Source organism: Octopus bimaculoides, chromosome 24 (genome assembly GCF_046866305.1).
Source record: "Octopus bimaculoides isolate indiv1 chromosome 24, ASM4686630v1, whole genome shotgun sequence".
Lineage (NCBI taxonomy): Eukaryota > Metazoa > Mollusca > Cephalopoda > Octopoda > Octopodidae > Octopus > Octopus bimaculoides.
The window spans coordinates 5,560,928-5,613,427 of record NC_142951.1 but is presented as its reverse complement, the minus strand read 5'-3'; the positions used below and the strand labels follow the sequence as shown (position 1 = coordinate 5,613,427).

At 39.3% G+C, this 52,500-nt stretch overlaps 2 protein-coding genes across 5 annotated transcripts in view; one reads left to right on the top strand and one right to left on the bottom strand.

Annotated features, from left to right (window-relative positions):
- The first annotated feature begins 3,697 nt into the window (after positions 1-3,697).
- On the top strand, positions 3,698-32,921 carry LOC106880031 (protein lin-9 homolog). Of its 3 annotated transcripts, none has more exons than XM_089341439.1 (16): positions 3,699-3,811; positions 11,675-11,710; positions 12,270-12,307; positions 13,535-13,651; positions 18,676-18,806; positions 20,544-20,669; positions 21,473-21,630; positions 22,892-23,025; positions 23,630-23,749; positions 24,601-24,702; positions 25,729-25,809; positions 27,528-27,653; positions 27,989-28,087; positions 28,804-28,890; positions 30,012-30,106; positions 31,387-32,921. In XM_089341439.1, the coding sequence occupies exons 1-16, from the start codon at positions 3,790-3,792 to the stop codon at positions 31,523-31,525; spliced, it is 1,611 nt and encodes a 536-aa protein (XP_089197565.1). In that variant the 5' UTR covers positions 3,699-3,789; the 3' UTR covers positions 31,526-32,921. The 3 variants fall into 3 exon arrangements, with proteins under 3 accessions (XP_089197567.1, XP_089197565.1, XP_089197566.1); XM_089341440.1 differs by lacking the exon at positions 3,699-3,811 and adding an exon at positions 8,237-8,255; XM_089341441.1 differs by lacking the exon at positions 13,535-13,651 and having other exon boundaries at positions 3,698-3,811.
- A 3,927-nt stretch (positions 32,922-36,848) lies between these two features.
- Positions 36,849-52,500, bottom strand: part of LOC106880034 (uncharacterized) — a 38,831-nt gene continuing 23,179 nt past the window's right edge. The window contains exons 2-10 of one of the 2 annotated variants that reach the window (XM_089341437.1): positions 50,569-50,744; positions 48,855-48,947; positions 46,340-46,443; positions 44,309-44,359; positions 43,359-43,475; positions 41,823-41,985; positions 40,594-40,667; positions 40,139-40,250; positions 36,849-39,910 (exon numbers count right to left, since the gene is read on the bottom strand). In XM_089341437.1, coding sequence (XP_089197563.1) covers positions 38,872-39,910; positions 40,139-40,250; positions 40,594-40,667; positions 41,823-41,985; positions 43,359-43,475; positions 44,309-44,359; positions 46,340-46,443; positions 48,855-48,947; positions 50,569-50,696 — 1,881 coding nt within the window. In that variant the 5' untranslated portion in view covers positions 50,697-50,744 and the 3' untranslated portion in view covers positions 36,849-38,871. The remainder of the gene's footprint in view (positions 39,911-40,138; positions 40,251-40,593; positions 40,668-41,822; positions 41,986-43,358; positions 43,476-44,308; positions 44,360-46,339; positions 46,444-48,854; positions 48,948-50,568; positions 50,745-52,500) is intronic. The other variant, XM_089341438.1, reaches the window with a different exon arrangement.

Below are 52,500 nucleotides of genomic sequence, written 5' to 3'. Positions count from 1 at the left end.
GATCAACTGGGACCCTCGACGTCGTAAGCGACGGAGTGCCAACAGCATTCTCCTTTGATACGGTAATTTCTCACTGACAGCTTTGAAGCTCCTACTTGAACGTGATCAGTTTGTAACTGAATGTCCTGTTTTTGTTATCTCCTTATTCCACTTTGGTGAGACGTATAATGATTTGCTTGTTTGCAAGCAATAAGCATCGTCACATTGGCTGTTGGTCTTCAGTAAATCAGTTAACTTTTTGTCTTGTCTTCAAAACTCATGACGTCACTGTTTTCGTTGTTTCACTTTTGTTTTCTTTTATAGAGTGTCGTTCATGTATTGTTTTGCAGAAGTAAACCGGACATACAGACAGACGTTATTGTACCAGAATGAGGGTTCATTATATACACTCTTTTACTTGTTTCAGTCATTTGACTGCGGCCATGCGGGAGCACCGCCTTTAGTCGAGCAAATCGGCCCCAGGACTTATTCTTTGGAAGCCTAGTACTTATTCTATCGGTCTCCTTTGCCGAACCGCTAAATTACGGGGGACGTAAACACACCAGCATCGGTTGTCAAGCGATGTTGGTGGGAGGGGTGGACAAACACAGACGCACAAACATATACACAAACACACATATATATATTTACATATATACGACGGGCTTCTTTTAGTTTCCGTCTACCAAATCCACTCACAAGGCTTTAATCAGCCCAAGGCTATAGTAGTAGACACTTGCCCAAGCTGCCACGCAGTGGGAATGAACCCGGAACCATGTGGTTGTTAAGCAAGCTACTTACCACACAGCTACTCCTGCGCCTATTGTAAACACTTCTCTCCAATTTCAATAACAGCTTTTAAAATCGTGTCTGGTGGGTCTTTTACGTACTTTGATAGAGAATACTCTCTCTTCGAAAGTGTGCTTCAAAGCCAGTTATTTTTACTTGGAAAATGTTATTTTTACCGATATATAACCCTGACAATTGCTACAACGATCCTTGCTGTTGTGCCTGCTACTTACCATAGTCGTAACAAATGGACAATGGTCAGTTGCTTTTGCACGCAATGTAGTTTGGCTGGCAGACAGTATAGTATCCGTTGGAATGTCACTAATTATGAAAGCATGTGGTGTTCTAACGTAGGTCAGATTTTAAAAAATTTATACTGTTTAGAAGGAAGTTAATTTCAGATCTCTTTTTTTTAAAATAAAGTTACATTCACTAACTTTCTTCCAATGTTCCACAAATGTTGCTTGTTAGCATAATTGTTTCGCAGTAAAATAATTTAGAGCTGGGTGCTGGATCGTCTCGATATGCTTTCAATCTGTTCATGTATCCAACAGCAGGGTTTCGTTTCTCTCTTTTATGACAGTTAAATCATTATTCAGTTCATAGCTCCAGAGAAAAAAATGTGCTTTGTAGTTACTGTGTTGCTGATGCTGTCGTGTCTAGCCATATATCGTTTGTAGTAACTTTATAAATGGCAAAGTCAAGTTCCAGTCGAAAATCACAACGGTCTTGAATAGAAGAATCCCGCAGTTCATTCATCTGAAGATTAACCAGTTGGGTTAACGGGGGCTGATAATTCTAGCTTCAAAGTTGGAGATAGTATGTAACGAACGTATGTATGTATGTATGTATGTCTTCTTCTTCTTCTTCCTTCCCCTACCTGGGGGGCTAAGCAACAACAGCAAAACTTTACGTGGGTCATCGATCTACTAGAAATAGCAGCCAAATCTTCCCCCCCCCCTTAACCCCTAAATATGAGACACTCTCCTAAATGACGGAACATTTACGAGTAGAATGCTCTGACTGAGCTGCTCAGTCAAGGACTGACCCAAGGCTAAACAACAACAACAAGAAAATCGAGTGAAAGAAGGAACTTCTAAGTTGTTAGAAATAACAACCACACCTTCTTCAGAACACAGCAAGCCGTCGAGAAAAGAAGGACAGTTTAGATAATGTGGAATTGAATATACTGACTGAGCGTGCCTAGGATAAAAGAATCGATAGTCACGGTTGGAATGCTTTTGATCAGAGGTCAGCGCTCGATCGGGGTTGAACAGGGGTTAAACAATAACAAAAATAACAAAATGAACAATAGGCTTAGGAGTGGCTGTGTGGTAAGTAGCTTGCTTACCAACCACATTGTTCCGGGTTCAGTCCCACTGCGTGGCACCTTGGGCAAGTGTCTTCTACTATAGCCTCGGGCCGACCAAAGCCTTGTGAGTGGATTTGGTAGATGGAAACTAAAAGAAGCCCGTCTTATATATGTATATATATATATATATATATATATATATATATATATATTCATGTATGTGTGTCTGTGTTTGTCCCCCCCCCCCCAACATCGCTTGACAACCGATGCTAGTGTGTTCACGTCCCCGTAACTTAGCGGTTCAGCAAAAGAGACCGAAAGAATAAGTACTAGGCTTCCAAAGAATAAGTCCTGGGGTCGAGTTGCTCGACTAAAGGCGGTGTTCCAGCATGGCCACAGTCAAAAGACTGAAACAAGTAAAAGAGTAAAAAGAGAATAAAAGAGTAATAAGCTAACGATAAAAAAAAATAATGAGAAACATAACCACAGTAGTAAACAACAACAAACACCTAGTTACAGCGCTAATGAGGGAGAAATAGCAGGCAGATGTCCCTCAAACCACGCCCTAGTCTAGCCAGCCAGCCATTTTCTCCGCCCACTATTCTTGGGAGGGTCATGGGAGGAGTGTCTTCGGGCGCCTCCTCCTTAGGGTCCTAACAGAAGCAACTGTCATTAGACTTTCCAGCTGGGTTCCCGAGCGTGACCAACTGGAACCATGGACGTTATCCAACCATCTCGTTCTTGGTTCTGCCCCAGGGTCTCCAGCGCTGGTTGGGTCGGCTTGAAGAATTCGTCTTTCGATTTTTTTCCTGCAAAATTCTAATCTCATGTCCATAGTACGGCGGGGTGGGTGGGGTGCGGAGGTGTGGAAGTTGTGACCTCGTAATGCGGAGAATTAGGGGTCCACGAATCCGGAGAGACTCCTCGATATCTCCCATCTCGTCGTCTTGAAACTGACAACAGTTGTCAAGGTTGATATGTACAACAACAACAACAACAACAGCAGCATCAACAAAGAGAAAGCTACAGTGAAGATGTAAATGATTCGATATGAGTTCGAATCGCAGTGAGTTCATTCATAATATCTGTATTTCATCCGGGGTTGGTGTGTGTGTGTGTGTGTTGCTAAACAACAACGTCTAACTCGCCTTCCCCACCTCCGGTGACATGTAATCCCCCCCGCCTTGCTGTGGTCATCATCATTGATCAATCATGAGCAAAATTTTGATTAATCATCATAGTCATCAGGAGCATCGTCATCATCATCATCATCACCTCTTTCCTGCCCCCCCCCCCATCGACACCACCCGTCAATATCGTGACTAAAATAAAAAAAACTTACGCCGACACTTCGTCGCTACCGTCGTCTTCCCCGCCCTAACGTAACAAATGCAGCAGCAGCAGCAACGTTGCTGCTGCTGCTGCTACTTAAGTTGTCTTGCTGGTGGTGGTGGTGGTGGTGGTGGAGACGAAGGTGACGACAAGTAAAAAATTCTAAACCCCCTTCCTCCCTCTCACCCTTGTTCATCTCTTTTTTCCTCCCTCGCTTTCCTTCTTCTCCTTCTCTTTGTTTTCTCCCCCTCGCTTTCCTTCTTCTCCCTCTCTTTCTCCTCCTCCGCTTCCCACTCCTCCGTCCGCAGATCCGACCAATCAGCGATCAGCCTACAGAAGTAACGTAGTGAAAGTTTTTAAAAAGAGGCGCGATCAAGATGGCGGAAGAGTCATTGGAAAGTGAGTTTGTTTGTTTGTTTAGCTCGGTCGTTCCATCGTTTCCCCCGCTCTTCGTCTCCCAAACCACCATTCATCATCACACCCTACATCCACCCAACACCGATGACCACTCATAATCGACATCACACGCCCCACAGCCCCGCTACACACTCCTTTACTTCCACCTATCCACTAATATCCACCCCTGTTTTGCCACTTATGGAGGAGACACCACTTTCTGTTATTATAAATATTACATGTCAAATCCGTCCATGCCCCGTCTTCCGATGCCCCTAAACTCCTCTTCTAACCCTACCCCGTCCACAAGGCCTTCATGGCTCTCCAACAAAGGCCTTATGTTTATATATTATACATATATTGATGTGGTGTTGTCTTGTGGGGCAGACATTACCTTAATTTGATGCCGTTTTTACTTGTTATTGTGTGTTTTTCTTGTTTAAATTCTCTTTCCTTTCTAATTAACCGCCTTTTAATTATCTACCCGTCTTGGTATTTCTGTACCCGTGTGTATACGTGTGTCTGTATATATGCCTATATATATATATATATATATATCTGTAAAGTATGTACTAATATATTAGAATGTATATATTTATTATACATACATTCTAATACGAGCACACACACACGCATATATATATATACACACATACTAATTATATACATATGCATACACATATAATAATAGACATACACTGCACATACATTCTTCAGCTAATACTCACCCACATAGATTACACATATATTACACACACACACACATGTATGTATATTTATATATGTATATATAAATGCATACACACATATACGTGTGTAATACTATACATATTCTATAGCTACTTCTAATACACATATTATATGTATGCACACACACTCGTATAACACTTAAATTCTATATCTAACCACACATATATACACACACACTTAATGCTGTATCTAACCCCCTCCCCACTTGCTTAATTCGATATCTAACCACACACAAAAGTGTGAGTGTATATATATATATATATATATATATATATATATATATATACACATAGTGTGTGTGTATATAATTCGTGACTGCTTTGTAGAGTTCTCGATACCTTTTGGGGTGGTGCATAATATCTTTAATTATCGCAATATCTTCGTCTTCCTTGTTAGTTTCCAACGGTATACACATTTCTCATGATACCATTCCGTAATTGCCTCTTTTTTCTGGCCTGTGTATATATATATATACATACACATATACATATCTCGATGTAGTTATCTACGTATCTATATACATACATGCAAAGCTATCAATCGCACACATATACGCACGCAATTATATAGACCTCCACACCTTATAGGAGTGCTTTTTTTTTTATTTATTTATAGATTATATTTGTTGTACTATGTCAGACTTCACTAGATATTTTTTTGAAATTACATTCTCCTTCCAGAGAGAATGTTTGTATTTTATATCTAACATTTCATCATATACGTTTGTGTGTGTGTGTGAATGTATATATATATATATATATATATATATATATATATATATATATATAATGTGCATATATACACACGTCAGTCTCGTCACGGCTTTACAGGGCTCACCGATGTGACTTGTCTGTCTAATCTCGCATTAATTAGTAAATTCATTCCCGTAATGCCTTTCCGTCAGCTGTGTAATCAATTTTGTTTAATTAATTATTGTTTATATATAACCCTTGCCTAATGTTAATCTTACTAAACCCCTTCAAGTATCGCCCCTCCCACCGCATCTATGTGTGTGTGTGGGTATATATAATTATATATATATATACACACACACATGTATATGCATGTATGTATACACTTTGGACCCGGACCCAAGTCCAAAGCCTCTTCTTTCCACCCTTTCTCTTTGGTTGTGTTTACATCATTCCACATAAATTTTCTGGTTGATCTGAGGAAGGCATCAATGTCACTTCAGCGTTATTCTCTCCTCTCGGGCTGTGAAATCATGAAATCCCAAGTGTCCTTCTTTGAACCTGGGTCCCAAAATCAGTCACATTCCTCTTACCCCTTCTCTCCCCACCTCCTTTTTGATTCCTAAGCCAAACCGTTATCTCCTATTTAGGGTAAAAGTTATTTGATGCCCCACACAACAACAACAACAAGCACCGTGGCACAGTTGCCCCTGTTTGCGCAAACCCCTCCCCTTTAATTCTGATATAATTTCGGTCTATATTTAGAATCGGTATTGCATGTTGATTGATTTCCTTTCAAGAGCACCACCACCCCTCAGCCTTTTAAATCGTACAGGAGGCTCGCTTGCTCACGATCTTAATGTGAATACTTAAAATATATATATATATATATATATATATATATATATATAATGTGTGTGTGTGTTTATACACATGTATACTTGTGTGTTTATATATATATATATATATGTATATATATATATATATATGTGTGTGTGTGTGTGTTTATATCCATATATGTTTGTGTATTTAATCTATACATTATATGTGTGTATATGTTCAATCTACTTACATATCTACTGAACCATGAAACCGTTATCAAAAGCTACCCGGCCGTGACCATTTCAGTTCAGCCTTTTATTCTATTTCAGACACAGTGGTTCAAAGACTACACTTATCCAGTATCCTTCCTTTAATAAGGCAAAGTGTGTTTTGCAAGAGACTTGGCTGTTATTTCTAGCATGTACAATGATTACATAAAGGCTCTTTTGTTCAGCATATATATGTTTGTGTGTGTATTGGAGAATTAGACAGATCTTGATTTCTCTTTCACCGTACACAACTGGTTACATAATTTGTTTTTGTCGTTGTGGGCAAGCCTTGGTGGACCATTAATATACTTGTATGTGTATATATAATATATTCATGGTATATCACACACACACACACACACACACGCATATATCATCATCACTGTTTGACACCCATCTTCCAGGCATGCATGGGTAGGATGGTTCACAGGATCTGGCCAGGTAGAAAACTCTACCCTAGGCTACTCTGTTTTGGCAGGGCTTTTACAGCTGGATGTCCTTCCTAACACCAACCACTCTACAATATATTATGATGTATAGATGTAATATATGATACATATGTGTGTGTATATATGTATGTATGCTGACCACACTTTTACTTAGCTTGATTTCTTTTTTGTTCAAGCCCAGAAAACCACTAGGGGTCTCGGGCCCCCTACCATCCTCTCTGTGAGTCCCAGTGTTTGTAGATCCTTTCTCACCACATCGTCCCATGTCTTCCTGGGTTCACCCCTTCCACATGTCCCCTCTACCATTAGAGATCAGCACCTCTTGATGCATAAGTATGTGTACATATATATATATATATGACACCCTTTGGTCATGAATGACCATGGGATTGCACCTAGAAAGTTACCCTCTGAGGAACAAGTTTGGCCAAGGTTGTTTATGGAAGACCAGCAGTTACCCATGCATACCAACCTCCCTTCTTCATGCCACTGATGTTATCCAATTGAGAGGCAATGGCGGATACAGTTTGGCACCAGTGACATCACAACTCATTTCTATAGCTGAGTGAACTGGAGCAACGTGAAATAAAGTGTCTTGCTCAAGAACACAGCCCAAAACACCTTCACATTATATATATATCACCATCCGAGCGTGATCGTTGTCAGAGCTGCTGACTGGCCCCCGTGCCGGTGGCACGTAAAAAGCACCATTCAAGCATAATCGTTACCAGCGTTGTCTTACTGACACTTGTGCCGGTGGTACGTGGAAAACAACATTCGAGCGAGGGCATTGCCAGTGACGCTGGACTGGCTCCTGTGCAGGCGACGGGTAAAAACGCCATTTGAGCGTTGCTGTTGCCAGTACCGCCTGCTTGGCCCTCATGCCGGTGGCGCGTAAAAGCACCCGCTACACAAACCAGTTCAAAGCTGTCATCACATACAACAGCCATTGACAGCAAGGACTTGTGTGCTGGAGCATTGTGTTGATGAAACAAGACCCCTTTCACCAGTTTTCCCAGGCATTTGATCTTGATAGACTTTCATAACTGCTTCAGTAAGTTGACATGACCATACCATCATTGATGGTATGGTCCTTTTGAAGCTAGTCAATAAACAATGCCTTTTGTGTCCCCAAAATCTTAGGCCATCACTTTCCTTATACAGTAATCCCTTGCCATATCGCGGTCCACCTATCATGCCTTCAGTACATCACGGATTTTTCTGGCTAATCATCATCATCATCATCATCGTTTAACGTCCGCTTTCCATGCTAGCATGGGTTGGACGATTTGACTGAGGACTGGTGAAACCGGATGGCAACACCAGGCTCCAATCTAAATTTGGCAGAGTTTCTACAGCTGGATGCCCTTCCTAACGCCAACCACTCATAGTGTAGAGTGTAGCTAATATATGTAAATTTATATTGCAGACTCCTCGGTTTATCTCGGGTTACTGTGGCTGATGGGTATTTATATTTTTTTAGATTTTAATTATTTCTGTGGTAAATAAAATAATCATTTTTATGCCTAGAAATTAATAAATTAATAAATAAAAATACAATACAATAGTGCACTGTATAACACATTAATTGAAATATATTAAAAGAAAATACGTAGATGTGTAACCAAAGAATCGCCCATACTGTATGGAAAACGAAATTTGGGAGGCAAAAGAAGAGAAGACACAGGTACTCCTAAGAATGTGGATAGAGTTTATAAAAGCTCAAATATATAAAAATAATAAAATAGATATATACAGATTATAAAAATAATAATAAAAAAAAATATACAGTACAGTACTGTTTCTACCTCGTGGATTTACACCTATTGATGGGGTTTTGGAATGTGACATCCGTGAGAGGCGAGGGATTACTGTAGACGAAACAACCTTGGACTTGTTAGGAGCAGGTGAGGAGTGGGTTTTTTTCTGCCGCATGGATTGTCTCTTTGTTTCTGGCTCAGAATGATGAAGCCAACACTTACCCTTCTGGGGTTAGGAAACATTCAAGGAAACCAGCTGGATTTGCTTCAAACAATGTTAAATTTTCTTGTGATGTGACCAGTCTGGTGCACTTTCAGTTGTCAGAAAATGTGGTGCCCACCAAGCAGAAACCTTCATCATGTCAAGTTCACTGTGCAAAACATTCTCAACTCTCTCATGAGATATGCTGATAGCATTGGCTGTTTGATTTACAGTTAATTACCTGTCATCCATCAGCAGGTGGTGAACACAATCGATGTTTTCCTCATAGGTGGCAGTTGCAGTACATTCCAACCTTGAGTCATCTTCAAAACTCTCCCTTCTCTTCCTAAATTTATCTGCCCCCTTTTGCACTGTTGATAAAGTTGGAGTGTCATCTCTTAATGTAGCAACTATGTCCTTGGAGGTCAGCCCCTTTCTCTGCAGGTACTTGATAACAGCACAATGCCAAATTTTGTTGATTTTTCAAGAGAAGTCGCTACTAATTACGTTTGAAGTGCTCTTCGTACAATCACACGTCTGTTTACCTGTTTGCTTGTCAGTCATTTTTACAGTGTGTGGAATTGTAATGGTACCAACTATAACTACAGCTGCAGGCTGACCAATTTCTTATTAGTGAGTTTCATAGATGGAAACTGTAGGAAGCCCATTTTGCACATCACCACTCACTAAATTCTTCTTCCTCTGCCTCCATTTCCTCCTTTCATGCTCTTGCAAACTTACTCACCCTAACCAGTATTTTCCTTGGTCTTGCTTATGACTATTTGAGCGAAATGTTGGTATGATGTTTACATTGCTTGTTGATATTACAACTGGTTGATTTGCACTTTGGAAAACTTGTGAGCACAGGGGAAAAAATTGCCTTATTTGAAAAATAATTAAATGGTGGTGATAGGAAGAGCACCCAACCACAAAGATGCTGCTTCAAATGTGTGTGTATATATCATCATCATCTTTGGTTAGCGTTGGCTTTCCATGCTAGCATGGGTTGGACGGTTTGACTGAGGACTGGCGAGTCAGATGGCTGCACCAGGCTCCAATCTGATCTGGCAGAGTTTCTACAGCTGGATGCCCTTCCTAGTGCCAACGACTCCGAGAGTGTAGTGGGTGCTTTTACGTTCCGCCGGCACAAGGGCCAGTCAGGCGGTACTGGCGACGGCCATGCTTAAATGGTGTTTTTTATGTGCCACCTGCACAGGAGCCAGTTCAGTGGCACTGGTAACGACCTTGCTCGAATGTTGCTTTTCACGTGCCACCGGCTTTTTATGTGCCACCAGAGCAGGAGCCGGTCAGCAGCCCTGGAAACGATCACGTGTGTGTGTGTGCTTATTTACATTTACATTGTATGAAAATCCTTTCAGGTGAAGGTTGGGTTGTTGTCACACATCAACAAATTGTCTTTGCTTTGATCATCATCATCATCATTTAACGTCTACCTTCCATGTTGGCATGGGTTGGACAGTTTGACAGAGGCCAGTCAGGTAGAAGACTACACCAGGCTTCTGTGTCTGTTTTGGCATGAGTCTTATAGCTGGATGCCCTTCCTAACACCCTGCATCTAGCCAGCAGGGTAGTACCATTCAAAGTCTAAAATGATGCAAAGTGCATTGTGAGCAGTGATGTATAACGTGATAGTCTGGTCGGTCATGTGATCATGTGATATACATACATCTACATGCACACACACACACACACTTGCTTTTCTTGGTAACTTAAATATCTCATTCATGTACACACACACACACACACACCCATACGTGTATATATATATATATATATATATATATATATATATATATATATATATATGTATGTATGTATGTATGTATGTATCATATATGTTTATATGTATCATATTTATATGTATGTATATCATATTTATATGTATCTATGTATATATGTATCATTTATTATATGTTTAGTTTAACCTGATACAAAATCTGTATTTATTTGTTACCCTCCCCCACCCCCTTCACTGAATATTTCCTGTGGTCATGTACTGACCTACTTATTACACACTGTACAGTAATTGACTGACTGACTCCTATCTTACTGTACAGTTGCAATAGCTTAACAGCTGTTCCTTTCGCAGAATTAACTTTACAAACTCCCCCCCAGTTATTTTAGTATAAGCGCAATTATATAGCGGGCCTCCTGTCCCTATTATTTAGAGCACAGGTGATATTGATATGAAGGTGACTGATTGTTTGGGAGTGGGGATGGGAAGGGGGTGGAGCAGTTAATTCATTGATTGATGTCTTTATTTTCAACAACAGTATCTACTTTGAAAAAAGAAAAAAAAAGTGAAGGCGCATGGCTCAGTGGTAAGGGTGTCAGGCTCAAAATCATGAGGTAGTGAGTTCGATTTCCAGACCAGGCTGTGTTGTGTTCTTGAGCAAGACGCTTTATTTCATGTTGCTCCAGTTCATTCAGTTGTAGAAATGAGTTGCGACATCACTGGTGTGGAGGTGTATCGGCCCCTTTGCCTTCCTCATGGATAACTTCGGTGGCATGGAAGGTGGGTGCTGGTATGCATGGGTAACTGCTGGTCTTCTATAAACAACCTTGCCTGGGCTTGTACCTCAGAGGGTAACTTTCTAGGTGCAATCCCATGGTCATTCATAACCGAAGGAGGTCTCTATCTACTTTGACATCTGGCTGTTGTGAGTTCAATCCTCAACTAGATTTGAATTTTCTCAAGAAATGGTGGTTTGTATATTTACCGTTGTGTATGGTTTGTATATCTACCTTTTATTTCAATACTTTGAGGATAGGAGCCCTTCTTCAGGAAATTTTGCAGAAATGGTATTGTGAGCAAACTTCTCTAGTGTTTCTGTATTTTGTTGCTGTTCTTTCATTTCTAATTTTATTATTTATTTTCTCCCTCTTTTTCTCTTTTCCCAGGTTCCTCGGCGAAGGCTTTAGTTAGCCTAAAAGAGGGTAAATATTAAACACATTTCATTCATTTAAATTTTTCCCCACTTTAAAAATTTTTTTCTGGTCTTATCTCCATCTTCTCCCTTTCTATATGTAAACTGTCTCTGTAATGTCCTGCTCATTCTGATACCCTTGTGGCAAATAAAAGAAATTATTATTATCAGGGTGGCGAGCTGGCAGAATCGTTACGAAGCCAGGCAAAATGCTTAGTGGCATTTCCATCTGTCTTTATGTTCTGAGTTCAAATTCCGCCACGGTCAACTTTACCTTTTATCCTTTTGGGGTCAATAAATTAAGTACCAGTTACGCACTGGGGTCGATGTAATCGACTTAATCCCTTTGTCCCTCCTTGTTTGTCCCCTCAATGCTTAGCCCCTTGTGTTGATTTTTCCAGAATTCTGAAATCGGCCACTATTTTCAGAACAACCTAATAATAATAATAATAATAATAATAATAATGTCCTTAATCACAAGATCACTGCAGAATGTAAAACATTCCTTTTGCTTGTATTGTTTATGAAGTCATTACCTTTTTCTTCTCATTTTGTTTCCAATTTTCCAGGCAAAGGCTGCTACAGGACGCCTCCTCGACGAGGAAATGTAAGTGATTTTTAAAAGTTTATGTTATTTTAATTTGTATTGTTAATTACTTGTTAATGGTTTTGTTAAGTTGATACTTTGATTGTTGCTATTGTTGTTGAGCAGATCCTGGTCAGCTCTTTCTGTGTAAGGGATAAAAGACTAAGGGACAAAGATGGACACGATGATTAGGAAGGTAAACTAAGATTAAGAGAAATAAGACAGTTGTTTGGAGACAAAATGGTCCCAGTGTTTAGAGCAGGGGTTCACAACCTTTCTAATATCTGGGCCAGATCTAAAACCTGGATTATTTTAGGGGGATGCATGTGGTAAGAAGCTTGCTGCCCAACCACATGGTTCCGGGTTCTGTCTCACTGTGTGGCACCTTGGGCAAGTGTCTTCTAATATAGCCTCAGGCTGACCAAAGCCTTGTGAGTGGATTTGGTAGCCAGAAGCTGAAAGAAGACCATTGTGTGTGTGTGTATATATATATATATATATATATATATATATATATATATATATATACACACGCATATATACATGCATATATATGCACACACGCACATATGCATACATATATATGCACACACTTATACATATATATGCACACATGCACATATACATACACACATATACACTTGCATACATTGGATATATTTAAAGTAATTACCACATTTCCAGCTAAAATTAATTGAAAAGCAAAATGAAATACGACAAAAAATTTGTGTTAAGAAATCCTTAAAAAAAAGAAGTCGAAATGTTTCCAGTATTTTCTGTTTGTACTTTACCGTTTCTCTTTTGTTCTTAAATATTTGCTTTTCTTTTATTTCTGGTTTTAAATGCGGTACTTATTATACTGGCACCCTTTGTGTGTGCGTGTAGGGGCAGTATGAAGGAATTTGGGGCTTCAAAGTATTGAGTTCTGACTTCCTTTTAAGCCAGTGATGACTTGCCTTTCATTTCTTATCAGATAGATAAAATATATACCAGAGAAGGTACCAGGTTTGGTATAAGGGACTTAATGAATAGAGCAAAGAAATGCTCCCAAGAAAAAAAAAAAAACCTGTGGTGGCAGTGGTGCCCCATTCTGGTCACAGTCCAGTAACTGAAATAAATGAACAAAAGAGAATTTTTTTTTTTTTTAAGAAATATATTGTTGAAGAAATGGTTAAAGGGTAGAATTAAATTAAAAAATTAAAACAAACACACAAGCCATGAAAATGTTGTTTGTAAATTATTTTGTAGCCTCAGAGAATACGGAAGAAAAACTCTCGGTTTTACAATGAAGAAGAAGAATCTGGTTATTGTATCAAAACTCCGAAGAAACAAGCGAAAACACCCACATCCAATTTGTCGACATCGGTAAATGTAGTCCTTTTGTAATCACGTACCTGCCTGCATTGTTCGTTGTTGTCTCAGCCCCTGGTCAGCCTTGAGAGGAGTAAGTCAGGGACCTCCTACGATCACAGATATTCCATCCTTTTCCCTAGGATCACATTCTCTAATCTGTCTCTTTTTTTTTTTTTTTTTTACTTAAGACAGTTGAGTGTAATTTGAAGAGGATTTGACTTCTATTTCTTGCAGGGCAAGTTGACCATGTAAGGGGCTTACTCATTGTCTTGTGTGTAACTGTGTCATTTGTATTGTTTAGCAGATTTTTTTTTTCCCAATTTTTTTTTTAATATTTTTTTTTTATTGCAATATAGATGGCCATGAGTTCAAACCCTGTTACCCTCCTCCACCAAGGCACAGTTTTTCTCCCTCATCCTCCTCTTCTTCCTCGCTACTTTTCCCTCCACCCAGGCACATTACTTCCTTTTCACCCCACTTTGTTAGTCCTCTTCCTTCCCCTCCATTCAGACAATATTCCCCTTCCTCCTTGCTAACCTTTTCCTCCCTCTAGGCACAGTATTCCCTCCCTCCCTCCCTCCCTCCCTCCCTCCCTTCCTTCCTTCCTTCCTTCCTTCCTTCCTTCCTCCCTCATCATCATCATCACAGGATACCAATTACATGATGGATATGCTATGTTGATGTCCCTTGTAAGCAATCCATCCATGCCGTTGTAGCTCAGCAGCTTTGACACGTGAAAACCGGTGGAAAAAATATACCGTTGCCATCGGTGTCATCCTCCGTCATTTTAACATGCGACCTTTCTGCGCTCACAGGGGTCAAGATGGAATTTTGTCAGGGCTGATTTTCTTCAGCCGGACGCCCTTCCTGTCATCAACATTCACTCTTTCCGAGTGACGTTAATATTTCCCCCATGATCAGACGTGTATTCTCATGAAAGATCGGGAATGAAGGACCCTGTATGATGGTGACACTCGCTTACAGCTGTGACATGATGTCGAGGCAAGGAGCCAGTAACACATATATATATGTCATCAACCATCATCATTGTTTAATGTCTGCTTTCCATGCTGGCATGGGTTGAATGATTTGACTGAGGACTGGCAAGCCAGGAGGCTGCACCAGGCTCCAATCTGATCTGGCAGTGTTTCTACAGCTGGATGTCCTTCCTAACGTCAAACCACACTAAGAGTGTAGTGGGTGTTTATATATGTCACTGGCACAGGAGCCAGTCAGGCGGCACTGGCATTGACCATGCTTGGATGGTGCTTTTTATGTGCCACCGACAAGGGTGCCAGTCAGGTGGCACTGGCATTGGCCACACACACACATATATGTATACACACACACCTGATAGGTTTCTTACAGTTTCCATCTATCAGATTCACTCACAAGGCCTTGGTTAGCTTGCAGCTATAGTAGAAGACACTTGCCTAAAGTACCACGCAGTGCGATTGAACTCAGAGCCATGTGGTTGAGAATCAAACTTCTTACCACACCTGCACTTATCTTTGAGAAACAAGGATAGCAGGGTTGGTGACTGGTAGAGTATCCAGCTGTGGATTATTTTACCTCAATACATAACATCAAACCCATTCCTGCATGGAAAAAAAATGGATGTACAACAATGATGTTGAGGATGTTGTGATCAAGGGCATATAACTCTGTTTGACTCAGTCTATCTGACTGACAAAGCCAGTTCCACTCCTACAACATAGCTGAGTGCAGCACAAAGAAAGATTAGGAAAAAAAAAAAAGGCTCTGAAGCAACCCGAACATCTATAGAGGGATGATGAGAGACCTTCCATGTGGTTGCTTTACTTGCTAGGAATAGCAGCCAAATATCCCTCACATCACGTTTTAGCATCTTTGTCATATGAGCTGAAATTATGATTATGGGGCCTGGAGCCCCACACCATAACATCTTTCATAACAATTTACCATCACCACCACCACCACCTCCTCCTCCCTCCCCCGTTTTTGTTGTGATCATTATTGTTGTCAGCACTGGTCATCATAAGCATCACCGTCATCATTATTGTCATCATCATCATCATCTCATTCAGGCAAAAGGTCAGTATTATGAGGAAAGAGCAAAGGGGGAGGAGGGAATTTGATTACACCCCCCATCCCATACACACACACATGCACACACTCTCTCAGTACTTGACTGGTATTTTATTTTATCAACACCCCTGAAAGAACGAAAGGCTAAGTCAACCTTGGCAGGTCAGAACATAAAATAGCAGGAACGTGACGCAAGACATTTTTTCCAGTACTCTAACAATTCTACCAGCTGACCTCCTCAATAATAATAATAATAATAATAATAATAATAATAATCATCCTTTCTGCTAATAGGCACAAGGCTTGAAATTTGGGGGAATGGGACTAGTTGATTACATTGACCCCAGTGTTTCACTGGTATTATTTTATCAGCCCTGAATGGATGAAAAGCAAAGTTGACCTCGGCAGAATTTGACCTCAATGTAAAGATGAACAAAATGCTGCTCAGTGTTTTGCCTGATGAACTAATGTTTCTGCTAGTTTGCTGCTTTAATAATAATAATAATAATAATAATGATTTCAAATTTTTGCCACAAGGGCAGTTTGGGGGAGGGGATTAAATCGATTACATCGACCCCAGTGTTTTGCTGGTACTTAGTTTATCAACCTCGAAAGGATGAAAGGCAAAGTCGACCTCGGTGGAACTTTGAACTCAGAACATAGTGGCAGACAAAATACTGCTAAGCATTTTGCCTGGCATGCTAATGGTTCAGCCAGTTCACCACCTTAATAATAATAATAATAATAATAATAATGGTTTCAAATTTTGGTGGAGAGCTGACAGAATCATTAACACAGCAGACAAAATGCTTAGGAGCATTTTACCCGTCACTACGTTCTGAGTTCAAATTCTGCCGAGGGGTTTGGATAATTCACCTTTGGAAACATGGATGTTTTGTTCAACATCCTTACACAACCCTTATTCAGGGAATTTTTGAACAGGCTGGGCTACTTGACTTGAAGAAAATTCTAACTGGTCCCCACCTGCAAGGTCATGCACTGTTTATCTTGATATGAGATCACCATGTCACGCGCACATATGGTCATGATGCATGTGCCTGGTGTACCCTTATCAGACGGGTAGTCCTGATGGGTATACTGGGCTTTGTATATTTTACCTCAGTGTCACTTTGATGGCATGCACTGCTCTCTCACTCAATAATAATAATAATAATAATGATGATGATGATTTACTGGAAAAGAAACTGGTTCGGAAGGGAAGAGGAACAGTCAGTTGTATTGGCTGTAGTAGTTTTCTGATATATTTTATTGACCCCAAAAGGATGAAAGACAAATGTTGACTTTTGAACTTGGAAGTGAAAAAAGCCAGAGGAATGCTGCAGGCCTCTTTGTGCGATGCTGCCAATCCAGTGCCTGCTTGTTGATGATGATGATGATGAGAGTGATAACGATGATGAAAATGGTAATGATGATGATGATGATGAGGAGGATTCATTTCCTTGTAGCTATTAACTGTATACTTGCAGTCTTTTCCTTCTGCTTAACCCTCTAGCGTTTAAACCGGCCATATCCGGCCCAAATATTCCACCCGTTTTATGTTCAAACCAGCCAGATCTGGCCTCTCACATGTACCCTAAAATGTCATTCTAAAAACAATCAATCACATTAAAATCTCGAAGCTATGAGATAATCCATGATTAAATCAAAACAATGTGAATAATATAAGCATTGCTTTTGACAGAACAATCTGATTGCCAAAGGGTTAACTCAATCTGACAGAGTGAAGCCTGTTTGCTGGTTAGCATACTGAAGCGAGTGGAGTTAAGTTACTTTCCCAGTGGCACAGTTGAGTGAAGTTGGGGAAAGTTTTTTTTTTTTAACATCCATTTTCCAATGCTAGCATAATGGATCGATGCATCTTTCTATTGTTGTTGCATTGCTTTTGACAAATGTACATCTTTCCTTAAATTGCTTTCCAAGCTGGAGTGAGTGCCATTATGTGCTCATAGACAATTTCGTAATATTTTTGCTTCTTTGTAAAGCGGTGAGCTGGTGGAAAAATGCTCACTGGCATTTCATCCATCTCGATGTTCTCGGTTCAAATTCCTCCGAGGTCGGTTTTGCATTTCATCCTTCCAGGGTTGACAAAATAAGTACCAACTGAACATTAAGGAGTCGATGTAATCAACTCCTTCCCTCCCCCAGAATTGCTGGCCTTGTGCCAAAAATTTGAAATCAATATTTCTGTTTATTTTCTGGTATATATATATATATGTATATATATATATACACACAGTAGAACCTCGCAGTACGAGTGCTCCATTGTACAAGTAATTTGCAGTACGAGTGGAGACTTGTGCGAATTTTTGTCTTGAAGTATGAGCAGAAATCCGCAGTACAAGCACCCAAATTATCCCATCGTTAAGGCAATTCAGTTAATGAAACCCATTTACATATTTCTTTTGCATTCTCTTTCTTTATAATTGTCATTTTACTTGTAACGACACCTTTTCTGTTTTAAAACCCCTAAAAAATTATTTTTGAGTGGTTTTGTTGGGGCTGGAACGGATTAATTATATTTTAGTTAATTTCAATGGGGAAAATTAATTTGTAAAGCGAGTACATCATAAGACGAGCTTGGTCAAGGAATGAATTAAACTCGTACTGCGAAGTATCACTGTATATTACATGTCTATCTTTCTATCTATCTATTCTGTCTCTCTCTCTCTCTATATATATATATACACACACATACATTGTATTTTCTTGTACATCAGTTGCACAATTTTGTACTAGAAGAAACTCGAGTGCTACTTATACTTTTTGTACTTGAGTGCAACTTATACTCAGGGCAAAGCTAAAGTTACAAAGAGAAGAACTTTATCCCAAGAATTAACACTAAATTACAGGTGTGACTTGTGCACAGGTAAATACAGTATGTGATGTGTGTATTGTCGTCATCATTGGTATTTAGCTAATGTACAGTTTGTCTCTTTCACCCATCACAGTACAATAGACTTTCCAGCTCGCCTGACAAAAAGAAAGCATATGCAATTGGTATCCCTCTCCGCAACCTGCTCAAGTTACCTAAAGCTCACCGATGGGTCTGTTACGAATGGTTCTACTCAAATTTAGATATGTAAGTTAAAAGTTTAAGCTTAGAATTAAAATAATTTTCGAGTAAATTGAATTGTTTTTCATCCTCATCATTTAACATTTGCTTTCCATGCTGTCATGGTTGGACGGTTTTACAGGGCACCAGCTAGCTGTAGGGCTGCATCGAGCTCCTATGTCATCTTTGGCTGTATGCTAGAAAATACGGTACAACTTGATTCTGCCTGGCAACATTTCTTGAACAAGTACCGAAATATCTTCCTGAATTCAGCTGTAAAAAGCATGCCAAAACAGACCTTGCAGATGGTGGTGCCATGTAAAAAGCTCTCAGTCCACTCTGTTAGGTGGTTGGTGTTAGGAAGGGCATCCAGTTGTAAACGCCCTGCCAAAACAAACCACGAAGTCTGGTGCACTCTTCTGCCGAGCCAGCTCCTGTCAAACCGTCCAACCCATGCCAGCATGGAAAACAGATGTTAAATGAAGCTACAAGATAATGTATGATTAATTAAAAACAAGGTGAATAAATAAGCATTACTTTTGAGAGAATAATGTGAATGCTAAAGGGTTAATTAGCTTTGAGATAATTTTAATTTGTATCTGAAAATGTGTTGTGTAGCAATGATATATTTGTGTGTGGAGGTGCGTTGCAGTCTAGTATGTTCATCATCCTTCGACAAGGTTGAACAACCAGTCCCAACCGGTCGGGATTCATGGTACAGGTTGTGCTATTCATCCTTTCGATGACTGAATACAGAACATGGATTGCAAGACCTCCGTTTGACTGATTTTCCTGAGTCACCATCGCACCCTTGTACACCAACCCACCACAAGGTTACCCATTTACAGCTGAGTAAACTGGAGTAATGTAAAGTAAAGTGTTTTGCTCTAGAACACAACACACAGCCAGTCTGGAAATTGAAACCATGACCTTGCAATCATGAGTGCAACACCCCTAACCATTAGGCCACGTGCCTTCACACATTATTGGATGGCCGTTGGCTCTCTTGAGTTCCTCTGCCTTTTGATAGGTTTTGTTGTTTGTCCTGCTGGGGGGTTACCAGTCTAGTCACTGACGACCCAGCCATGTGGCAGTTTGTACTGGTTTATTTGTTAGCAATAGCAGTCGGTCAAGAGTGACTTGACCAAATGTGTATTGATGAAGATGTGTTGTTGTTGTTGTTGTGATGGTGCTTTGTGAGGAGATTGTGTGAAGATATAGTATAGTAGTGACAGGGTGTGTAGGATTTAGGCCTTGCACCCTCACACATCCTTAGATGGCCGTTGACTCTCTTGAGGTTTTCTGCCCCATTGACAGGTTTTGTTGTTTGTCCTGCTGGATGTCCAACAAAACTCCCTCCTCACCAAGCAAGCCTTGGTGGAGGTTCCTGGTGTAGTGTATGATTATCCAAGCATGTGGCAGTTTGTACTGGTCCACTTGTAAGCTGTAGCGGTCAGTCAAGAGTGACTTGACCGAATGTATGTTGATGAGGACGTGTGTGGTGGTGGTGGTGGCGATGTAGGATGTCTTGTGAGGACATTTTGTGTAGTAATGACAGTGTATAGGAGGTGTAGGATGTCGATGAGGGCATGGATTGGAGTTGCAGTGTAATAATGAGGCTGTTTGTGAGAGAAGACATGGTGTGGCAATGAAGACAGGTTGTTTGGTTGGAATGGAAAGATACCTGGTGTGTTTGGGCCAGTGTGGCCCTTCTGCCTACCATTATACATGATTTGTTGCTTATGTTATTTTTCGATTTTGCAGGCCTTTATTTCAAGGAGAAAACGAGTTTTGCAGTTGTTTGAGGGAGTCTTTCCCTCAGCTTAAAACCAAGCTTTTACGGAGGGTAGAATGGTGCAAGATTCGACGTCTCATGGGTAAACCTCGCAGGTGAGTGGGTGGAGGGGGAAAAGTTGCGTTTGCTAATTGCCTTTAATTTTGATGTTCACTTTTTGCTACCATTATTCATTAGCAGTACTTGTAGAATTCCAGCCAAGTGCTGTGTCTGCCATTAACTGAAGAGTCTCAGAAACAGCTCCCCAGTTTCTGTATTTGCGTAGATGTTTGGTAAGAAGCTTGCTTCTCAACCACGTGGTTCCAGGTTCAGTCCTGCTGCATGGCGCCTTGGGCAAATATCTTCCACTGTGGCCTCGTACCAATCAAAGCCTTGTGAGTGGATTTGGAAGATGGAAACTGAAAGAAGCCCATCATGTGTGTGTGTGTCTCTTCATGTCTGCTTGTTCGCCCCTCACCACCACTTGACAACAGGTGTTGGTGTGTTTATGTTCCCATAACTTACCAGCTTTCAGTCAAATCGTCCATCTCATACATCATCATCATCATCATCATCGTTTAACGTCTGCTTTCCATGCTAGCATGGGTTGGATGATTTGACTGAGGACTGGTGAAACCGGATGGCAACACCAGGCTCCAATCTGATTTGGCAGAGTTTCTACAGCTGGATGCCCTTCCTAACGCCAACCACTCAGAGAGTGTAGTGGGTGCTTTTACGTGTCACCTGCACGAAGGCCAGTCAGGCGGGTACTGGCATGGAAAACGGACGTTAAATGACGATGAAAGATGGTCAGTTTTCACACCTGTGGAAATGAACCTGTCAGCTTCCCCAGGTGTGGTGCACAACTGAGCTATCAATAAAAGTAATCTGTGTGGTAATGTTTGTCATCTTTTCTCAGGTGCTCAGCTGCTTTCTTCAAAGAGGAACGTGATGCTCTCGACCAGCGGCGTTGTAAAATCCGGTTACTACAGCAGAGGAAACTGCGGGAGTTGACAAACTTCAAGGACTTGCCAGAAGAGATACCCATGCATTTGGTCATCGGAACCAAAGTAACAGGTAAGTTTATTGGATTGTTTTATCTGTCTGATGATGATGATGGTGGTGGTGGTGGTAGTGGCCATGTGAACTCTTTGTGTGTGTATCATTATCATCATCATCATCATCATTCAACATCTGCTTTCCATGCTGGCATGGGTTGGACGATTTGACTGGAACTGGTAAGATGGAAAGCTGCACTAGGTTCCAGTCTGGTTTGGCATGGTTTCTACAGTTGGATGCCTTTTCTAATGCCAACCACTTCAAGACTGTATTGGGTGCCTTTTGCGTGCCACCAGCATGGGTGCTTTCTATTTGTCACCTGCACAGGTGCCTTTTAATACGCATATTTATATGCATTTATACCTGTCATTATCATCATCATCATTGTTTAACGTCCGCTTTCCATGTTATCATGGGTTGGACCCTATGTATATATGTGTTCATGTAGTTTGCTCACATATATATATATATATATATATATATATATATATATTTACACACACACACACACATATGTATATGTATGATCATCATTTGATATCCATCCATGTTCCATGTTGGCATGGGTTGGATGGTTTGGCAGGATCTGAGGTGTTGAAGGACTGCATTGATCTCCTATGTCTACCTTGGCATGGTTTCTATGGCTGGATGTCTTTCCAAGTGCCATCCACTTTACAACATGGACTGGGTGCTGTTATCATGCTACCTACACTATTGAGGTCCCCATATGCACACACACACATCTATCTATCTATCTATATACGTATATATATATATATATATATATATATATATATATATATATATATATATAAAGAAAGAAAAAAACACTCTTTAACCCTTTAGCATTCAGATTATTGTCAAATGTAATGCTTTTTCAGACACTGTTTTTTTAAAATTAATTCTATGCAATATCTCATAGCTTCGAAATTTGGCTGATGTAATTATATACTTTTAGAATGACATTGAAGGGTAGGTGTGAGAGGCTGGATCTGGTGGGTTTCAACATAAAACAGGTTAAACATTTGGGCCTGATGTGACTCCTTTAAATGCTTTAAGGGTTAATGTGGTTGGTGTTAGTAAGGGCATCCAGCCATAGAAGCCATGCCAAAACAGGCATGAGAGCCTGGTGCAGTCTTCTGGCTAATCAGCTCCTGTTGAACCATCCGACCCATGCTAGCATGGAAAAACAGACGTTAAATGATGATTATGATGATGATGTCCTTTAATTTTTGACAAACTTGTTTTCTCTTTCTACATGCAATTGAACTTCTTTCAGCACGGTTCAGGAAGGTGCAAGACGGTTTGTTCACGGGATCTGTGGAAGCCCTAGACACTGTTAACAACACGTACAGAGTGATCTTCGACCGAGCTGGCTTGGGTACGCATTCCATCTCCGACTACGAGGTTTTGGTAAGTCCTGCTGTTCTTTTCCTCCTCCTCCTCCTTCCTCCCTTTCCTCTTCTCTCTCAGAACAATCTTCAGCTATTCTGGGATTTCCTCCAAATGCTTGAGCTTGGAAATGCATCCTCACGCACACAGGTATAACACCAAGTTTATATATATTTGAATTATAGAATGGAAGTATCTCTATAGTAAAAACTATTGATATAACACTACATATGTATATATAACCACTCTCTGAGTGGTTGGCCTTAGGAAGGGCATCCAGCTGTAGAAACTCTGCCAAATCAGATTGGAGCCTGGTGTAGTCATCTGGTTTCACCAGTCCTCAGTCAAATCGTCCAACCCATGCTAGCATGGAAAGTGGACGTTAAACGATGATGATGATGTCTACAAAAGGATTTTTGCTGGATGAAAATCACAGCTTCTGGCCAGATTTGGCCAGTTTGAACATAAGACAAGTCGAATATTTGGGCCTGATAATGGCCGGTTTAACTGCTAAAGGATTAACTCTCTGTTACTGCAGTACAAAATACCCGACCCCCTTTTCTATGAGCACTGGGCCCCAAGTTGATAAAATTCAAAAATGTTTTTCTTTTTTTTTATTCCAAAGAGCACAAGTCCACAAGAAACGACACCATTATCAGCCTTTCAGCAGCGGCACCGATCGAAGTTGACGACATCCCATCCTCCGAGGTTTGCTCCTCGGATAGGGTCACCCAGTCACCAACTGGTAAGCTTCTATAATTGTCTCATCATTATTATTATTATTATTATTATTATTATTATTATTATTATTGTTCAGTAGTTTTATTTTTATAACGTGCTTTCACTTCACTACCGAGCGCAGCTCTCTGTGCCTTGGGTATGTGCTGTGGTTTGCTGTGATGCTCTTATGGTTACTGTATTGAAAGTGTTTTGCGTAGGATGTGTGCTGTGCCCAGTAGTGCAATTTTCTGTATGTTATATATATTTGTAAGTCCTGGTGTTTTTGTTATGCATTTGTCTGAATATTTTTTTATTATACCTAAGGCATTATTATTATTATTATTATTATTTATTATTATTATCATTTTGCTGGGGTTGACTTTACCTTTCACCTCTTAGGGTTGTTTAATGAGGAGCAGGGTGGGGTGGGGTGGGGTCAATGTAATCCATTTGTTCCCTTCCCCAAAGCTGCTGGCCTTGTGCCAAAACTTGAATATTCATTCACATTGTTTTGAATTAATCCAGCATTATCTTGTAGTTAAGAGATTTCAATGATGTGATTGTTTATTTTTTACAGTGGCATTGTGGGGTAGGTGTGAGAGATCAGATTTGTCCTATTTGAACATAGAACAGGAAGAATATTTTGGGCCAGATATGGCTGGTTTGAATGCTAAAGGGTTACTGATAAGTCTCTGTAATTGGGGAGCAAGACCAACCTGGGGGTGAACAATTATAGCATTAACAAGAACAACAACAATTTAGGGTCTATATTTTTACGTGGATTTTTTTTTTTTTTTAGCCAGGTAACAACTGTTTTTTGTTTTGAAAATAAAATAAAATCTCTAATGATGACTAATGGTTGTGTGTATTTTTCAGGAGAACGATCCCCTTCTCAGCAGTTCTCCCATAAAAACCCAGTTTCGGAGTTTAGAAGGGGCCACTTATGGAGGGTTTCCAGTGAAGTTTTTGTTACATGTTGTAAGTATTAATTTTGCAGCCAATAAACTTCATCACCGTCATTCATTATCATTCATTGTCATTAATCATCATTCATTATCGTTCATTGCTGTCGTCATCTTCACTCGTTATCATTATTGTGAAATGATAAAGATACCATTTTAATAATTCTGTAGAACTTCAGTCGTGTACATCATAATCTCGTTAGTGAGATTATGATGATACATCATCATCATCATCATCATCGTTATTTTATATCTGCTTTACTTTGCTGGTATGAGTTGAACTGGTTGAACTGTATTTTAATGTGTACAGGGTATCCACAAGGTCTGGGTACACAGAGTAAATAAAATCATAAGATAAACAATTAAATATAAGAAACAATAATTTCTTAAAGTACGTGTTAATCCCCATGTACCCAGACTTTGTGCACATCCTGTATAAGGAACCCTTTTTTTGTCGAAAATTAGGTTAAAAAAATATGGGAGTTTCTTATACATGGATAGTATTATAATCCCTTACAAAACCTTTTTTCCAAATTTTAAGTCCCCAAAATTAGGGGGTTCCTTATACATGTTAAAATATGGTAGTTATGACCCTTATATTCTATTTCCAAATGCCATGAAAGTTGATTTTGCTTTTCTTCTTTCTGGGTATCAATAAAATAAGAATCGGTGAAGAACTGAGGCGGGTACAATCGACTGCACCTTTCACGAATTTATTTCCTTTTTTTCCTTCTGGGTGTTGATAAAATAAGACCCAACCAAATATCGGGATTGATGTAATCTTCCACAAAGTCGACATTACCGTTCTTCCTTTTGGAAAGCAGCGAAAGATGGAGGTTGATATAATTGATAGTCCCACAGTATTTTTCAATAAGTTTGATGTTTTGTGCATAAGTTAGCAATCAGTATGTAGAAATCAATATATCTATGCCGTGTTGTGATTGGTTTAATCTCTGATGAGTATGAGGTGTCTTGTTTCTAGATTTCGACGTACGGTATGTTTGTCCTGTGAGATAAACTTTGCCTTTAAATCTATTTTCAGATTAAATTATCAAAAATACTCTTAATGAAAAAAGATTGGATAAAGAAATTAAAAGAAATGAACTGTCACGCAGAAAAATTTGTAAGTTGTCTTCTCTCTGTTTCGATGTTACGCTGTAAATGTTTTAAATACATCCATCGTCGTCATTGTTTTAACTTTCATTTCTCCATGCTTGCATGGGTCGGAAAGAGTTTATTGAGGCAGATTTTCTATGGCCAGATGCTCTTCCTGTTTCTGAGCAAGGTAATATTTCCCCAAGGCCAGACATGTTTTTACAGATGATTGGAAATGAATGACACTGCTTGTGTGGCCGTGACAACCATTTTACAACTTACCATGCAATGCCAAGACAAGGAGAGACAGACATATACACATGCACACACATACACGCGTGCGTGTGTGCTCATGCATATTTATTTGCGAAAGAGACTTTAGCTCAATAAACTAATGTTTTGGAAAGTCACTTGCCATTCAGTGGGCAGATATTAAGGTTGTTGTAATTACATAGAAGTGAGGTTTCTCTGTTTATGCTTAAAAAGTTTTTTTTTTTTTTTTTGATAACACTGGCTGTGGAAACTGTTACTCTCTATAACACTGCTTCTATTGAAGATCTGATGATGTTAATGGTCTGTATGGAAATACTTATTTATGATATCTAACCCTTTAGCATTCAGATTATTCTGTCGAATGTAATGTTCATTTATTCACATTGTTTTGAATTAATCATGTATTATCTTCTAGTTTTGAGATTTTCATGATGTGATTGCTTAATTTTCAAATGACATTGTAGGGTAGGTGTGAGAGGCACCTGACTTATTTGAATATAAAACACAGAATATTTAGGCCGGATATGGCTGGTTTTGAATGCTAAAGGGTTAATAAAACTTGGGCCACATTAAAATGAACATCTAAACTGCATAGTGGATTATACCGTGTGATATTTTACATAGAGGATTATATAAAATAATGTTTATTTTGTGCCAATGTATATTAGAGCTGTTTTACTTGTATTATATTCTATCTTTGAAGCCATTGTCTTTTAATGTATCCTTGTAATAAATAATGATCACACTAAAAAGGAATCTCCATGAGAAGATAAACTAGATAAGAGCTAATTAATATTAACTTGCAAATTTTTGCTAGGTTTACAGTAAAGACTGTTTACCCAGCTAAAGCGTTTGAGTGCAAACACAAGCGGCTGAAATGTCCTTCCTAATGCCAACTACTTTACAGAGCGTACTGGGTGTTTGTTCATGTGGCACTAGCTCAGGTGCCTTTTTTTTTTTTTTTCTTTTTTTTTTCTCTTACATGGCACTGACATGAGTGCTGAAATAAAACCCTCTACCAAACACTAAAGCTTTTCGAGAAGGTATTTAGTTAGAGCTGGAGGAAACTCTGTATAGAACTACATAGATTTACTACGGTGCATGCTATCTATGTTATCAAACCACTCGATCACTGATAAGCTCTTATTCCATAATAGAGGAGAATTGACCTGTTTGATGTTAAAAAAATGATGGAATCTAAAAATGTTTTTACTGAGGCTGCTTATCTCACTTTTTCCTAGATTTATTGCTCTACATGTGTGCTTGGCAAGAATATTATCTTTATGATCTTTAAAAGTTATATATGGTTCAGGTAATATTAAAATTTCTACTCCAGTCATCTATTTTTTAGACTGTTAGCTGTGTCTTTCACTTCTGACTTTTTTTTGCATGGTAAGAGCAGTGGCCACTTCTTCCTTCACCTTTTGCCAATTCGTTTTCTCCTTATTAATTAAACGTTGTTCTCTTTGCTAGGAATCATTACAGAAACCAATTACCTATGAATTCCAGCGGAAATACGCTGGTGTCGTCCTTGAACTGGAACGTTTAAACAAGGAATTACAGAAATACCTTAACAGTGTGCAGCACTTCTGCCAGGAGGTATGTCAACTCGCATCTTTTCCGTGGTTGTTCCTGTCACTCTTGCCTTTATTTTTTGTGAATTTTTTCCAATCGTTTACACTGATTGATTTTCACAGGTGTTGGGCCACTGCCACAAACGGTTTTAGTTAATTATATTGGTTCCAATATTGGTACTTATTTTAATGTGCTTGGAAGTAGGGAAGGTAATACTGACTGATGTTGGATTTCATTATCCCCCATCATTGTTTAGTGTTCACTTTTCCTTGCTTGCATGAATCGGGTAGGGTTAAGCTGGCACCTTTGATATGAAGGGAGTTGAGTGAAGTGTGAATCTGTATTTCTTTGTCTTCCAGATTGTTCCTGAACAGGGCCTACCTGCGATAGACCAACCGTCGGAGATTAAGCAGAGATGTGAGGACGAGGCCCAGAGAATGGTCGAGAAGGTTCGCCTGGTAAGTTGGAGTGGATCTCCGCACTGTCACTTTGCACTTTGCCCACTAGCACCACCAACACCATCACCACTCCAGCCACCACTTTGCACTACATCCCCAACACCATGACTACCATTACCATCATCACTCCTGCCACCATCACCAACACATCTACCATTTCACATTGTGGTCACCACCATTCCTACCACCACCAACACTAACATCATCATCATCATTTCACACTGCAGTCACCATCACCACTCATACCTCTACCACCTCCACCACTACCACCACTAGAAAACCGACCCCATGTGCCAAGAGATCGGCACCCTGAAGACTTTTGGCAGCCACTACACTATGGTGACATAACTGTCTCACACAATCACCACAAACACTCCCCCCACCAATGCCACCACAACCATTGCCACCTCACCCTACCACCCTCACCAATACCACCACAATCACTCCTACTACCCCCACCAGTACCACCACCACTTTTCACCCCCCACTGCTGTCACCTCACCCTACCACTCCTGCCAACACCAACCATCGCCACACCCATCAACACTAACCACTACTACCACCACCTCATCCCACTGCTGCCACTCACCCACTCCCACCAATACCATCACAACCCCCCTCCCTTCACTACCTCACCCACTGTCTCCACCATCGCCACTCCCGCCTACACTAACCGCTGCCACCTCTCTAATAACTTCTCTAATTCTCTTCCCCAGACTTCCTTCATCAATGCCAAGACTGCCAAGAACGAACAGATGATGAAATTAATAATTAATCTCACATCTTTGATGTTACAAGTCAAGGTTAGTACAACTTCCCTTAACCCCTTTTGATACCAGCCTGCCTGAAACTGCCCCCTGTGTCCTATGATATAAACTTCCTCTTTTAAATGTGATCTAAGAACCCTTTTTTATTCTAAACTGCCAGACATCATCCCTGGTTCTACGATAAAAGCTTCTAGTTTTAAAGTTGTGAAATTAAAACCTTTCCTTTAAAATTTCTTGTTAATTTATGTTCCAAACACCAGAGAGATAATCCTTTCTACCATAGGCGCAAGGCTTGAAATCTGGGGGAGGGTACTAGTCGATTAGATCAACCCCAGTGCGTAACTGGTACTTAATTTATTGACCTTGAAAGGATGAAATAATCCTTTCTACCATAGGCGCAAATCTGGGGGAGGGTACTAGTTGATTAGATCAACCCCAGTGTGTAACTGGTACTTAATTTATTGACCCTGAAAGGATGAAAGGCAAAGTCAACCTTGGTGGAATTTGAACTCAGAATGCAGCGATGGGTGAAATACCACTAAGCATTTTGTCGAGCATGCCAACGATTCTGCCAGCTCACCACCAGATGGATAATGACAAAGTTAGTTTGGTGTGGTAAGAAGCTTGCTGCCCAACGACATGGTTTTGGGTTCAGCCCCACTGCGTGGCACCTTGGGCGAGTGTCTTTCTACAATAGCCTCAGGGCTGACCAAAGCCTTGTGAGTGGATTTGGTCGATGGAATCTGAAAGAAGCTTGTATATATATATATATATGTGTGTGTGTGTTCATCTTTGTCCCCACCACCATTGCTTGACAACCAGTGTTTGTGTGTTTACATCCCTGTAGCTTAGAACTGGCTAAAGAAGCCAATAGAATAATTACTGAGCTTTAAAAATATAAGTACCAGGGTCAGTTCATTTGACTAAAGTCTCTTCAAGGCAGTGCACCAGCATGGCCACAGTGCAATGACTGAAACAAGCTAAGAGATAAAAGATAAATGATGAAGTTATTTCCAAAATTAAATAAAACTAAACCTGTGCATTTCAACAGCAATAAGGTAACAAAAGGGTTAAAACTTGTCATCAAAATTTCATGTTAATTTGTTTCCATCCAAATTCCTTTACCATTTTTTTTTTTCTTCTTTTTCTCTTCCCAGACATTTGCTGAAAATGATTTCAATTCTTTTGAATTCTGTTCCCTTCAAGACAGCTTGGATGATATTAAGAAAAGTTTGGATGGCAATAACATAAAGTAGGTACTTTTTACAGTTTGGTGCAGCACTTTTAAGCTTTGTGTCTATATATATATAGGTGTGGCTGTGTGGTAAGAAGTTTGCTTCCCAATCACATGGTTCTGGGTTCAAGCCCACTGCGTAGCACCTTGGACAGGTGTCTTCTGTTATAGCCTCAGGCCAACCAAAGCCTTGTGAGTAGATTTGGTTGATGGAAACTGAAAGAAGCCTGTCACGTGTGTGTGTGTCTTTGTACCTGTGTTTACCCCCCTCCCCCCACGGGAGCCAGTCTGGTGGCACTGGCAACAACCACGCTCGAATGTTGTTTTTCACGTGCCACTGGCACATCTGCCAGTAAGGGTGATGCTGGCAACGATCACGCTCGGATGGTGCTTTTTACGTGCCACCGGCATGGGAGCCAATCAGTGGCCCTAGCAACGATCACGCTTGGATGATGCTTTTAACGTTCCACTGGCACAAGTATCAATCAGGCGGCACTGTCATCAGCCACGTCAACGATTTTGATTTCACTTGCCTCAAACAGGTCTTCGCAAGCAAAGTGTGTGTGTGTAACAAGTACAATTTTCTTTAGAGTGATGGAGGGTGTTAGTCACCACCAGCATTGCTAGAAATGAGAGTCAAAACAACTCTTAACCACGTTCAAATTCTGCCAAAGTCGACTTTGCCTTTCATCCTTTCAGGGTTGATAAATCAGGTACCAGTCATGTACTGGGGTTGATGTAATCAACTTAATCCCCTCCCCCAAAATTGTGACAAAATTTGAAATCATTATTATTATTATTGTTCAGTAGTTTTATTTTTATAACGTGCTTTCACTTCACTACTGAGCGCAGCTCTGTGCGCCTTGGGTATGTGCTGTGGTTTGCTGTGATGCTCTTATGTTTACTGTATTGAAAGTGTTTTGTGTAGGATGTGTGCAGTACCCAGTAGTGCAATTTTCTGTATGTTATATATATTTGTAAGTCCTGGTGTTTTTGTTATGTATTTGTCTGAATATTTTTTTTATTATACCTAAGGCACCTACTATGATAGGAATTGTTTCTGTTTTTAGATTCCACATTCGAGTTACCTCTATTTCCAGGTCTTTGTATTTTGAAAGTTTTTCAATTTCTTTTAGGGAAACGTCATCTGCTGGTATTAATACATCAATTAGAAAGCATTTTTTTTCCTTGGTGATCTCTGACAACTATATCTGGTCTATTTGCCTTAATTTCTCTATCTGTGTGTATTGGCATATTATTATTATTATTATTATTATTATTATTTTTATCTCTTTTAGCTCTTTCCAGAACAATGTGGAAATTCACATCAACCATATCCAGAGTGGGCTGAGCCAAATGGGAAACCTTCACGCCTTCTCCACCACTGCCAGTTTCACTACTCCAACGACCCCTGACTTCAACCCCTGTAACCTTTGACTTCCAGTCCCCCTCCCCATCACTCTGTTGTTGTTTGTGGGTATGCTTGTGTATGTGTGTGTGTGTATGTGTGCATGTGTACTTGCGTGCGTGTGTTTGTGTGATCCCAGCAGTTCTAATATCAATCTTAACGCTCTCGCCTCCTACTCCTCCTCTTTTCCTCTCATTCTCGCCAGTCGCTGGGCTGTGGTGAGGATTGGGACGACCTGTGGCTTGAACTCCCTGTGTACAGTTTCTGTAGATATTTTCATTTGATCTTGCAGGTGAACCCTGACCCCAGATTATTTATTCAACTTATTGCAAAATTTATTTTGGTGTGTGAACACACACACATACACACGTACACACACACACGTATGCTAACTGTTGTTGGCGACTAACTGTATATATGTATATGATAGGTAATTATTCATGAATGAATGTATATGTAATGCATATACGCGTGTTTATATATATATATATATATATATATATATATATATATCTGTGTATCTATGTATGCAAAAGAACATGTACTGATGTGTGTTTGTGTGTCCGCATGTATGTGCAAGAGAGCATGCTTACGTGTGTATGTGTGTTTATGAGTGTGCCTATTTATGTATATGTAAGAGCATATATATTGGTGTGTGTGTATATATACCTATGTATTCACGTGTGTGTGTCTATGTATGTACATATATGTATATGTGTGTGTGTATGTGTATGTTTGCATATGTATGTGTATGTATATATATATATATATATATATATATATATATATATATACATACACACCCATACATACATGAATGTATGTTAGAAAATTACTATTTTTAAATCTCACAACGTGAGATATTCAGCAACAGTACTTTGTAGTAAAGATTGTTTGCCAACATAACATGGCAGTACTGGTTTAGGACGAATGTTGCTGTAATTTAGCCCCAGGAGACCTCGTCTCCAGCTGGCTATACGACATGATCTGTGTCCTTATATTTTCGAACAAGGGAATCTAGCGCCCCCACTCAGCTCAAAACAATATCTGTGTATCGCGATTTCCGGCTTAATTTCCCTTCATCAGCTGGAAATCGCGATACAGACATATTGTTTGAGCTGAGTGGGGGTGCTAGATTCCCTTATTCGAAAATATAAGGACACAGACCGTGTCGAATAACCAGCTGGAGACGATGTCTCCTGGGGCTAAATTACAGCAACATTAGTCCTAAACCAGGACTGCCATGTTATGTTGGCAAACAATCTTTGCTATGAATTTATGTGTATGGGTGTGTATTCAAGTCTTGAATATATTTGTGACTGAGCCTATATAATATCTATTTGTGTGAGGGTGTATAACTATGAAGATATGTATATACATGTATATATATATATTATGTATATATAAAATATAATGCAATATGAATTCTTTTCTCTCTTTATTTATATTTCTTTCTGACTCATCCACATTTGTAATTGCATAATACATGCTATATGTTCCTTCTTCCCAGTTTCACATCTATTTTTCCATGCTTGCATGGGTTAGGTGATTATATTGTTAAGACGATCCCCCCCCCCCCCCCAGCCAGATGCTCTTCCTGTTGCTAACTCTTACCTGCGTTTTCAGGCAAAGGATCTTTAGGTGATCTGTTGACAAGAAGACAACAGCAAGTCATCACTTGTTGCTCAGCAACTTTTGCAAGTGTTTTGTTGCAGATGACACACACGGTCACCGCATTTGTAAAAAGACAGAGAAGATGGTCATGAAGACGTGTTAGGAAGAATACGAGGACGTGAATCTCAAAGAGCAGCAACAGAAGTTTGAGTGAAACACTTACCTGTTTGATAAGCCAATACCTTTGAGCTACGACGACTCTGCTAAAGTCTGCTATTTTTTTTAACCAACATAAACGCCATACTAATATCTAGCATAAACTATTAAGTAATTTACTAAACACCAACCAAAATTGTAAAATGGAATTAGATTAGGATTGTCTTACTCTTTACTCTTTTGCTCGTTTCAGTCATTTGACTGCGGCCATGCTGGAGCACTGCCTTTAGTCAAGCAAATCGACCCCGGGACTTATTCTTTGTAAGCCTAGTACTTATTCTATCGGTCTCTTTTGCTGAATCGCTAAGTGACGGGGACGTAAACACACCAGCATCAGCTGTCAAGCAATGCTAGGGGTACAAACACAAACATACATATATATACATATATACAACAGGCTTCTTTCAGTTTCCGTCTACCAAATCCACTCACAAGACTTTGGTCAGCCCGAGGCTATAGTAGAAGACACTTGCCCAAGATGCCATGCAGTGGGACTGATCCCAGAACCATGTGGTTGGTAAGCAAGCTACTTACCACACAGCCACTCCTGCGTCTTCTCAAATATTCCAATAATGTTCGTTTAATATAAGTTACTAGATGTTTGGATTGTCTTGTCTGAAGTGAAGGGCAGTGTCTGCTAATGGAGAATGAGGAACAAAACAGCATAAAAGACACTGGAATAACCCTGTTTACTCGAGGCACAAGGCCTCAAAATTTTGGGGTGTGGAGTAGTCGATTACATCAACCTCCAGTATTTCACTGGTACTTCATTTATCAACCTTGGCGGAATTTGAACCCAGAAAATACACTGGAATAATGACTATGGGACTCTGCATTGAAACCTGTCCCTATGTATGGGTATCTGTGTATCGAGCGGATACTTAGGTATTACTTTAATTCTTGGATTACCTTCTTGGATTATGTCGCACCATTAGATGACCTCTTGGTCTACAGTGAATCTTCACCCTTGTATGTATGTGTGTGTGTGTGTGTATATATATATATATATATATGTATATATATATATAAATAGAGAGAGATACACATATAGTCTTGTTTCTGTTAGTTGATTTGCAGCCATGCTGGAGCACCACCTTCAAGGGTTTTAGTTGAACAAATGTACCCCAGGATTTTCTTTGTTTCATTAAAGTCTAGTACCTATTTTATCGGCCTCATTTGCCGAACTGCTAAGTGATGGGGATGTAAACACCAGCAACTGGATGTCAAGTGGTATAGGGTGACACACTCATATATACGACAGGCTTCTCTCAGTTTCCATCTACCAAATCCACTCGCAAGGCTTTGGTCTGCCTGAGGCTATAGTAAGTAGAACACACTTGCCCAAGGTGCCATGCAGTGGTACTGAACCTGGAGCCATGTGGTTGGGAAGTAAGCAGGCTTCTTACCACATGTGTAACGTATTTATTTCATGTATATGTGTAAGTATGTATGCATGCATTATGTAAGCAATGTACAGGGTCTGATCAATAAGTATCCGGACTGTTATAGTAATGAAGCTGAAGCACACAGAGTGAGCCACTTGGCAAAAATTGACCTTGAACTCTGCTGTGCATGCACACTAAGTTTTAACATTCTAGCTCTCTGCCGCTGTTTACAGCAGTGCTTGGAAGGAAGATGTGTAGTGTGTGATCGTCGCATTGACCATGACAGAAACAGTTGTCATGGCGACACCTGCTGAGAGGCCTACGTAAAGTTGCAGAAAGTGTGTGGGGAGGAGTGTATGAGCCGCACACAAGTGTACGAGTGGTTCAGACGTTTCCAAGATGGCCGAAAAGTGTTGATATTGATGAACGTTCTCGGAGATTCGAAACCAGTAGAACTGAGTGAAACATCGCAGCTGTGAGGGAAAATCGTCGAATGGAGGAGGTGATCTTGTGTCTCTGAATTCCACTTAATTTCTTATATTTGAAAAGGGAGATCCTACCCAAAATATAGGATCATCAAACAATTCATATAAGATAATTCAATATCTTTTCTCTTTCTTTTCCTTTGTTGACATTACCTTACAGATTTTGTCTCTACCAGCATTGATTAAAGGTTTTTTATATATTTATGTAATTTACACACACAAATATACAAAGAGGTGCTGAAAAGTCCTTGGCTTTGGGTAATAGAAAATACAGGAGGATCAATTAATTATGATTTTAGTCAACACATTCCACTTTGAGAATCACACACTTATTGCAGTGGTCCTTCAGTTTTTCTAATCTCTGCAAAAGAACTTGCAAGGTTGGGCCTCCAAACAGGCCTTTCACAATACCCTTAAAGCTAGAAACTTTGCTGCACTCCCTCGTATGTAAAATGGTAAAGACAAACAAAGAAAACTTAACTGATCTTTTAAGCTTTATAAAACATGTCATTATTGCACAAAGCAATTGACCTCATTGCGCAATACAATGAACTCGTTTCCTCTGCATTTTCAGCAAAAAAATACTTTCTATTAAATCGAAACCTTTGGTTATATGTCAGGTCTTCCACGTAAAAGCTTTTGGTAAGTTTGAGAACCACTGAGTTAAGGAATGAATACAATGCAAACAAACGTTGTACAGAATAAATTTTGATACTAAATCTTATCTTTTCGTTGCTTAATATAATTATTCCAACTAACTCTGCAGAGTTTCTGAAGATCCAACAGAAATATACCACGACTGCGGGTGACAGCAGGTCGCCCCAACTGTGCCAGTGCACTAATCAACAGTTAAACGCACTAATTGACCTGTACCAATTAGTCCAAAATATTAATTACATTCATATATATCTAGTAGTGGTTATCTACTCTTTATGTGGAATCTGACCACCTTTTGTACTTACACCATTAGATTCATCATGGCGTCTGATGTGGCTTTTCAAACCAGACGACAACCACATAGCCGCAGTTATATGACTGAAACAGACTGCGGCCATGCTGGAGCACCGCCTTTAGTCGAGCAAATCGACCCCAAGACATATCGGACTCTTTTGCTGAACCGCCGAGTTATGAGGACGTAAACACACAAGCATCGGTTGTCAAGCGATGGTATGGGAACAAATGCAGACACACACACATACACATATATATATATATATATATATATATATATATATATATCTCGGGTTTCTTCCATTTTCCATCTACCAAATCTACTCACAAGGCTTTGGTCAGCCTGAGACTATAATAGAAGACACTGGTCCAAAGTGCCACGCAGTAGGACTGAACCCGGAAACATGGCTGGTAAGCAACCTACTTTCCGCACAGCTACTCCTGTGCCTATATCTATCCGTCCATCTATCTATCTGTCTGTCTGTCTGTCTATCTACTAGTGTGTATGTGCAAGAGAGCAGAAGGAACTCTGAACGAACTGACTCAAGGAATCAATGGCTTGGCCACAACAAAAGGCAGGGCTAACAATGGCTTGAAGTGGAATGCGTAGGTCCGGTTGGTTAGAGCTGACCAAGGGCTAAACAACAACAAGAACAACTCATGACAGTTTGATAGAAAAATAAAAAAACAATCGTTCACAATTGATGGTTAATGAAGGTGATTTTAATTTGGTCTATATACAAATTAAATGAGATATTAGATATAGAGAAGAGAGTTTCAGGATAACAATGAGGATGATGATGATGATGATGATGATGATTATTGTTTCATATATACATCATGTTTTCATGCGTGCACATACACTCACTCGTGCGGAAATGTTGTATGGATTTAATGAGAATGAGACGAGGGTTTGAAACAGACTTCAGCATGAATTTCTGTATCCACAGTTTTTTTTGTTTTTTTTTGCTTTTGTCAGCTGATTGTTCGACAGAATGTACATACATTTATACACATACATTTATGAACACACACACACACACACGCACACGTACATTATTATTAAAAACAATTTGATTCGGCCCCATTTCAGTTTCGTAGGTTTCTTACAGAAACCAAACACGTCAGTCACAGTTTATATATATATATATATATATATATATATGTGTGTGTGTATGTATATATATATATGTGTGTGTGTATGTATATATATATATATACATACATATGTATACATATATGTGTATACATATATGTATATACATACATATGTATACATATATATATATATATAAAAGTTCAAGATTCAAGTGAATCAGATATATGTTATTTTAAAGATGTTGAATTCATGTGTATTCACCTGAAGAAAACATTTTATTTTTCGCATGATGTAATAACTTGCTTCATCAATAAAAAAAAAGATATTTGAAACAACTGTAGCGAATGAACCAATTTCGATCTGTTGTATGTATAATTTGGTAGGCGGAAGTTACTGCCGTGTGTGTATATGTCTGTGTATGTGCTTGTGCCTCTCTCCCAAAGAGAGAGAGAGGGATATATATATATATATGTATATATATATATATATATATATGTGTATATATATGTGTATATATATGTATATATATGTATATATATATATATATATATATATGTATATATATGTATATATATATATATGTATATATATATATATATGTATGTATATATATTTATGTATATATAATTAATAATAATAATAATACAAATATATATATGAATATATATATATTCTTTAATTCTTAAACAAGTTTCAGTCATTTGACTGCAGCCATGCTGGAGCACCGCCTTTGGTCGAAAAAATCGACCTCAGGACTTATTCTTTGTAAGACAAGTACTTATTCTATCGGTCTCTCCCCCTATATATATATATATATATATATATATATATATATATATATATATATATATATATATATAGGTAGATGCATACATAATATAATAATATACAAGTGTTTCACATATATGTAAAAGATTATGTTAAACTTTGATTGAAGAATTGTTTCACATAGAACTGCATGTCATGTAAATTCATAAGAAACGATGGCAGTTATTTAAAAAGGAGGGGGCGATGTAGTGGCTTGCATTCAGGCTACAAGAATGTGCCAGTACACTCACACTTTCTTATGAAATGATATAAGTACATACATATAGGTATATATATATATATATATATATCTATATCTATATCCAGGGCCAGCTGAAGGTTCCGGCGTCTCTGGCAGCCGCCCGGGGCGCTTCGTGTTAGTGGGCGTGACAAAGACAATGAAATTTCCACGACCGTCAGCTTGTACACATCGAAGTTCAGCTTACCCGGGGCACCAGCAACTCTAGCGCTGACCCTTTGTGTGTGTGTGTGTGCGCGTAATGTACATGTAATATATATATAATGTATGTATATGTATAAATGTGAATATATTTATGACTGTACATATATATATGTATATGCATATATATATATGTATATGTATGTGTGCGTATATATTAGTTAAGGCATAGGTTTAAAATGAATTTAAGGTTTTAGCTTGCATGTCTATATACACACATATATACACATGCATGCTCCTCTGAATCTTATTATATATCTTGATACATACACACACACACACACCCACAAATATACACACAAACATATCTATATATTTCCACACACTCACACGCACCATCTTTTCATCCATCTCCCTCTCAAACATGGACCTCATTCTTTGTGTTGTCGATGTCTTGGTATAAAGTCTGATCGTCACAACAATTGTCTGCTACATTGCTATAGATTATGCCATCGTTTTGCCACTGTTGCAGCGACGACGACGACGATAACGATGGTGATGGTGATGACGAAAGCGACGAAGCGTTCGTCTTTGCAATGTCAGTGCTGTGCCCAGCTTCCTCGCCATCGAACATGGCGTTTTGGTAGACATGCGACTGGACGACGGCAGCGCGCCGTTGTTTTCTTGGTTGTCGTGTGTCATTGCACTTGATGCAGTCTCTGTGTGATGGGCTGTTGTTGTTGTTGCTGCAATTGCTGTTATTGTTGTTGCTATTGTTATTGTTACTGTTACTATATGGAACACTGTAAATGATGTCATTTTCGTCCTCCTGCTCGTCTTCCTCTTCTTTACTGTTCAGATAGATATAGATTCCACTGTCGCAGGTTTTGCTGCGACTCCCTTCAATGCTATCATTATCCCCATTATTGTTTTTGCGGTCGTCACCACCACTACCACCACCAACAGCATTGTCGTTACGATCGTCGGACGATTTCTGGTTGTTAAATCTAGAATGAGATTTTGGTACGTTGTAAGTATCCTCGGTTTTCGTCTTTGCAAGGTCTGTTAGTTCCATATGTTCGCCTTTAGCATTATCACTTCTTCCACTGCCGTCCTTACCACGACCACTTCTACCGTTGCCGTTAACATCCGTCTTGTTATCTTGCTTGATGTCTTCGTACGTTGCATAGTGCAATGGCTGCGAAGTATTGTTGGTACCGGTCTTAATTTCTGAGTATATATCATCGCTGTCGTTGTTAGCTGAGGTTGCTTCAGAACTTTCCGGCCTCTCGTTGACGTAAATATCTGAAGAACTACCACAAATCTGCGCAGGCTCCTCTCTTATCCTGCAGGTTTTCGCATTTCCTGGCTTAAATTTTGGATCAGGGAGCACATAAAGAGTGTCTACTCGGGACCTGCCGCCGCAGTTTCCTTCGTCGAGGTCATCAAATCTGTAGCTAAAAATAAAAAAGAAAACAAAGCAAAATTAAAAAAAACATAGGGCTTATTTATTTAACGATGGTTAAAGACTGTTTTATTGATGTTGTTATTGTTGTTGTTTGGGTTGATGCAGTGAAGTAGTAAAAGGATGGTGTTGCTTAGCCCCTTGTGGGCAATAAAGAAATAAGATGTATGCATGTATCTGGATGTATGGGTAGGAAGCTAGACAGACAGATGCTACATACCGAGAACCCCGTGTGGAGAGCATCCTGTTGACGTTGGGTGTGTCTGAGGTGAAACCATTGTTCATACTGACATAGTAATTCTCATCCGGTGCCGCCACGTTACAGCTTAAACCTTAATGTAAAAGAGAGATGAGGCATGATTGTACTGACAAAGGAGGTAGATAGACAGGGAGACTGACAGACTGATAGATAGATAGAGACAGACAGGTAAATAGATAGACAGACAGACAGATAGATAGATAGATAAATAGATAGACAGACAGACAGATAGATAGATAGATAAATAGATAGATAGAGACAGATAGATAAATAGACAGACAGACAGATACATACGTATATATATATATATATATATATATATATATATATATATATATATATATATATATATATGTATATTTATTTATTTATTTATTTATATTGGCAACCTCAGAGAGAGAGAGAGAGAGATATACCTTCAGGTAATTCCCAGCAGTTGTTCCGTGAGTTTGGTGGAAGAGCGAGGACTTCTCTGTCACATGGGATTTCACTGTAAAAACCAAACACAAAGAAAGATGAATCAGTTATCTTCTGCGATTCGACAGAAATGGAGACGAGAGAGAGAGAGTGACAGTGAGAGAAAGAGAGAGAAACAGTTTATAATAGAACTTTACTGACACTTTTTTCTTTGTTCGATTCTAAAGCATTTAAATGTATAAAATGCAGTTTATCCACAAACTTGGTCCTTTCAGTAAGATTATGTATACGTACATACATACATACATGTATATCTGTGTGTGTGTATGCCGACACACATATATGTGCGTGTATACGTACGTATGTATGTATGTATAATAGTTTAAGGGAGATAACTCCAGCGTTACACTGGAATCAGTAGTAATCGTAGTTGTCTATCTTGGTAGAAAGCACCATATGGAATATGGAATTGTTGCGTTTACTGTTTTAGAGGTTGTTTAATCTCAGGTGAGTATGGACCCAGGTGACCTGTAATCAATGACATTTAAGCTGTTTATCCCCTTTCTTCTTTTTTTTTTGTTTTTACGAACATCGTCTCACTCCTGGCACCTTGATATATATATATATATATATATATATATATATATATCATCGTTTAACGTCCACTTTCCATGCTAGCATGGGTTGGACGATTTGACTGAGGACTGGTGAACCAGATGGCTACACCAGCCTCCAATCTGATTTGGCAGTTTCTACAGCTGGATGCCCTATATATATATATATATATATATATATATATATATACACACACAAATAGGCAGGCATGGATGTGTGGTAAAAATCTTGCTTCTCACATGGTCCCAGGTCAAGTCCCACTGCGTAGCACCTTGGGCAAGTGTCTTCTACTATTGCCTCGGAGACCCCCAAAGCCTTGTGAGGGGATTTGGTAGACGGAACTGAAAGAAGCCCGTCGTATATACATACATACACATATATATATGTGTGTGTGTGTGTATGTGTTTGTCCCCCCCCCCCCCCCAACATTGCTTGACAACCGATGTTGGTGTGTTTACGTCCCCGTAAGTTAACGGTTCGGCAAAAAGAAACCGATAGAATAAGTACTAGGCTTACAAAGAATAAGTGCTGGGGTTCGATTTGTTCGACTAAACAGGCGGTGCTCCAGCATGGCCGCAGTCAAATGACTGAAACAAGTTAAAGAGTAATGTACCTTGTAGAGTTCGTTGCCTTCTTTCTGCGCCGACATGCAACAATAGTTGCAGCTAAGAGACACGCTGCAACAGCTGCACTGACCACCACCGCGATTTTGGTGGCCGTACTGCTTCCAGAAGTGATGGACACTTCTCCGTAACGAGGAAAGCTACTGGTGTTGGCTGCAAGAAACGCAAGGAAAAAAAAGAAAAGTCAAAAAGAAATAAATAAATAAAACGTGAGATGTGATAGAAGGTTGTTGTTGTTGTTGGTGGTGGTGGTGATGATGGCGATGGTGGTGGTGGTGGTGGTGGTGGTTGTGGTCAAGTAAGGGTGTTGTTACATAAAGTGTGGTAGGCAGGTGGTTGGTCGATATCGGCTTTAGATAGTGGCGGTGGAGGTGGTGGAGGTAGAAAAACAGTGTACAGAAAGAGAGAGAGAGAGAGAGAGAGAGAGAAAGGGAGAAAGGGAGTAGAGAGAGAGAGAGAGAGGATGGAGAAAGAGGAGAGAGAAAGAAAGAAGTTAAAGGAGAGAAAGGGAAGAAACGATTTTAATATATGTATGTGTATATATAATAATAGGAAAGTATAAACATTATATATATATATATATATATATATATATATATATATATATATCGTGGCACTCCGTCAGTTGCGACGACGAGGGCTCCAGTTGACCCGATCAACGGAACAGCCTGCTCGTGAAATTAACGTGCAAGTGGCTGAGCACTCCACAGACACGTGTACCCTTAACGTAGTTCTCGGGGGGATTCAGCGTGACACAGAGTGTGCGACAAGGCTGGCCCCCTTTGAAATACAGGTACAACAGAAAGAGGAAGTAAGACTGAGAGAAAGTTGTGGTGAAAGAGTACAGCAGGGTTCGCCACCACCCCTTGCTGGAGCCTAGTGGAACTTTTCGCGTTTTCGCGGTCTGGGAATCGAAACCGCAATCCTACGACCGCGAGTCCGCTGCCCTAACCACTGGGCCATTGCGCCTCCACATACATACATACATGCATACATACATACATACATACATACATATATGCATACGTACATACATACATACATACATACGTACATACACACACATATATTATTAAAAAGGGGGAGAGAGAGAATGAAAGAGTGAGATGAATATACAAAGAAAGAAGAATTTGAGAGAGAGAGAGAGAGAGAGAGAGAGAGAGAGAGAGAGAGAGAGAGAAAAGAAGAGGAGAAAGAAGAAGAGAAGAGATTCCTAATATATGTTAGCTCAACCCTGACCAGAATCTATAAAATCGAGATTACGAGGAAACGCTGTATGGTCGTTCGACCTGCTAGAAATTGCAGCCCCGAATCCCTCCAAACCAAAAATCTTACTCCCTAAAATATGTTTCTTAGCAAAATGTAATCAAAGACGTAGAATAACAGGAAATGGTCACGGCTGGATTGCCTTTGATTGTCGGTGTACTCGGCCTGCTCTAAACTGATCTTGGAGAGGGACTAAACAAATACAGCAACAAGAAGAACATGATCCAAAATAGCAACAGGAAGAATGTAATGACACTCACTATACGTTGTGGTGACAGTTTGGTTCCACAGAGAGGATTTGGTGGTGCCACTATAGGCAGCGTCTGTGAAAAGTGGACCTCCATCGATCCTTATCCTGCCTGAAGTGTGAATTTCAACTGGAGAATTTAACAGAGACATGCAGACATTCGCGTTAGTACAATCGGCAGCTGTTCAACGTTGGTGATGGCTGTTTTATGGAACGGTGTGAGTGCGTGTGTGTGTGTGTGTGTGTGTGTGTGTATGCAAGTCCCTCATATGCGTATCAGCTTTGAGTACGTTTGTGTATGGACTCCTGTGTGTGTGTGTATGTAACCTTGTGTAGCTATGTGTGAGCTTGTACGCTGTGTATATGTGCGTGCGACTGTGTGTATGCGAGCGTGTGTATGTCTGTGTATACGTTTGTCTGTGTATATGCATATACGCAAATGAGTATGTAACATATGAATGTTTGTTCACGATATTCACGAGTGTCATTATTATTATTATTATAATTATTATAATTATTATAATTATTATTATTATTGTGAATTACCAGAATTGTTTTGAGCGTCAGACAAAATGCCTTGTGGTATTTTCGATTTTTAACGTTGTCGAGTTCTAATCCCTCTTTCAACTTTTCTAGGGTCGATAAATAAAATTCCAATCAACTACTGAGATCGATATAATCAATTGATTCTTTCCCTTCAATATTCTTTTCTACTCTAGGCACAAGGCCCGAAATCTTTTGGGGGAGGGGGCCAGTCGATTAGATCGACCCTAGTACGCAACTGGTCCTTAATTTATCAACTCCGAAAGGATGAAAGGCAAATAAGTACCAGACAAAGTGTAATAGATGAAAAGCCCCTTAAAGGAGATGCCTCGGTTGGTCGCAGTCTAAAAGGCTAAAAGTGAAACTATTTAAAATAAAGGGAGAGAAGATTTTGTTGAATAGGAAAGAAAAGGAACTCACAGAAAGTCTTTGTAGTTGGCATGGTAGTTGTGCTGGGAGCTGGTGTTGTAACTGAAAATAGAAAGATAAGGAGGGAAATAGAATATTTTGAGAGAGAGAATATTAAAGTTAGTTACTCCTATCTAGACAACTGTGCTCCTAATATTGCATTTTATTACAGAAAAAAGCTTATATGTATGTAGACTAGGGGTTCTCAACCATTATTTGATTACAATTTTATTTTGGTGGACCCCATTCGGTGTTTAAAAATAGTTTTATAGAAACTTCTTTGAAAACTCCTATTTTGTTTTTCGCACATTCACTTGTGTAGGTTGAACTATGTAAAATGTTAGAGAAAGGACCCTAGCTGTTTCTTGCAATACATACCAATACACACATCTAAAGCAAATATTTTTCCAGGGGCCCTTAAAATACTATTGTGGATCCCCAGTTTACTATATTGTTGCACGGACCCATAAAATCTTATATGGAGCCTCAGGGGCTATATGGATACCGATTGAGAACCACTGATGTAGACCCTATTTCAGGAACCCATCTGTTAATTCCAAATTGCAATCCGCCTGTCTACTGAGGAGATTCCGTTTCTTTTAAGCACTGGTTTACTGCAGAAGCCTCTCTAAACTTGATTGTCATGGGTAGATTCACTTAGCTTACATTCTTCTCGTTCAGGGACAGAGAAAACTCTGTCTCCCTGTCCCCTCCAGATAGAGGCTTCGGGACTGGGTGAAATGACTTGCCAAACAACCTGGATAATTCTAAGCTATTAGATAATTCTAAGCTATTAGTTACTCTTTTACTTGTTTCAGTCATTTGATTGTGGCCATGTTGGAGCACCGCCTTTTAACATTGTTTTATAATTTTTACTTAAATTTTACTGGAATTTCAAATGAAACACAGAAAACTATTATCTTTTATCTATTGCATAAGAGTTGACCTCCAATCAGCTGTCCTTCAACGTATCTGACAATCGGCCAACTCCTGGTCCCACCGTATGACCAAAGCATACCATCCAATGACAGTCGACTTTCTTTAGATTTTCTAGCTGCTTCGCCACTTAACACCCTGGCGTCAGACGAATCAGACATGTTTTTTATGTTTCTCACAATGCATGTCTATATCATAAACTGTTAATTCAAATGATTACCCTCACATATATGTATTCTCTTTCTTTCTTTCTTTCTTTCTTTCTTTCTTTCTTTCTTTCTTTCTTTCTTTCTTTCTTTCTTTCTTTCTTTCTTTCTCTCTCCCTCCCTCCCCCTCTCTCTGAAATATTGTTGTATTTTCTCTTAACATGCAGAGAATGAGGTAGGTGGTGTGAAAGGTTTGAGTTACTTAGAAAGAGAGAGAGAGAGGGGGAGAGAGAAGAGAGAGAGGGAGGAGAGAGAGAAGAGAGAGAGAGAGAGAGATGATTAATATGATTAATGGTAGAAGATAAGACTGACAGTGTAGTGTGAGTCAACCAATAGTTTTGCTTTTTGGAAAAAGCCATGCACAAACGATAAATTACTTTTCCATGCTAGCATGGGTTGGACGATTTGACTAAGGACTGGCAAGCCAGAAGGCTGCACCAAGCCCCAATCTGATCTGGCAGAGTTTCTACAGCTGGATGCCCTTCCTAACGACAACCACTCCGAGAGTGTAGTGGGTGCTTTTACGTGCCACCGGTACGAGGGCCAGTCACACGGTACTGGCAACGGCCACGCTCAAAAAGGTGTTTTTACGTACCATATATATATATATATTATATATATATATATTATATATATATATAGTTGAAATTTACAGAAAAACAAAAGTCGAAGACAGGTGTATGAACAAGCTGGTATGTATTTGTTTGACGCTCTTGTGTGCGTGTGTGTGTGTGTCTTTGTGCTTTGTTTGTCCGCTCGACAACCGGTGCTGGTTCGTTTATGTCCTTGTAATTTAGCGATACGGCAAAAGAGACCGGTAGAAAAACAAGAGCAACAGTAATAAGCAAAGACAAGAAAGAAAAGAGAAGAGAAGGCAAAATGAAAGCTCTTAAATAATTACTTGAAATACAGAGGTTGTCCTTCTTCGTGAATCCTTTACAACAGTGGGCCTTCATTCTGTAAACGACCTTCGTTTTCCTTTCTAGCCGAGAAAGTCGTTGTAAGCTGAAAAGATTAGATTTTTAGAATTAAAAAAAAATTCAATGACGACGTAGCAAAGTCGTTAAGAGGTACGTTTCGCGACCACCGTACAGCACTTCGGGCAACAAATGTCCTCTTTGTCCGTCCAAAGCCTTGTCAGTGAATTTAGGAAACAGTATATATATATATATATCTATATATATAAAAATGAGAATGTGTGTCTGTCTGTCTGTCTGTCTGTCTGTGTGAATCCCTAAAACTCAATTTCATTCAAATTTTACACATGCCTTACTTAGGGTTCCAGTTGTGTTTTAGTCAAAAAAAATTATTAACTTCTTGCAGAGTTCGAGTACACGGCAACATAATATCTCCTCCACTATTTAAGTATTACGTGTCAAAAGTGAAACAAAAACACTCATGTCAAATACTTTCACTTTAAAAATGAAACTATTCCACTAACTGAAACAATCACATTTCGATACTGTAGTGACAGATACTTTCACAGAGAGAGAAAGAAAGAGACAGAAAGAGAGAGAGAGAGAGATGTATATGTATACATATACATGTATATGTACACCATTTCGATACTGTAATGACAGATACTTTCAGAGAGAGAGAGAGAGAGATGTATATGTATACATATACATGTATATGTACACCATTTCGATACTGTAATGACAGATACTTTCAGAAAGAGAGAGAGAGAAAGAGAGAGAGAGAGAGAAAGAGAGAGAGAGAGAGAGAGATGTATATGTATACATATAGATGTACACGTATATGTATACATATATATAGATCTATACATACATGTATATGTATACATATGTGTAGATGTATATATAGATATATATAGATGTACATGTAATATGTACACATATATACATATATACATGCATACAGATATCTATACATATATACACCCATCACACACACATACACATGCACACAAACACACACATTAGTCATTTGTTTTCTTATCCAAAACTACGTCAAAAGTACTGAATGGATCTTTATGAAATTTGGAAATTATATTCTTTGCATAACGGCCATAACTCCCATGAAAATTCATATATTTTTGATGTTGATGAAATTTTAACCCGAACATAACAGATGAGCATTGTTTAGAAAATGATGTCACACGTTATCGAGGCTACCATTCTTTCTGGATGTGCAAAAGGGGATGACGTCTTTATTCCAAGAATTCCTCTTACTCCATCAGGAGCAGACATTCCTTTTACATTCAGAAGACTACAATTCCCCCTTCGTGTAACTTTTGCCATGTCCATAAACAAATCTCAGGGTCAAACACTGTCTGTAGCTGGTCTTCTCTTGGAAGAGCCCTGCTTCTCACATGGACAACTGTATGTTGGCTGCTCAAGAGTGGGCAGCAACAAAAAACCTATTTGTATATGCTCCACAAGGGAAAACAAGGAACATAGTTTACAATGAGGTGTTATAATCACAACAGCAAGAAAGTATGTACATGATCACCTTCTTTTACGAAACTTCATTGACGTTCATATATTTATATTGATATAAAGATGATGCGTAGTCTAGACAGCGTTTTTAGATTTCATTATTCTCTTTAACCCGGGCAACGCCGGGTATTTCTGCTAGTATATATATATATATATATATATATATTTTAAATTCAAATTACGACAAACGTAAATAAACAAACGAAGTTTGCTTTTAGAGGCGTTGAGATGTCTTAGAAAGTTAAAGAAGTGATTTAAAATTCTTAATCGCATGATAACGCTAATAATATAGCTTGAACAGGATAAACTACCCCTATTTTGCAGAAAAAAAGTCTAGGTGGTTAGCTGTGGACTCGAACTCACATCCCCGTGATTACGCATCACGATGCTCGACCGATTGAGCTAAACTCTCCCACTACAAATTCCTCTGCAAATTTAAGATAGGAATTTGCAGGGGGGGGGGGGGGGGGTTAGCTCAATCGGTCGAGCATCGTGATGCGTAATCACGGGGATGTGAGTTCGAGTCCACAGCTAACCACCTAGACTTTTTTCTGCAAAATAGGGGTAGTTTATCCTGTTCAAGCTATATTATTAGCAATATATATATATATATATATATATATATATATATATATATATATATATATATATATATATATATATATATATATATATATATATATATATATATATACGAGGTGGGATGCTGAAAAGTTCCTGGCTTTGGATAAAAGAAAATACAGGAGGATCAGCTAATTACGATTTTATTCAACATATCCCCCTCTCAGATTCACACACTTATTGCAGCAGTCCTTCAGTTTTTCTAAGCCCTGTAAAAGAACTCAGAAAGTTTGGACTCCAAATAGGCCTTTTCGCGATACCCCAGCATGGCCGCAGCAGTCCAACAACGGAAAGAAGTAAAGGATAGAAGCTATAGAAACTAGGTACGTTCCTTACCTGTATACGGTTTTACAAAACACAATCAATTTACATTTTCGTGTGTGGACAATTCTGGTGTGATATACACGCTCCAAATATGTAACAGTGTGTCTAGAGAAAAGGAAAAGAGAAAATAAATAAATTAATAAATGATTAAATAAATAAATATAAAGAAAATAAATAGAGAAGAGGCCAAGTGCTAAGAAGTGGTAAAATCAAAATAAGCAACAGGATATCAAGTAGTAATCCAGTACGACCGTTTCAAGCTACTCCATTTAATTGAACAATGCAATCATTACATCAATTTAAATGCAGTGCCATCTTCAGCTGCACAAATAAATAAATGGAATTTTTAACAAGTAGAACACATTAATATAATTTTTCTTAAATATTTTTAACAGAGCAAGAAGATGGAAGAAATTCATGTTGTCGCTATTGTAGCTAAGAATAGACTACAACTTCTAAGAATCGCATGGAGTTGCTTGAAACGGTCGTACTGCATTACTACTTGATATCCTGTTGCTTATTTCGATTATATATATATATATATATATATATATATATATATATATATATATATATATATATATATATATATATATATATATATATCTTTCTATCTATCTATCTATCTATCTGTCTATCTATCTATCTATCTTTCTATCTATTTATCTATCTGTCTTCCTCCATCTTTCTATCTATACCTCTGTCCTGGCCTCTACTTCACTGCTATACCCTTCTGTCCCTTCCTCCTTGTTCCACTTCCTCCCTCCACCATCCTCTCTGCTCTCGTGTGACCTGTGGTCAACTTTCTTTTCACTCCAGCTGCTGTGAAGGCAAGACGAACTATTAGCGTTCTACCTCAGATTTGCGTTTGGCCGTACGGCTTTTGAATGTTGTTTTCACTGTCCATTTTTTTCTGTCTTGGTTTGTGTTTGCCACCTTGGAATCCTCTGTGTAGTGGGTTGATCCACTACTCAGGAAGAGACTATTCTAGAGTACGTTCTGTCTTGTCTTCGAAACGTCTAGATAGAATAGAGACAGCTGATGAAGGGATATTCCAAGTGGCTTTCCGTTTTCCTATGTGTTCGTTCCGTTGTCTGTAGTTTATTGTTCTAACGTCCTGTACCCTGATATGCATGTATATACACATGTAGATGTAAGTATGTACATATATGTGTGTATACATGTATATATATTCTTTGTATTATTATTATATATATATATATATATACATACATATATATATATATATATATATATATACGACGGGCTCCTTTCAGTTTCCGTCAACCAAATCCACTCACAAGGCTTTGGTCGCCACGAGGCTATAGTAGAGGACTCTCGTCTAAGGTGGTCTGAACCCGGAACCATGCGCCTAAGTTTAAAAAATCCTCTTATATTTTTATAATGAAATATTAGGAATTGTATAATAAAAAGATTCTTAAAATATTTTGTGTATTGTAAAAGCACGACTAATTAATTGCAGAGCTTTATATGGATCCCAAAGAGCCATATGGACCCTAATTGAGAACCATTGCACTAGACTAAAAATTCTTCAGGGCGGTGCCCCAGTTTGTCCATAGTCTAATGACTGAAACAAGTAAAAGATAAAAGATACCATTCCAAACCAGTCTGGTACGAAACGTCGACACTACAGAGGAATTAGGATTAGGAATACGATTAGGGTTAGGTTTAGGGTCATAGACGTTTTTGAGAGGATGGTACTTACGATATTGTCGAAACACAAACGTTCCGAAGGGGACCAAGCTCGTTGTCCGTGTTGTTTACAACGCTTGACGTTGACGAAGCTAAAATGCACAACCATGGGAAGACACCGATCCAGAGTTCAATATTCATGGCGACAGCTTCCCTTTTTTTCTGTCTTCTGCCAACAATAATTTAGCACTGAAAATAGTAATAATAACAATAATAATAATAATAATAATAATAATAATAATAATATATAATAATAATAATAATTGTTTCTTTATTGGTCACAAGGGCCGAACACAAAGCAAATAGGGATGCCATCATCATCGTCGTCGTCATCACCATCATCATCATCGTCGTCGTCGCCATCATCATCATCATCATCGCCATCATCATCTATTAGTCACCAGCTGTTAAAATGTGTGTGTGTGTGTGTGTGTGTGTGAGCGTCGAACTAACCAAATGGAATTAATAACACCCCACCAACTTTCACCAACCGGCCATCTACGTCAGCAAAAATCTCCCCTCCCACTCCTCACACCCCGCTTCATGCTTCAAACTGTGACAGCGAAGAGAGGGGCAGAGAAGGATGTGAGAGGGTAGAGTGGTGATGGTGGGAGGCAACGTGCTATGTTAACCACCCCCTACTTCTCACACTCACGTTAGTGATCTTTCTTCCTTTCTTTCTTTCTTCCTTTCTTTTTCCCCAGTCTGTGACATTATTCGGCGAACTAAGAAACCACCCACCCCCATCATCCCACCTTGTCGCCACCGCCGCCGCCGCCACCACCACCACCACCACGTGACCCGAACCACAGAAGGGGGCCTCTAAGTGGTCGCTCGAGTTCCCCATACAAGAAACAACAACCAAAATCTCCCTCAGATCTCATCTCGCATAGAGACTTGGTAAAGAAAAGAAAAAGAAGGGAAAAAGAAACATCAGATAATCAATAATCAGGTGGGGGTGGGGGTGGGTTTCTCTTACTTGAATACCGGCCAACAAGACGAGACGGTCACGGCTGGAATGTCATGGATCACACGGTCTGTTGGTTCAGAGCTGGGTTGGAGCTAAGCAGCCGTACCACCGCTACCACGACGACAAGGTCTACTACTACTACTACTACTACTACTACTACTACTACTACTACTATTATTATACGACGATGCTATACGACGATGACGATGATGACAACGAGGGCGACCACTACAAAAAAACTCCTGAAATATTTCTTATTCTGATGAATGTGTGACTTAACATTAAGGTCAACTGACAGCTTCTAAAGCAGTCAAGGACAAACTGCGGCCCGCGGGTATTTTAGAATGAAACACTTTACCAAAAACAGCTTTGAATTTTTCTTTTTTTTTTCTGTAGTACGGCCCGCCTGATGATGAATCATGCCTCATGCGGCCCGCTTCTCGATAAAGGTTATCCATGTGTGCATGCAAGAAATAGCCGGCGAATCTCCCTCAAAATAACATCCCTATTATCTTGGGGGAAATGGCAGGACACATTGGATAATTAAATGTTAGGCATGCTACTAATAAATTCACCGATTCCTTGCCCTGCCTCTCCATTATGTTGTGGTATGGCTTTGGTAATGTGGAGTAATGTCGTTACATCACATTAACACACCACCACCACCACCACCACCAAAGTACAGTTGCTGGATATCTCTCGTTGTGAGATTTACAAATAGTAATTTTCTGAGGTTAACTTTGTTATTCATCCTTTCGGGGTCGTCAATAGAAAGATTCTCGGCGGACAAAATGGAAAAAGCGTTGCTCCGCAGGATGGCGAGCGAGACTCACTGGAACAGATACTCCGACTCACGAAGCTCGTACTTGCAGATAGCCATCTCTGCCTCCGTAGCAGTGAGCATGGATGTAGTCCGGGGGCTAAGATCGCCAGATGTCTCCACTGTCACAGCCTCGACAACGAAACCTTTCAGAG

Excerpts from the sequence above, each read along its gene's own strand:
- LOC106880031 (XM_089341439.1), top strand. The coding sequence starts at position 3,790 with ATGGCGGAAGAGTCATTGGAAA. Across the intron at positions 11,711-12,269 it reads TTTAGTTAGCCTAAAAGAGG|GCAAAGGCTGCTACAGGACG; the intron begins GTAAATATTAAA and ends CCAATTTTCCAG. Across the intron at positions 28,088-28,803 it reads TGGTCGAGAAGGTTCGCCTG|ACTTCCTTCATCAATGCCAA; the intron begins GTAAGTTGGAGT and ends TCTCTTCCCCAG.